This window comes from Candoia aspera, chromosome 8, assembly GCF_035149785.1.
Source record: "Candoia aspera isolate rCanAsp1 chromosome 8, rCanAsp1.hap2, whole genome shotgun sequence".
In the NCBI taxonomy this organism is placed as follows: Eukaryota; Metazoa; Chordata; class Lepidosauria; order Squamata; family Boidae; genus Candoia; species Candoia aspera.
In genome coordinates, this window is record NC_086160.1 from 23,189,425 (window position 1) to 23,261,513 (window position 72,089).

At 39.4% G+C, this 72,089-nt stretch overlaps 1 protein-coding gene across 1 annotated transcript; it reads right to left on the minus strand.

Moving 5' to 3' along the window:
* Positions 1–19,093: 19,093 nt before the first annotated feature.
* Positions 19,094–40,700, minus strand: STOX2 (storkhead box 2). The gene is made up of 3 exons (XM_063309871.1): positions 40,541–40,700; positions 33,088–35,359; positions 19,094–26,021 (listed from the first exon to the last, which is right to left on the minus strand). The coding sequence occupies exons 1-3, from the start codon at positions 40,671–40,673 to the stop codon at positions 25,826–25,828; spliced, it is 2,601 nt and encodes an 866-aa protein (XP_063165941.1). The 5' UTR covers positions 40,674–40,700; the 3' UTR covers positions 19,094–25,825.
* Between the last annotated feature and the right edge of the window lie 31,389 nt (positions 40,701–72,089).

A 72,089-nucleotide genomic window follows, 5' to 3' on the forward strand; every position in this document is an offset into this window, starting at 1 on the left:
ATGGTAGATTATGGTCCATAATCTTCACTGAAGAGGCCTTCAACCTGCAGTTGATTTGGGCTGATGATGATGATGATGATAATAATAATAATAATAATAACAACAACAACAACAGCAAGAACAACACAACACCAATAATAACCTCTTCCCATTAAAAATGAAATATAATTTATGCTATTTAAATTGCTTTTCTGTTTAGCCTATTGCCACAGCTAGCACAGGTAGCTAACATTTCTTATATTCAGGCAAAGTAAATGTGCTATCTAGACATCGAATTATTTCCCTTAGTTCAATGCAAGGCTAAAGTACATGTTTTAAGGATATGAGATACCAGTATGATAGTGTCGCAATTTTAGGAAAATCCAAAGTAGAACTAATATTAATATAATTACTGTTATAGCTACAAAAAAACATTCATACATTACACCAGGACCACTTTGAGAAAAGATGTTTTGTGGGCGACTGTGCAGGAGCAGTGGTTTACTTCACACACCTATGCATATAAAAAGCCAGACAGAAGCATTCCATAATAACTGATGTACATTGATGTATGCTTTTAAATCTCAAGTGAACCATCAAATCAATTGGAAGGGAGGAAAATAAAAGCAATCTTTTGTTATCTGGCTATTGAATATAAAAGGCAATTTAGTTCTTGTTAAGCATTTGCAGTAGTTGGAAAACAAAGATCTATTGTTTAGAGGTCTGCATGTTATATTAATAGACCAGGCTGTTTGAATTCTTTGGAGCACTGTTCCCTCCCATTAAAAAAAAACATTCAAAACCATCATTAAAATGACTGAACTGTTAAGTTTCAATTTTACAAGACACGCAAAGAGGAAGAAAGAATATGCAGAGTACAGTAATCTTCTGTGTTCTTGTGATGAAAAATTTGATTATTTCTTTGTCTCTACCTTATATCATCTTTAATATGTTTATTAAAACTCTTTTAACAATGGTTGGGAATAGAGTTTTGAACTGAGGCATTGTTTTGAACAGTGCACATAGAAAAGAACTCCCTTTATTGATTGCTGCTAAGCACAATGATTCTGGGGCATAGTTTTCAGACTTATTTGAAGAGTGATTATGGATGTTTGCAGATTTGTAGCAGGACAGCTGTATCTTTCTCCCAAATATGAGGTATTCCTAAACAAAAGAAGAACTACTTGGATTGATGGACTATGGAACAAGTCAATCTTTTTATGTCTTTTATATTGATCTGTGTTGATTTTTTTAAAAAATCAGGAATTTATATTATAATACCATGACATGCACAGACAGTAAATAAATGTACGGTTTTTAAAATATGGCTGGGTGGGATTGGGAGGGGGAACTTAGAAGGGCACTGATATTTAGAATACTGATGAGCTATGAAAGAGTGAATATTGTAAAACAGGATATGCAGGACTCTGTTCTTCTTAGCTTAACAGAAGGCTGGAAATAAATTATGTAAAGAGGGTCAGGACTCTGCCCATCTGCCTCTCTGAAAACTTAACAGTACAGGACCAAATCTGGCATGAGAGGAGAAGCCGGCAAAACAAAGATCAAGTTCAGAAATGGGCCAGATCAGACTGGGGGTTACAGAGGAAAAAAATCAGGAAAAAAATGTTGCTGTGTTCCATCCTAGAGCCCTGTACCTGCCCTGTACTTTCCAGTGTATGTACATATGCACACACACACATGCCCAGAAGGAAATTCACCATATTACACACCACCTTACACAGAAGAAAATACTGGTGCCTCCTATGGCCACTGCTTGTGAAGGGTTTGGAAAGAAACCCAGCAGGTGTGCTCTGCAGGCTTTCCCTATTTCTTAAGATTGTGAAAAATCATTCGGTAGAGAAAACATTCTGCCTGCCCACCCACCCCCATCCTACACCTATGTCATTTTTAGCTCCCTTACATTTTTCATCAAGGCCAATAGCCCTGTTATTTATTTCTTTGTTTAGATTTATATGGCTGCCTCTCTTGCCACAGTAGTTCTGGTTGGTGAACAATGTTTAAAACAGAAATCACAATATAAAAGACCATTAAATCATACAGCAGTCAAGGGTAGAAGCCACAGAATCACACCCAGGCTTCACTAATTTCCTGACCAAAATACCTGGGCAAACAACCAAGCTTTCAGCACTTTCTTGAAGGCCAGCAGGGTCGGGGCCAATCTGACCTTAGGTGCAAGGGTTTCTAGAAGGTTGGCACCATGACAGAAAAGGTGCCCTTCCTAGATCCCACAACTGGTAGGACCCGAAGCAGGCACCTCCCACCAGATCCAATGGGGTGGGCAGAGACTTGGCAGTGGATGGGGCATTGTGTGGTCTCAAGAGAGTAAAAAAAAAAGTCAAGTTGGTGGCTACGGCCATGCAGTCAAAACCTCGACCCTTTTATCTTCATCACAATGCATATAAAAAGAGGTGGGTCTTTGAGTGCATCCTTGTGATCACCATCTTGCCTTTTTTGGCCCCACTCCCTGCAGTCGTGCCTGGTATGGGGAAACTTGAAATAATGAAGTAACTTTTGCCTTTATGATGGGTGTGACTGGGATTGCAGCAACTAAGATGGGGAAGCTGTTTCTTCCCTTGTGGAAAACTGTTCCTCATAAGCTTTTGTTTGCATTTTAGGAGGTAATTTCTAATTGGAAATGGGTGATTACCTTCTGATTCCAGGAGGTTCTTCAGAAGAGGAGTTTGTCAGGACAAATATAAATAATCATCACCTCTCTATTCCTTGTTAGCCATCTCCCCTTTGCTGCTATGTTGTACATTTTAAACTATTGGTATGTTAAACACAGTTGGGTTTTTTTTATCTGGCCCTCAGTTGCAGTGGTTGCACCCCACTTTTGATTTAGAGCCCATTCTGGTACCTGGGTTGAGGTAAGCGATGGGACCTGGGGGTACAATCTGGGAAGCTATGGAAGACAGTGGGTGGAGGAATAGGAACATCTTTCAATTGCCAGCAAATATGGCAGATTTATCCAATATCTCTTCAGCAAAGGATCGTTACCTTGTCCTGGTGCTGGAGCTTGAGCACCTCAGTGATGCCATGAGCTAAACCATGAAGGGCCACCCAAGACGGGAAGGTCATGACAGAGAGGTCAGACTAAATGCGATCCCTGGGGAAGGTAATGGCAACCCACCCCAGTATTCTTGCCATGAAAACTAAATGGATCAGTACAACCAGAGATATGTTGGTATACCATCGGAAGATGAGAGCCCCAGGTCAGAAGATGGTCAAAATGCTACTGGGGAGGAACAGAGGATGAGTTCAACTAGCCCCAGACGTGATGACGCAGCTAGCTCAAAGCCGAAAGGACGGCTAGCGGCCGATGGTGCTGGTGGTGAACGGTGAATCCGATGTTCTAAGGATCAACACGCCATTGGAACCTGGAATGTAAGATCTATGAGCCAGGGCAAATTGGATGTGGTTATTGGTGAGATGTCAAGATTAAAGATAGACATTTTGGGCATCAGTGAACTGAAATGGACTGGAATGGGCCACTTCACATCAAATGACCACCAGATCTACTACTGTGGACAAGAGGACCACAGAAGAAATGGAGTAGCCTTCATCATTAATAGTAAAGTGGCTAAAGCAGTGCTTGGATACAATCCAAAAAACGATAGAATGATCTCAATTCGAATGCAGGGCAAGCCATCTAACATCACAGTGATCCAAATATACGCCCCAACCACAAATGCTGAAGAAGCTGAAGTAGAGCAGTTCTATGAGGATCTGCAGCACCTACTGGACAACACGCCTAAAAGAGATGTTATTTTCATCACGGGAGACTGGAATGCTAAGGTGGGCAGTCAAATGACACCTGGAATTACAGGTAAGTATGGCCTGGGAGAACAAAACAAAGCAGGACATAGCCTGATAGAATTTTGCCAAGACAACTCACTCTGCATAACAAACACTCTCTTCCAACAAACCTAAGAGACCGCTTTATACATGGACTTCACCAGATGGACAACACCGAAATCAGATTGACTACATCCTTTGCAGCCAAAGGTGGCGGACATCTACACAGTCAGTAAAAACAAGACCTGGAGCTGACTGTAGTTCAGATCATGAACTTCTTATTGCACAATTTAGGATCAGACTAAAGAGATTAGGGAAGACCCACAGATCAGCTAGATATGAGCTCACTAATATCCCTAAGGAATATGCAGTGGAGGTGAAGAATAGATTTAAGGGACTAGATTTAGTAGATAGGGTCCCGGAAGAACTATGGACAGAAGTTCCCAACATTGTTCAGGAGGCGGCAACAAAATACATCCCAAAGAAAGAGAAAACCAAGAAGGAAAAATGGCTGTCTGCTGAGACACTAGAAGTAGCCCAAGAAAGAAGGAAAGCAAAAGGAAACAGTGATAGGGGGAGATATGCCCAATTAAATGCAAAATTCCAGAGGTTAGCCAGAAGACATAAGGAATTATTTTTAAACAAGCAATGCACGGAAGTGGAAGAAGACAATAGAATAGGAAGGACAAGAGACCTCTTCCAGAAAATTAGAAACATTGGAGGTAAATTCCAGGCAAAAATGGGTATGATCAAAAACAAAGATGGCAAGGACCTAACAGAAGAAGAAGAGATCAAGAAAAGGTGGCAAGAATATACAGAAGACCTGTATAGGAAGGATAACAATATCGGGGATAGCTTTGACGGTGTGGTCAGTGAGCTAGAGCCAGACATCCTGAAGAGTGAGGTTGAGTGTGCCTTAAGAAGCATTGCTAATAACAAGGCAGCAGGAGACGACGGCATCCCAGCTGAACTGTTCAAAATCTTGCAAGATGATGCTGTCAACGTAATGCATGCTATATGCCAGCAAATTTGGAAAACACAAGAATGGCCATCTGATTGGAAAAAATCAACTTATATCCCCGTACCAAAAAAGGGAAACACTAAAGAATGTTCAAACTATCGAACAGTGGCACTCATTTCACATGCCAGTAAGGTAATCCTCAAGATCCTGCAAGGTAGACTTCAGCAGTTCATGGAGCGAGAATTGCCAGATGTACAAGCTGGGTTTAGAAAAGGCAGAGGAACTAGAGACCAAATTGCCAATATCCGCTGGATAATGGAAAAAGCCAGGGAGTTTCAGAAAAACATCTATTTCTGTTTTATTGACTATTCTAAAGCCTTTGACTGTGTGGACCATAACAAATTGTGGCAAGTTCTTAGTGGTATGGGGATACCAAGTCATCTTGTATGCCTCCTGAAGAATCTGTATAACGACCAAGTAGCAACAGTAAGAACAGACCACGGAACAACGGACTGGTTTAAGATTGGGAAAGGAGTACAGCAGGGCTGTATACTCTCACCCTACCTATTCAACTTGTATGCAGAACACATCATGCGACAAACTGGGCTTGAGGAATCCAAGGCTGGAGTTAAAATCTCTGGAAGAAACATTAACAATCTCAGATATGCAGATGATACCACTTTGATGGCTGAAAGCGAAGAGGAACTGAGGAGCCTTATGATGAAGGTGAAAGAAGAAAGTGCAAAAGCTGGCTTGCAGATAAACCTCAAAAAAACCAAGATTATGGCAACCAGCTTGATTGATAACTGGCAAATAGAGGGAGAAAATGTAGAAGCAGTGAAAGACTTTGTATTCCTAGGTGTGAAGATTACTGCAGATGCTGACTGCAGTCAGGAAATCAGAAGACGCTTAATCCTTGGGAGAAGAGCAATGACAAATCTCGATAAAATAGTTAAGAGCAGAGACATCACACTGACAACAAAGGCCCGCATAGTTAAAGCAATGGTGTTCCCCGTAGTAACATATGGCTGCGAGAGCGGGACCATAAGGAAGGCTGAGAGAAGGTAGATAGATCCTTTGGAACTGTGGTGTTGGAGGAAAATTCTGAGAGTGCCTTGGACTGCCAGAAGATCAAACCAGTCCATCCTCCAGGAAATACAGCCAGACTGCTCACTTGAGGGAATGATATTAAAGGCAAAACTGAAATACTTTGGCCACATAATGAGAAGACAGGACAGCCTGGAGAAGATGTTGATGCTAGGGAGAGTGGAAGGCAAAAGGAAGAGGGGCCAACCAAGGGCAAGGTGGATGGATGATATTCTAGAGGTGACGGACTTGTCCCTGGGGGAGCTGGGGGTGTTGACGACCGACAGGAAGTTCTGGCGTGGGCTGGTCCATGAAGTCACGAAGAGTCGGAAGCAACTAAATGAATAAACAACAACATGCAATATCTACTTTCTAATGCAGGAAGAAGGCACCCCAAAAGTGTCTAGAAGAGCAATCTGCCCACTCATGACATTTCCATGCTGCTACAGTATATTGCTCTACATCCCCTCTTCTTGGGTGCCCAGCCTCCTTGTGCATGATGTAGCGTGCCCAGTGTGGCCATAGTAGGCTCTTAACTGCAGTTTTCCACAGAACAATATGTAAAATGTTTGCTAGGATCTTTTCACCATTGATTGCGCATGTGCAATTTAAGTACAGACACCAAACAGAAATTGCAGCAATCTGCCAAAATTTCTACTTTTTGTAACAATCATTGTGGCATATGATCCAAAGATAAACTGTAGTTGTGTCCCATGACTAAGGAAGACACTGAACTGACTGTCTTCCTTGGGAAAAAAAGAAAATGTCAACAGTGGTTGAAGTTTATCCTGATAATAATCTGTTCAATGAAGGATTGCACTGCTTCACTATTAAAGTAGGACACAAATTTAATATAATTTTCTCAAGAGTAATTATTTCCCAAGATAAAAATTTAAACCTGATGGGTTTTTTTCCCTTCACTGAATCAGTGTGAATTATATTATTAAATTAAATAATTCTTTTAATAACTCTGTTTTTGTTGGGTTTTTAGTGACAACCTTTGCAGGAATATGTCTGCTACTTATAAACATTCTCAGCTCATACAAATTATGCCTGTAGCTAATTCTATTCTTTGTACATTTCTTCATGCAACATGCTCCTATAAGAACATGTACTCTGCCTTTAAACAAACAAATCTGAATTCATCAGAATTCAGATTGCTGTGACAAGGTGTATACAGGTAATACAAGATTATTCAGCATTATGGTAAGAATCAGGCATAGAAAATCAACACTATGTTCATGTCATATCCCAAAACTCTTCAACTGATGTGTTCTAAATTCTTCCTTTATGATTTTTAATTAGCTTAATTTTATTCATGTTCAATCCAAGTGCAGAAGTGTAAAACACAGGTGAGAGACATTGGGCTGACAGAGTGAATTTTTCAACAAGAAGCAAACTGTGGGTGAAAATTATTACACCCAATCAGTAGCATGGTCCCAGAGAATAAAGATCCTGTCAAATGCTATTTGAGATCAGAGCTTTTGCAACATAACTGTCCTTAAAGCAATATTAATATTTTATTTTGGGCCACTGAATAATCATTAACTACATGTGCTTTTAAGTAGTAATGGAATTTGCAATTAATCTCACCATTCTATTAAGTTATATAGAAGTTTTGCAACCAAAACCAAATCCATGAGAGTTATCTTAAATTATTCCAACATCTGAATGTAGAATTTCAGTAATATCTTTAGTACCTAAAGTTTAAGCCATTGAAACTACTAACATCTTCACAGTGATATTGCTATTAAATACTAGGTCAGTTCACTGTAAGACCTTACAGTACTGATTTATGACTTGACCATGGGTGAAAGAGTTCACTTGGCATGTACTTCAGAAATCTAGATAGATGAGGTGGTTGGTACAGATTTGACCCAGCTCAGCTGACTTAGTTTCTTAGTTGTGGGGTCAGGATTGAAGACCTATTTGTGTTCTGCAGAAATATCTTCCTATTTATGAGGAACCAACTTCAAGTGAGCGCTTTTACTAGTAGTTGAATCAACAATGTTGGAAAATACTAGGATGCTAGTCTTGGGAGAGAATTTTCACATTTATGCTGAGATGGCCCTAGTAGGGCCTGCTTGGAATTTCATGGCCTCTGTGAAAGCCATGGGTCTCTGTCAAACTATAATCAGGCCAATGAATAGGACAAGGCAAACCTTCAATTTAGTTTTTGCTTTAGGCTGAGTGGGATGGACAGTTGGGGATATTGGGGTAGTTAGGGTTAACTCATTGTCCTGGTCAAGTGACAATAGTAAAGTTTGGTCTCATGGTGGCATTCCTATTCTGCAGGGTGAGGGACCCATTCAGATACACTTGTTTTCAGAAAGTTATGGAAGCTGATGAATTCTTGAGGGTACTGGTATATTTTACAGAACCCAGAGTCAGTGATTGTACTAATGCCCTTGTTAACTTTATGGACATGGAGGATGATCCTTCTCCAGGACTATGACATCTGGGCTTCTCCATGATTTTTCTGGGGAGCTCCAGTTGATGAAAAAGGCCAGGATATGGCTAGAGTAAGACTCCCTTTGAAGCTGATTAGACATAACTTAGTACATTCAGTCATGCTGACTGAGTGCCAGTGAAGGCTGTAAACTCTTTATGTTGGCTAAGAATGTATTGTCATTTGCTCCAGAAAACATTTAAAGACCTGCTGTGACAGATTTTCAAGGCATTTTGTGCACAAAATTACAAATATCAATGCAGACTCATATAGAGAATAAGTGCTCAGAAGAGTTGGCAGGGATCTGTCCATTCCTGAATAAGCTTACCTGGTTCCAGGGGATTTTGCCAACTATTACTGAACCATGATGGTCTCCTTATTGGTAAAGTTCCAGTGTGAGCTGGGGTTAGAGACACTGTGTCAGAATGCTCCTACTTTTAGGGACATTCTTAGTAATATTGGGTGACTGTGCCTCTGTAATCTGGCATGTATGCTATGTAGTAGTCCAGAGCACTGTTTTGTCCCCAAGGCCATTTAACACCTGTCCATCTATCATCTACCTATCTATCACACTTATAGGTTGCCCAACTCATAGCAATTATGGGTGGTATACATGAGGCCAATGGAAGTTATCATCAAACTTTGGGGCTCAGTGTCACCAATAGGTTGATAGCAGTAACATTCCATAACACATGAACCAGGATGGCCTGTGCATGTTCTGAATCAATGCCTATATGCAGTGAATTAGTGGGTGAAGGCCATAAACTGAGACTGAATGCTAACAAGATGGAGAACTTGCAGGTAGATGAGTAAAGGAATTGGGTTTAACTATTCTCAGGGGGATTCTACTCCAGAAAGACCAGGTGCATAATGTGGAGATATCACTGTCAATGGAGGCCCAATGACTATGTATCTCCAACTTCAGTTGTATGTCAGTGATGCCTTTTCCTAGCTACTATTGTTCATGCACTGGTAACCTAATGCAGTGTTTTTCAACCTTGGCAAGTTTAAGATGGGTGGACTTCAACTCCCAGAATTCCCCAGCCAACATGGCTGGCTGGGGAATTCTGGGAGTTGAAGTCCACCCATCTTAAACATGCCAAGGTTGAGAAACACTGACCTAATGTTTCAATCATTATATTATGCTGTATGTTGTGATACTTTCATTCTTGGTCCAGTAGCTGCACCTGAAGCTGATGCAAATACAGCAGCCAGGTTGCTTAGTGGGGCCTCTGACTATACGCCCTGTCTCAAAGAAACTCCATTTTTATACCAATTGCTTATTGACTCAGACTCAAATGGATACTTATGAGATGTAAAAACACAAACATATTTGGTTCTAAACAACCAGGATACCTGACTGACATCAGAAATTTATCCATCACTCCAATCACCATGTCAGGTCATTATTACTCTCAGGCAAGTATTTTTTGCAACGCTAATACATCATGGAATACCTCTGAAATTGTGGAAGTTTTACTTCTTGAAGACTTAAAGGCCTCTCTCTTAATACAGTCTTTCTCTTATAAATGTTGGATATTTTGTTTGTATGTGTGTGAGAGAAAAAGAGACTACTACTAATAAATGATGATAATGCAGGCAAAAGCTCAGCTTGTTTCTTAACTATGGTATACAGTAGCTCTATCTCCCTTTATTATCTAACTCAGAGCTCCCTCTTCTGGCCTTATAGGGCTATTTTTCTATGTGTAAAATAAAACACATCTTTTGATAGAAGCAATCCAAAACTTAGTATTATATAATTTATAACAACTACTATCCAACTTTTGTATTTGTAGAGTCAAGGTTAGAATATGTTTCTGAATATACTAGAAAATGGAAATCTAATTAAGCTTACCTTTTCTGCCAATTTATAGCAAACCCAGAAAATTACAAGAGGTTTAGACACCATTCACACAATACATTGATGCATATTCTTCCTTTCTTTCTGAATTGTATTATCAGTAAATGAATATGGTAGTTTGACAGGGAAGAAGGATGGCATCATTACACTGTAAGTAATGTCATTGTGGGGTTAAGCAGAGGTAATGGGAATGACAGGTCCTGCTGGCTTATTATATTAGTTAAAAATATTTTGATGTTCTATTTCAGAACTTTTGTAGAAACGACTAAAAAGAGATACAGGTTTTTGTATTCTGCAATTTTTCAGCTTCTTGAATAAAAAAGATACCAGTAGGTAACTCTGAGTCTTACCCATTTTGAAACTTTTCCCCTCCCTTCTAATCATGGGGAAATTTTGTCATCGGCGTGGAGAGAGGCAGTTTGGTGCTGTGATTAAAGGCACTAGCCTAGGAAACGGGAGTCTGTTAGTTGTAGCCTTGTCTCAGGCACAGAAACCAACTGGGTACCTCTGAGCCAATCACTCCCTCTCAGTTCCAGGAAGCAGGCAAGGGCAAACCACTTCTGAAAACGTTGCAGAGAAAACTGCATGGCTTTGTCCATATAGTTGCCAGGAGCCAAGATAGACTTGAAGGCACCAGAACCAAAAAAAACATCTCCGTACACCCCCACGATCTTAGCAAAAAAGTCAAGATGGATACAGTGTAATGCATTTTTAAACTTCTGAATGTTTGGTCTATGACTGTACTTAATAAACTAAAACTATAAAAAAAATCGTATCTTCTGCCCATGTCTGGTAATCTCAACCAAGAAGATAATTATTTGACTGAATCCAGATGCTGTTCTCTAGTTCCAAATGTGAAAAAACAGGGTTTACCAATGCAGGCTGCTTAAAATTGAAAATACATATTTCCCTATGGATGGAATGTAGTCTGATAAAACAGCTCTTCTCCTTGTCTTGCTAGCTGAAATTAATGAAAAGAAACAGTTGGGGAAGCAAGTATAGGATGAGACTAGGGCCATACCAGTAATTTAAGTGAGGGCTTTTGTTGTTTTACTTTAGTGCTTGTTGTGATAGGTTTGGAAGTTTTTCACCAATCGCCCAAGTATGTAAGCTGTACCCATGATGTTGGAAAGGACTAATCCTGGGCTTTAGCCCCTGTCCCTTAAAGTGAAACTGGGGCCACCATTCCCTGTAGCCTCTAAGGCAGCCTTTCTCAGCCTTTTGACCCTAGAGGAACCCTTGAAATATTTTTCTGGCCTCAGGGAACCCCTGCACATTCAGGCTCAAATATAGGCCAGAAGTTACCAAATTATTATATTTGTTTCATGAGTAGGCCTATATTACAGGCATTAACAGGGTTCTTAAACTAAAAATAAAGAATGAAACTTACCTCTTTAATGTGAAGTTGCCAGAATTTGAAACAGTTTTTTAAATAAATCATGATCTCCCAGGGAACCCCCGTGACCTCTCGTGGAACCCTGGTTGAGAAATGCTGCTCTGATGTTTATTGGAGAACACCAGGGCATGGCGCCCCCAGCACAGAAAGGAATAGGCAGTAGTTCTGATTACATCCCAAGTTCCAAAATGGAGTGGCACTTTTCAGTTGATTGCTGGGGAACAAATGATCCCATCTCGGTTTCACTAATTTTAGCCAGGTCCAGCCCCTCACAGCCAATTCAGTATAGTTTATAAAAGGGCTGAGCCCCCACTAATACCTTCTAAATTCCAGCCCACATGATGAACACAGTGCCCAAACTTGCCATATATGCAGTGCCACCCATTGTTGTGGGAAGAATGTGGGCATGAGTTTATAGGTATGTGTGTCTGAGGGTGTTCATGGTTGACAGCAATTTTATTAAATAGGAATAGCACGCTAGGCTAACCCAAGCACTAAAAAGTACTTCCCGAACGCTTAACTCTTCCCAGATTGGGAAACTAGTACAGGGTTAATTGAACTATGGCAAAATAACATTAAATAGCAGGTGTTCAAAAAAAGTCATGGAAATACCATCAAAGCTCTGCACATAAACATGGGTGAAGCCTTGATTGTACCATCTTGACTTTGTTGGCCACACCCTGCAGACACTCTTGCTAAATAGGAATTAAAAGGCAGGGCTGTAATAATTAATAATTACGTTTTCTCTGTATTCCATGCATACCCAATTCTCTCACCAAATGCTACACATGCATACACAAGGGTAGCATACACGTACAAGCAAATAATAATGTCTATTGAATGGGAAGCAATCTCAGAATGTTTTAAAGGATATTATGGACATTAGAGAAGCTCAAAGGCTGACAGACTGACAGAAATGTGGACCCAAGGCATTGTGCAGATTGCTGCTTCTCTGGAATTAGCTCCCAGTGTCTTCTGTAGCTTAGAAACTTTTTAACAAAGGCCATTCAGAATCAGTTTGGCACTCTAAAACAAAGGAAAATAGCAAACAAGACCAGGATGGAACTTGGAGGAGGGCCAGGAAAGTTTTGCAGCTTATATTACATGGTTATTAAGTGTTTAATTTCCAGTTTGCCCACTTTTGGAAGAACCAACGCCTGGGAGTGAGGGCGAAGCAAAAGTTTGGCGCCGGCTGCTAATATAGGCAGGAAAAATCAAGCCAAAAAGGTGGTGGTTGTTTTATAGGTAACGTGAAACTGACTGAAAGGATTAAGATCAGATTTCCTGGTAAAATATGCTTCTATAAAGCAGGGGGAAATGAGGCCTGCAGGGGTTTTTTTTTCCTCCCCAGGGATTGTAAAAATGATCAGAACTAATTAGAATTAAGACTGGATTGGTTGATAAGGTTTCCGGAGAAATCTACTTCAGTAGTCCTCTTCCATGCCCTGAGCTTAACTCATCCTCCACTGGTATTTCTCTCGAGGGAAGAATTTTATAAAGGCAGTGTTTTCCTCTTTATATATTAATATACACAAATATACATTTACTGTGTTTTTTCCCGCATTATTTACTGTCATAGGAAAGGTTTTGGTCTTCCTTAGCTGTGATATTCTGGGAATAGGATGAAGAAGTTCCAAAATGGAGGAAGGGAGGGAAGAACATCTCCAGGAAAATAAATTGGGGACAGAGAAGCAAACTGTAAGAAATTCCATTATTTCCATGCCTTTTGATTTCTATCAGAAACCTTTGTACAAGGTCAGTAATTCTTTCATTGCACTTTAAAGTGCATTGCATTGTCTTTCACTGTGCTTTAAAGTGCATAGTCAAAGGAAAAAAACCCCACATCTTTGCTCTAAGCAATTGATAATCTAAATTTAAGACTGTGAGGAAGTCAGTATGAGAGGTGAAAAATGAGCAGTTAAAAACAAGTGAGGGAAGGAGAAAGCAAGACAAGGCTAGGAGAATAAGGAATGAATTTGAATAAATATGAGTAGAATTCATTTTGATTGGCAGGAAAGGCTGCTCTCAGCCAAGCGTTCTAAAAAAAGTCAGCTTGGAAAAACAGAAGCAAAATCACAGGAAGAACTTTTTGGTGAGTCTGGGTGCATCCAAAGAGTCATTATCTAGAATAAAGATTTTTGGTTATTATAGTTGGTAGAGCTGGTGATCTAAGACCAATCCTTATACAAATGACATTTCTAAGTGAATAATTCTTCCTCTCCAGAGGCGTTTTTTTTTTAAAATCACAATTACTTTTAATCTGTGGATCAGCACAGGGATGGTATATTTAGCAAAATGTAACAAGAAATGATCTCAAAAATAGTAAAAAATCAGATCATAAATGTTCCTTTTTTCCCTCTGACGGGCGTTTAACTACGCAGCAAGGTAAGTGACATCTTAGGCTTAACAGGTACCTTCTAGATGTCACCTTAGGTAACTAGATGCAGAGTTCTGACAAGAACAAAATCCTACAGATGAACACATTTTTAACAGAACTCATATTATCAGTTCTGTATAAACGGAATACTGTATAATACTGTACAGAATACTGTGTATAATACTGTATGTTGTTGTTGTTTATTCATTTAGTCGCTTCCGACTCTTCATGACTTCATGGACCAGCCCACGCCAGAGCTTCCTGTCGGTCGATAATACTGTATAATACTGTTTATTTCTGCCTGATACTGGAATTTAAAACTGAATACTGTTTTCCCTCTTTCTGTTTATGCTTTGTATGTTTCATCTGAGAAGCTCTGAATGCCCTAAAAAAAGACTCCCCATTTCACTGACTTTATTAACTTTCTGAACAGTTAGCTCTTCCTTTCCTTCAATAGAGATGCTGCTATCAACACTCTTTGCCTCACAGTCTATTTTTGCATTCACATATTTTTCACCTCTTTGTAGTTATTTCTGCTTTTTTCCTCCCTGGTTCTAAATGGCTGCTTTCTGAACTTGAGCACTTTATCTATGATTTCATGTCTTATTTTCTCTTTTCTTTTAGATCAATATGCTTAAGAATGCCATCTTTTCTTCATTTTTGTTTGTTCTCTGCAATGTATTTGTTGCCTATCGATTTTTATTTTTATTTTGGTGCCTTTCAGTTTGTCTTCAAGAGCCAGTTTGGTGTAGTGGTTAAGGCACGAGGCTAGAAACCAGGAGACCGTGAGTTCTAGTCCCGCCTTGGGCACAAAGCCAGCTGGGTGACCTTGGGCCAGTCACTTTCTCTCAGCCCTGGGAAGGAGGCAAGGGCAAACCACTTCTGAAAAACCTTGCCAAGAAAACTGCAGGGACTTGACCAGGCAGTCTCTGAGAACCAGACACAATTGAACAGATTAAAAAAAAAATAGTCTTGACTCCTGCCTAAGGCAGAGCATTTTGCTGTACTTCTGACAAAATGGTCAGAAAATGGTCTCTAGTTTAAACCTCTTTTTCATCACAAAATCTATGCTGGTGATGATCATGTTGCTTTTTTTTCCCCAGACTATCTGCAACTTAACTGTCACCAAATGTCACTCACTCTGTTTGCCCTCAGTTGAACTGAGTGAATTGTTTAGTGTGCCCACACTAGATTTGCTAACATCCCTCCCTGTTCTGCCCCAAACTGCAGCTATCTAACAATGTTTCACCAACAGGCAAATGAAAACCAGAGCCAAAACTGAGTGAAGAGTGAAATAAACTTGAGAGCCAAGTCATCAATCAGATGCAGTAGTCAGCTATTCCCGTTTCAAGGAGCTGCAAGGCCAATAGCACAAGAACATGCAACCCCCACCGCCAAGGGGCCTGGCAGCTGAAATCAGCAAAAGGGAGTTCCTGTGGCAGAATTACTGGCCCTCTGTCGTTCTAGCAATTTCACGATCTGCCCTGTCTTCCTCTTTGTCTAGAGTTCTTAAACTCTTGTGTGTGCTTTCAAGTCATATTGAAAGCTCCCAATCTTTTGGGAAGTGGTTAGCTCAAGTGTTCCCAGATGTGCTTTTATTAAACAGACATTTTCAGTTTAAGTGGAGTGAAAAGCTTCTTGCATATGGCTATTAGCTTTGGAAGACAGGGAAGTTTCCTGTTCAGCAGGAACGAAACACAAATCCCTCTAGAAAACAATGCCCTTCCTACTTTATTATCCTGCCTGCCCTCCCCACTCCGTCAGCCAAGAGGCAACCTACCCATTAAAAACAGGTTCAAATGCCATAGAATGAAGACTGTCTATTTGGGAGAGGGGCATAATACTGACTTCATTATATGGGACATTCTGGAAAAGCCCCATCTGGGCTCGACCCCTGAACAGCCTTACAACATTTGCTGAATGTCTGATAGTAGTATGCCAATAATTAGTAGAATTCTGGGAGTTGACGTCCACACAGCTTAAAGTTGCCAAGGTTGAGAAACTCTGCCCTAGACACTTTCTCAGATGATGACCCTGAGGAATCCATCTTGCCTACAGACTTCAATGGTAGCACGGGGACTCATGACAGTGTTGTGGCTCTGCAGCTTCTGATCCAGGTAAAGTGGTGTCACCACTGTGTCAAGGAAAAATGCTAGGGTGCAAGACTGTAAGAATGTGACCCTTGGGAGAAATGGCCTTTTGGGAGAAAAATCATGCAGAAACAATGATAGAGCCCGTTGAAGAAGAAATCAACTGCTTGGAGTTTAAGGTGCCACCTTGGAGACTGATAAAAAGAGCTTCTTTTATGAGGGTCTCTCATTCTGTACTGATTTGCCTAGAATTCTGCTTTTGCTCTACTCAAGAGAGTAGCTTCTACATTATAGGCTCTTCTCTGCCTTCAACCTCATGGACCCATGGTATATGAACCTTGAAGTGAACTCAGATTCTTCTTGCTGTTGTTCCCACCACTGCATTTGTCTCCTGTGCTTGCAACCTAACTTGTTAAACTACATTTTGCTGCTCACACACCTTTGGACAGGGCAGTAGAAGCGGGTTTTAAAAATGCACTAAAAGGAATGTACTTTGGGATGTGGCAACTTCACATTTGCCTCTGTAATCATGAAGCTCTCTAGATAAAATTCAACTCTCACATGAGCCACGAAGGCTGATTAATACCCACGTTTGCATTTTAAAGAATACAGATTTGCTGTATGAACTTATCCTTCACAAATCATTTCCCATGCAGCCATCTCCCTCAAATACACTATTAAGTATACAAAGTCATTGATTCAGACCAGCTTCAGCTCCTGTCGTTCATCTCTTTGATACTTCTTCCACCATGAAAACCTTATTCACAAATTCCTTGTGCAAACATTTGACATAATCCCATTGATGTCATTCAAGTGACAGCAACCTGCTGATGAATCAGCATGTCCAGCCCCAATGCAGCAAGGATGAGAACCTCTATGTGTATAACTCTGTATGTGAAGACTTCCTTTCTGCCAATATCACCAGGGATTATTGACAGGGGTTGGGGTTTTTCCAGAATGCTCGCAGTGCTTAACAAAACTCACTAAAGTGACAAAACTTGCAGAAAAGCTGCAAACACAAAGTTTTAATTAAAACTACTAAGTCTTAAGAGTCTTTTAAAAAGCATGTTCATCTGAAATACAGTATAGCCAATTTATATCACTCACCAGCACACAGGGTCAGATTGTATCATCTTGGTTTTCTATTATAATGTTGCCATCTTATGTTTGATTCCATGAGCTATGTATACCATGTACTCCTGGTCTATGCCAGCAGCTTTTTGAAGGTAATGGTAATGAAAGGAATAGTATGTTCTTCCAGCATGTAATCTGTACTGCAACATTCTCTAAAAGGTGAAATTATAGTCCTATAGCCAGTTACTTCGCTGTAATCCCCATTGAACTCAACGGAACTTCTTTCTCGGTAGAATATATAGGTTTGCACTAGCACTGAAAGAAATAAAGACATAGAATAAGAGGTGGAAAAAAAATCCATTTGGACATTTAGGGAGCAGTTTTATGCATTTAATCTCACTGCAGAAAATTTCTGGATTGAGACAGCACAGCTGTCTGCATGGGAGAGCTCAGGCCTCAGGAAGTGAGTTGTACAGTTTGCAAAAAGCAAATAAAGCTGGAAGCCTGGGAGAGAACATCTGGTATGTTTGAGGAGGCAAGACGTGAGCTCCCTTGAGCCAATCAGCAAGTTTGCTGGTAATTTTTCAAGGTAGTCATGTATGTCAGTTAGACCCCAAAAGACCCTAAAAGTCACAGATTGCAAAAATAGTTTTGTCCATGGGAATATCCTACAATATAAAACCTATGTGCCCCAACTCCAATTAAACTGGACATTTTCCCTACAAATGCCGATTGTTCTTTCTTTCCAAGAAACTGAATGAGAACTGAACAGCTCAAACATGACAAATCTAGGGTCTGGGATTTTTTTTCAGTAGTTTCAGTAGTAGAGTTTGAGAGAAAAATACAATTAAAGCAGTGTAAATACAGTATTTTAGTGTCAAGGTGTACACAGATGCCAAGATGGTTTCACCCCAAAACACTCTGTGGTATGCAAAACAGTGAGAGTTCTAATTACCTTAAACTCCAAATACATTATTTCGAATTCAAAACAGCCTGTCTTGCATTTGAGCTGAGCTGTTTCGATTGTTTTAGAAAGCATTCTGAAACATGTTTCGTTTCAAAACAATCCCAAAATGATCCAAATAGGCCTTTTTCAATACGAAACAGCTGTTTCAAAGTCAAAACAATGGTTTCAAACTTGAAACTGGGCAATTCAAACTTTCGCACACTCCAATTCCTGCGTATCTATTTTTTTTTTTTTTTTTACTAAATGCCTAGTTTTTGGGAAAATGCTAGTTCTAATAATAAGATATTACGTATCAGGAATAAAGGAAGATCTCTTTCTAGAATCCTGCAGTGATGGGTCAAATATGCGATTCTGTCAAACAAATGATAGCAATCCAACAGATGATTCTAGATTATACAGTTCAACTGATTTGTATAAAGCAACTTCAAATATACTCTCAGGTTCAAATTCTCACATGACCATGAAGCTCTCTGGATGCTTGTCCAGGCACCAACTCTCAACCTAACTTAAAGGACTCCCGAGACAATAGAATGATGTTTAGTTGCCTTGAGTCCTTGGAGAAGAGGTAGGGTATAAATGAAATGAAGCTTTTCTTGACTAAAGGAAGACTTTATAAGTGTCTCAAACTGACATTTCAATATAGAAGCAGATCTGTTTTCTGCAAGATCTGTGAGCACATTCTATTTCAATTATGATAATCAATTTGCAGAGATAATGGTGTAAGGGGAATCCATACCTCAATGACTGAACCATGTTTCAAGCACACTATTAAGGGACCAAGACAGGAGAGACTGCTTATTTCCTCTTCCTAAGAAGGGAGAAAACTGCTGCTAGTTGGGAAGAGACAGCATCTAGTAAAATAAATTAATTATTAGGTGGCATAAGGCTTAATTTTTTTTACAAAAAGTCTAACACAGAAAGTATAACATTCACATGATAAAATGAGTTGAAAACACAGAACATAACTAGTGTGCACATTTTCCTTACAGCACTGGAATTTGCAAAATAAAATAAAAAAGGCTTGAAAACACAACATATAACCAAATGTTATTTAATATTTTAAAAAGTAACACAATCCAAAATGGATATTTCACACAACACTACATAAACAACATGAACACAATATTACCATATGAAGGGACTTTCAAATATAGACTTACAAAAATCCCTGTCCTTTTTTTTTTTAAGTTATTTTACTAAGCATGACAAGTTATCATCATTTACAATATGGTACACTGACACAATAAAAACCATGTCACAAATGTGCTGTTATAAATCAGTAACGTTAAGGGAAGACATTTCATGAACTGTAATTATTTCATATGAAATACTGTACAATATAAACAGAACATCCAGCTTGGATGACCTTTACAGCAACCAGAGACCAAGTAATTTTAATATTTCTTTTTCAGTGCAAACACATTTATACAAGGCTGTCTTGGTTGCAAACTCCCTTCTAGCATACAGTAAGTCCCACTTGCATGTATTTACTCATTTAAACCTAATGCAACAGTCACATTCAGTCACTCACAGGAGGTTACCTGCAGAATTATGAACCCTTAAATGGAAAGTTTCTTGATGACACAGAAGTTACTCATTGGGCCCTATTGAGATCTTTCATGCTCACAGGCAGGCGTTTGATGTATATCCATTTTAACAGCATTGTAAAAATCAGAGTACTGTTACAGATGATTATCAACTAGTATCAAGGGGTGCGTGTGGGTAAGTTTCTCACAGAGAGAAGAGCAATTTGTCTAGAATACCTTTTATGATCCAGAACTCAAAGCGGAGGCACTCTGGTGAGTTTATGAAGTGTTGTGTATCATATACTTGGCATGATAGGAGCTTGGCAGGCCCAAATTATGAAATACAATGGCTCGTGTATTCCCCCAATAAAAGTAAATCCCAATGACTCTACTCAAACTATCCCTGTCCACCATATAGGAGCCATCTACTGTTCTATACTGCTACATAAGCTAGTAGTACATTGCACTTCTCTGAAGTGTTGAGTGTGGCCTTTGCTTCAGTCACATGATGTTAGAAGAGGCAACATATTTTGTCTTATCCATAGGCGGCTTACAGAAGATTGCATCACCATTGGTGCCCTGCTGATTTTGCCGTCATGCTATACAGCGGGTCCTTTTCCATCTCTACCTGCACCAAAATTGGGGGTCAGCAGCTTTCTTAATCATCACCTGATGTTTAAGCTCTCTGTCTCTGCGGATCCAAGGAAGACTGCCATACTCTGAGCAAGACTGTTGTACGATATACTTAGTTCCACACATTATCTAACCCCCTCTTCCACATCTGTCTTACAATTTACTGAATGCACATCATACAAACATTTCTATGCATTCATTTACTTGAGCTGACCTGAAACCGTTATGACATTAATGGTTCTATTCCAGTAATGGTATCTTTAAAACAAACACAAATATTCAAGCAATTTTAAAAACACAAAGTCCATGTATATTCTATCATTTCAATTAAACGTGATTTGCACCAATGAAAATGAAAGCAGATTTGGAATGACAGCATGTAACAATATCACAAGATATCTTACTAGCCTTTCTTTGATCCCAAACCCAGTGATAGCACCTCGTATATAAATCTGCAGCAGAGAAAGGCTTAAAATGCCAGCTGTAAGGAGAAAAAAAACTATCCAGCAGCTGGTTCGTGTGTGCTTTCAAAGAGGCTGTGAACAACTCTTGGTAAGCAATCCAAGAATGTCTAAATTCTCAAAAGGGCAGAAAAGGACTGGATGTTTTGGAAGTGCCAAAGACTTTGGAAAAAAAAAACACAATTATCTGCATGCTTAGGACTGAAAGGGATTTTCTTTTCTTTTTCAAAAGGCGGTTCACAAAAAGCACTGGAAGCCTTTCTATTTAATAATACTTCTGGAGGAGCAGAAAGAAGTATAAATGGCAGCAAACTCTACATTACTGAACCTGGCAACTTCCTATTAGGGAAAGTCCCGCATTAAAACGTATTTAAACTATGTTCCTTGCTTGTATTAATTTTTGTTCTTTTTTGTCAATGGGAATGGCTGTGCTGCTGGAAGGGAAACATTTTGGCACTCTGGTAAGAGCTAGTGCAAGGTTTTGTAATAGTTTTTCTTCGATAACTTTAAATGAATGCTGCTGTATTAACACTGATTTTTGTTTTAAAGATTAAATTAGTATTAATTATAAGCAGGCAGGCAAAGATGCCCTGAAGCACAATAAACCCAAGTCAGATGACAGCACCCTTACTTGATAGATTTGGGAACCTAAGAACACTTGCTTAAAAGCAAGTCCTCGTGTTTCAGTGGAGTTTCCCCACTTGTTGGTTGACTCTGTGAAGTCAAGGCACAGGATCAGTGCAACCCATCACCACTACTTCATGACCTGCTCTTCTTATTACAATCATTCACTACCCCCCAAAATAGAAGTAGCTGCCACTTCCGATTGACAGCTGATGCTGGTGATTTACTGAGAGTAAGAATGCTGTTTAATCACACAACCTTTATATTTATCTGGTTATTATATTCAGGGGTGACTGTTGTTGCTGTGTTCATGACTGCACCACACAGCATGAATTCTAAGACTGCCTTGGGAATGGGCAGCCTCTGCATTTCCATGAAAGCACACACCTGGAGTTCCCTCTTGATTTCAGGATGGCTCTGCATTGGATTGTCATTGGGAAGGGCCTAGCTGTAGTTCTCCTCTTGGGCTAACAGCAGAGCACAGGAGCAACCTTGTATTCAGATTGCAAAAGATGGCTCTTCCGGGTGCAGAATTTGGATAACTTTGCTGTATGATTACAGTATTTTTCAGGCACCCCGTGTCCATGGCCATGAATATAATAAATCCAGTATTATTTTAACCACTTAAAATATTCTGAAAATATGCTCCTCCAATTATCTTTTTAAAATCCTGTATTGAACGGAAAAATCCAATATGTATGTCTAGCACATCAGAAACAATACAGTTGTTGTAAGGCAGCTATCATTTAAATGCCTCTTGATCCTCCATCTTTGAGATTTTTTTCTGTACTTCTTAACTGCTCCTCATTAAAGAAAAAACAGCAAACAACCTGATTATCTTAAAATGAAAATCAGTGGTTTCATCTTATTTTGTGGCTACATTCCTGATGTCACTAATGTCAGGACATCAGACTATTTATTTCATTGTGAAAAGGACTCAACTTTTAACATTTAACCCCCAAGATGCCTAAGACCAAAAAACAAGAATTTTATCACACCAATGGGCCATTTGTAGGCAACAAATACAAGGACGTAAGTTAAGTTCTGGCATGCTATCTCCCCACAAATGGGGCAGAATAGGGCCCAAAGTGGTCCAACGGAGGCAGTTAAAATAGCCGGCGTGACTCCTGTTAAGCCCTAAACTGCCAGTCATATTCCATATACTGTATCTATTAACAGGCTTCTAAATTACCAGCAACACTTGACTTTCTATCAGGTTGACATTTCAACAGAAATGGAAATACAAAGGACAATTTTGATCCTCCCTTTGTTTATCTAAAAGATTCTACAACTTTTTATAAAATCTTGTACTACTAAAGTCAAAAGCCAATTTAACACAGTAACAGGAAATCATGGCAATGAAAAATGACTTCATACACAAGCACCGACACACGAGAGAACATCATGGCCTTTTTTTCTTCATAAAGTTTTAAATGCTGCTCTTAACATTACCTTTTTAAAAATGTTGCTGCATTTCATCAAATTCATGGAGGTAGTTATATGTGTAAAAAAATTTTTTTACCATAAAAGTAATATGTTGTATTATAATAATACATATTCAGTGTGCAAAATGCCGACAGATTTGTGTTGACCCTTTAAAGTCACAACATAGAAATTCAATGCATTCTGGTTTTGTAAACCTTTCAGCTGATGTACTAAAGGAGGATAATCAATTATCAACCATGTAATACAAGGTCATTGTAATTTTATCACAGGATAACAGTTTGTCACTCAACACTTAACACTCAAGCTCCACTCCTGTGGGTATGTATCTATAATCTCAAGATGGGCTTTCCTTAAAAAATAATGCACAATAAGAACATTTCTTTTTGTAACTTCCGTTTATATTACATGTTGCAAGAGTAACATTAATGCTAATAAAAAGTCATAAACATACTATTGGCCAATAATCATGCCAACATAGCCAGGACCTTTTTAAAGCTCTTCTTTGGGAACCTTTAAATATCAACTGAGATAATTTGTAAATATAACAGTGGAATGATTTATTTTGCATAACTGCTACAGGTATCAATTTCAGTAATTCTCATTGATGAAAAAAGTATTGTTTCCCATATGTGGTAATATCTTCCCCATTTTAATACCGCATTTCAATTTTTGCTTTTGACCATAAATTATGCAATCCGTTTCTACGATTCTTACTTGGTGAACTGATACATATGATAATATCAGAGCATGTTTCAAGTTTTAAATAATTGTAACTACTGTGATAACAATTTCTTCCTCAAAACCTATCTGGAATCTGCATGTATTAAATACTGCTAGTGTTACATGTGTCAGCAAAAAGTTCTGTCAGGCAATGCCTTACTGGGTTATTATAACATAGCTTCAAATTTAGAGGGCAGAAGGCCAAGAAAACAATCAAGCAGCATAATAATCTTCATTACGCACAGTGAGTTCTATCTTTCTGTTTGTAGGAAACAGAACTTACACATGATAATAAATAAAATACCTAGTTATCCTTTACTGCTTGTTCTAAGTGTAGAATGGTTGCAACTCAAAATGGTCACAAGACTGAAAAGGCTCAATGAACATGGTGGAACACTTCCCAACACTGAAGGGAAGAAAGCTGCTCCTGATTGTTCAGAAATCCAAAATGTACTTCTAAGTCTTTCAATATGTTCCAAAGCCCCTGGATTTACAATGGAATAATTTATCAAAATGTAAACTGAAATCAATTAAGTCTAAGATTTATAAAGCTATTTCAAGAAGCACCTGCAAGCTGTTCAAAACCAGTTTCAAAGTGCACCTTCAGAAGACAACACAGAACACAAGTGAAGCTTGAAAAGTTATAAATATTGTCACCAGTAGCTGATGAAATACTGCCTTTAATGGTATATTTGATCATTATCACCTGAAGATCATCAAAAGACAGATAGTGTAAATGTCAATGTGCACAACAATTTACACTGCTCTTGATCTTTCTTGCTGTATTTCATACTTTAATTTGTACCACAATTATGATTGTTTGAAAAACTAATTCTCCACAATATGGGATTGCATAAACTACTGAAGCAGAATTTGGCCCTTTATACTATTCAAGTTTACTTCTGAAATTGTAAACCTCTCTAACCATTAATTTAGTATACTTTTTTTTCAAAAATAAATTACTTTGGATTAGCCGTTGCAGGACATATACATTATAATAAATCAATGCATACAGAACTTCTGCTATTAACTTTGTGAGCTTCATAAGAGAGGTAAAATAATGTATTTTATTGACCTAGCTTTTGATGATGAAAAACTTAACTAAGCTTTGTATGCATCAATGAGTCTTTTTATCACCTCTCATATCAGGCAAGTGATCTCTCTCCATATCAACAATCCTTCTAGACAGGTTTAATTTCAATTCCTATGATTGTTTTTAAACTAAGTATTTCCATAAAATGTTTACTTACAAAGAAATATAATTCAATAAAAAGCCTGAAGTTTATTAGTCTCTATATCTGTTTTCTACAATGTATGCTTGTTTCAATAGCCTAATTTAGGCACTCTAAAATCTACATAAAATAGAAATATAATATGTCCTTCCATAGAAAGAAATCAACTCTTCAGGCCACTATTATTTGTATTACAAAGAACTTTTTTTAATAATTGTTCAAATTCTTTCAATATTAGTAATATTTGGGGGGGGGTAACAACTGGGGTGACACATTAAAGTGATTGCTTAACTTTATTTGCTATTTAATATTTGCTATGTTCGCTACCTCTTCTATCACTTAGTGACGTGTCCCAGTCAAAGTTAGTTTTTCTCTTTACTCACCATCAATTACAAGTATTATACCCCTCCTTGCAAATATGTAAAATTAAGAAACAAGATTTAGGCAAATATCTACTTTTTACTTTAAAGAACTCAAATAACATAAAAATAGGTAACTTCTCCATTAGCTCCTACCTCTTCCCACATTTTTAAAATATGACCTCTTTTAACTTACTTTTGCTATGATTTCTTGCAAGATCGTGTCATGAAGACTCACAGTGAAAATGACAGATATATAAATAATTCACAGGTAGAGCTGAGGTCTTTCCTAATCTTGTTTGGCATTGTTTGCCTTCAAGGTGACCCTTAGCTGTTTACTTTCAATGAAGGCTCAGTTTATAAAGGAAAAAAATCACATCTGTGGTAAACAGTTTAATCAGTGGTGGGGGCATCACATATCTGTGGCATTTTTAAATGAAGTTGGCAACTGCATGACATTGAAAATGCAGATTACACTTACAGTGTCTAGACTTTCATATATGTGCTCAGTTACAAATAAGTGAAGCAAAAGTGTACATATTGTCCCTATTCTGTTGCTACAGAGCCGCAAAATGTGAAAAGCAATGCCTTGAAATAAAGATTTCTTTGTTGCCCCTAGCCTATCTAGCAGCACAGTTTAAGTTGACGCAAAAACTATGCAGTTAAGATGCCTGGTTTATTTTTTCCCTCCAAACACGTAAACATCAATCTCAGTGTCGTAAACTTTGATGTATACGATGAGACAGAAGATGTGTGGCAGAAGCACTATCAAACACTTGTAACAGAAGCTTGCAAGCAATTAGCGGGTTTCTGCAGTTTTTCAGTTTCACTTGCTGGAGGGTCAGCAGTTGCTCGGAAGCTGAACACTGGACCTACACCACCATGCGCAGGACTGAGAGCTGGATTTTGGCGTCGGTTGCTTTCAACAATGCTCGAAGTGTTGGAAGCTAAGCTCTCACGGGTACTAAAGGAAGAGAAAAAATAATTATCAACGTGACCTATGTACTCATCCATAAGCCGGCCAGAGGGAAAAGAACAGAAAGTGCCATCAAGAAAACCGTCTGAGTCTGGTTATAAATGGATCCTATTCTGTGCGCTCTGTAAATTCCACTCATGTACTAAAACACGTATTTTGATTTTCATGCTTATTTTTAAGGAAGACCAAGTTTTAGTCCCCTATGTGTATAAAGACAGATGGAAGGGTCTAAAGAATGTTTGCTGCAAGGTCAGAAGTAGTCAAAAGAGGGGCAGATTTTAGGTATATATGGGGCCTTACAAGTATGAGCAGAATTAGAATAAATTCTATAAATGAAGGAAACACACATAATTTATTTCACTCCATATTACATTGTTGTTGAAGAATTCAGCCTCTTGTACAGAGCTTGCCATTTCTTGTCACATCTGATCTTACAGTTTGGTGTGGAGTATTTATGTGTGTGTGTGTTGATCTTTTTAAACATATTGAATATTCATACCTCTTTCTAAAATTGACCTTGGGAATTAATCTACAGTGATACTTTATAAATATGTAATTTTTCAAAAAACATGGAGCTAAAGATACTAGAATTATTAATAACACTCTGGAGTTAAGAATTATTTTTAAAAAAATTGCGCCAAAATTAGAATGCTGGATTTGTCACTTGTCATTCTAGTGAGACAATCAGTGTGCTAATACTGCAGGTGAACTGTGGCACCTTTGCATTTCAGACTGTCCATTCAAGGACACAGCTATCCTCAATCAGCTGTGTAGCTCCATGACTGAACTAAGATAGATGAATTAGTGTTTTATTACAAGTTCTTATGTAGCATAGGAAACACTTCAGACTTTTAAAAATAACTTATTTTACTTCTAATATTACCCCTTTCCCACAGTCTTATCTGTCAGCCATGCCCAAGGTTTGAATTTATGCTTGATCCACTGGTATATTAAGCAGGAATTCAACCCTATATCCAAACACAATCAGGAATGGAAGGCACACAGCAATTACACTTACAGCAAGTAATGCTTGGTAGTCACTAGGCACAATATAACGTGAATAGGAAAAACAATTGTCATATGTGAGCATTCCACACAAATGACATTGAGAGAATCTGCATGTCATAGTATAGTAAATTAGGATTTCCAAGAATTCTGGCTCGCTATGTACAAGCCAATATGCTGGTTAATACTGATCAACTGAAAAAGACTGGCTCTTCTTGTGGACAGGAATTGATAAGGAGACAATGGAAGCTCTTTCTGTAAATTGTTTTTCATGATGTCTTGACTCTCTCTCCCTTACATCCCTAACAAGCCACAATTAAAAGCCACTGTTTGTTCTTGATGTTTGATTCTTAGTTTAATTAGAAGAAACAACTCACATATTCCACAAGTACTGTACTAAGATCTGGACAACCCAATAAAGCATGGTACTTCCTGCCCATCTGTTTATTTCTGCTGGGAAGAATGATTGAGCAATGTCCACCACCAGGCTGATTCATTCATGGTAAGCCAGAGTTATCAGAAATTGTGATTTACCATACTATGTGAAGTCAGTAACTTTTTTATTTCCTTTACTTTCCTTCTAATTCTTCTCATAACTGGCTTAATAATATATATACCCATACATGCATATACAATCAGTACAGGAAGGTAAGGTTGCTACTTGCGTACTTTGGAATCATCTATCCTTACGTTAAGAACATAACTTACATTCCTTTGCTACTAATATTTCACAATATATTAATTGTTCAACTGATAGTGAAATGTTTCCAGTCCATCATTCTGCCACAATTAGACTGCTGGAGCCAATAGTCTGCAAGATGTCATGCTCCAGTGATGTGTCAACTACAGGTTGTAGCAGGAACATCAGATTACCTATGACCTAATACCAACGAAGCAGTCAGAATGAACATGCCTGCCATATTTCTTTCTGAATATAAATGGATGAGATGTGACAGTATAAACTATTGGTTAGAGCTCAGATCACAAATCTGAGCAGTAACATAGATTTGTCAGCTCCTGTGCATTACTCTTCTTTGATTACTTTCAGTATCACTTCAGGAATATGGACATTGGTGCACCATCATGGCAGAAAAAAATCAGAAAAAAAATAATCTGATGAAGTGAGCTGCAGCTCATGAAAACTTATGCCTTTTAATAAATCTGTTAGTCAGAAATGGTGTTACCAGACTCCTGATTTTCAGGAATATGGGTAATACTACAAAGAAGTCAGCAAAAGTATCATGGAAAGGTAACTAGATATTTCAAAATAAAAATGATGATGCGGTATCAATTTAGAACACTGGATGGAAATAAGATGTTCTCATTTATACGTAGATGCTCTAGCTCTTTTACAGTATCAGTGTAGATATGCTGGTAATAGATATAAAATATTTATTCCTTCCAAATAAGAATTATGCATGTTTGTTGTTTGAAAAATGTAATGCTCCTTGGTATTTGTCACATGCTAAGAAGTAACGGTAATAATATTACATTGAAGAAGTTTTAGAAACCTTTATAAGAAATCTATGCACCACTAACAGACTTTTCTTCCCACCAAAATATGAGACCACTCAATTTGTTATCATAACTGTAATTGTAACTGCATATGAAACAATAAACTGAATGACTGAGTATGATGCTATATGGAAGAATAAATTCCAGTACAATGCAAAAGAAATTAAGTCTATAGTGATAAATATTTTAATTCTGTATGTATTCATGTTGGTGATGGTGGGGAGAGATCCAGCCTAGCCCTTGTTGTGCGGGTGCCTTAAAGCTTGGGTCTCTCACCACTCCTCTTACATGAAATTGCTGGGTGAGGTCATTCAATGCACAGGCTGTGGTGTCATCAATATGTTGATGATACCCAGTTACACGTCAACACCGCTGGCTGCCCAGGTAATGCTGCTGAGGTGCTAAGCCAGTGGCTGGAGGCTGTGATGTCTAGACGGGGAGAAACCAGCTCCAACTAAACCCTAGCAAGACAGAATGGCTTGGGAACTTTGGTCCCACAAGGACTGGTGATGTTTCATCTTTGATTCTCGATGGGGTTGCACTTCCCCAGACAAAGCCAATTGAGTCCATTCCTGGATGGGGAGGCCTTGCTCATGGTCACTCATGCCTTGGTCACTTCCCAGCTGGACTACTGCAACATACTCTACATGGGGCTGCCCTTGAAGACTACCTGCAAGTTACAACTGGTTCAGAATGCAGCAGCATGTGCAGTGTTGGGCACCGCTTGGTTTGCCTATTATTACACTGCTGTTGTGTGAGCTGCACTGGCTCCCAGTTCCTTTTTGGATAAAATTCAATGTGCTGGTTATTACCTTTAAAGTCCTATATGGCACAGGACCAGGTTATCTGCAGGATCTCCTCTCCCTGAGGAGACCTTGTTTGGTCTAGTGGTTAAGGTGCTGGGCTAAAAAACAGGAGACTGTGAGTTCTAGTCTTGCCTTAGGCATGAAAGCTGGCTGGGTGACCTTGGGCCAGTCACTCTCTTGGCCCAACTCACCTCACAGGGTTGCTGTTGTGGGGAAAATAGGAGGAGGTGGTGAAAATATGTTCACCACCTTGGGTTATGTATAAAAATATAAAGGTGGGAAATAAAAAATAAAAAACAGTACCTGCCCAGCCCACCAAGTCTAATAGAGTGAGTAGGCTCCTGATCCCTTCCCTTAAACGTTGCCATATGGTGGGACCTAGGAAGCATGCCTTTTCTGTAGCAGTCCCTGCGCTGTGGGACACCCTTCCCCATGGGATCTGGCAGCCGCCCCCCTACTTTTAACCTTCTGGAAGGCCACACAAAGCTAGCTCTTCCCCCCTCGCTGGGAAAGGATGAGGTGGGAGCCTGTGGATGGTTCTGTTGGATGCATCCAAGGAGAATGGCTGAAGCACCAGGTTTTTCTTTTTATGGTTTTATTGTTGTTGTGAGCTACCCAGAGTTGTGTTTTTAAGATGAGTGGCTATAATCTTTTAAATAAATAAATGAATGAATAAAATGAATAACAATTACCACTTGTATCAGTTTTCATACTCAGCTGTGATGAAAAGTGATTATAACAATGTTGGTCCACAAAGAAACATAAAATCCAAATTCCAAAGGAGAACAATATTTTTATCAGGGCCAACCAAAAGAACATAAAGGAGTTTATAATTGTTAGGGTGTCCAGAATGCAGCCTACTCCAGACAAGAATTTTTTACCATCTACAAAAAGATCTCACATTCCAAGGGTTTACCCTTATCTTTCGCTTACACAGACTGTCACAGGGAATACCACTGCTTGCACGATTCTGATATCACTGTTCAGTATGACAGGTGCAGTTCCTATCATCCCTTACCACTGGCTATGCTGACTAGGGATGATGGAAACTGTAGTTCAGTGAGATACAGAAGGCCATATCTTGCCTACCTCTGTTTAAGAGCAGTATGAGCAGCAAATCTGCACTTAGATTTTGAAATCATACTCTTAATTTTTCCGTTAAGAGTGAAAAGTTGGAGAACTGAATAGGGAATACAAGACCAGGAAAGAAATACATTTTCTCTGAAGCAGTGGAAATAAAGAGATTGAAAGAAATGTAAAATCTACAGGAAGAGGACAAGATTGGTTTCTTACATTTATGATAATATGAATAATATGTTCACTGAAGTGATACAAAAAGGCTGTGATTGAAACAGCCACACCAAATCTTTTCTTTATGCAAGGACAGCAACATCTCTTAGAAAGATGTGCCTATTTTCCTTAGGTATTGTGTGAAACTATGTAAGATGCAGATAGTTTGACAAGGACAATTTAATGAATCAAACAGCTGCAATAATACAGTCCTGTCTGGTCTGATACAACTACATGCTCAGCAGCAGAGAAACCAAATTGAGAAGTAGCAACGTAACTCTAGAAACTGACCACAAAACAAAGGCAACAGGAAGGTCTACAGATGCTCTGAGGAACTCAGATTTCTTGGCACAGGCATAAGAACATTAAATAACAACAAGCAACATTCAGAAAGACAGAAACTCTGATGCTAATTCCAAGCCTATCAAACTAATGTCATTGTTTCCTATAAAGAGTAATGTATTATCTGTGTATTTAAGTATCTGTACGATTTATTTTTTCCCCTGAGATTAAGGAGAAATATAGGAAGATTGTAAGAATATCTGGGGTCTTTGTCCAATCCTGTTCTCTCCCCTGTCTTCCTGCTCTCTAACCTCAGATTTTGGTTCCACTATTGCTAGAGGAGACAACCCTGGGCTTCAGAGGAATTCTTCCCTATGACTTTTACTTGTTTCATAACTAGATAGTCTGTATGGCTGTATGTTTGCCAGAGAAAAGTGGAAATATTCTATTTTGGTCAACAATTTGATCAAGTTCAATAAATGTAGATTAGCTCTGTGAGATAATCTAAAAATCAGTACTGTTAAAAAGATCGACAGTGTCAGTTGAAGTGGCAAATATTGACTTCAGATGTTGCCTCTGTCTTACTTGTCTGTTGTCCAGCTATCCACTGCTACTGAAGCTGTCTGAGCTAACAGTATGAGGCAAAGGGTTGAGCAATACAACTGCAGAAATACAGTTTTGACATGGTATCACTGAATACTTCCTATCCTCTATCCTACTTCAGTTTCTCTTAGTTCAGACTCCTAGAATAGAGACTGACCATAAATACAGCCAAATATGTATCTATGTCTGTTTTGTTCTAACTTTATTCCCTTCTTATAAAACTGAGTGGGCTGATTATGTAACGTTCTAAGAACTGCCCAAAAATTTGCAGGAAGAAAGGAGAGGAAGAAAATTGTAACCTGTCAGTTATTAGAGCCAATCCCTCATGTCTATTTCTATTTTGCAAATAGTTTTGAAAGCGTCACATATTTGTACATTCCCAGGAAGCATAATATGGATAAATCAGAAACACAGTTAAGGATGCAAATGTATCTAATATCTAGGGAAACAAGAAAATCTGCAAAATTCCTTTGTAGAATATGACATAGCTGCAAAATTTAGCTTTAAGCAACTCAGCTTTTATTTTAAAAATAAATAATTTTCATAATTTTCCGGGCTGCAAAGATAGTATTTGAAATTGTGAAGGCAATGTCTGGTGAAATCAAATAAGTTTGCAAGGGTTGGAAGGAAAGGACCTCATATTTCCTAGTAGTGCTTTGTCTCTGCTTGTAGTAACAGCGGGGACAGAATAAATTTGAAGAAAATAGTTTTACAACTTTCTTCAGCCTATTTACCTTTACCTTAGAGCTCAAACCATGGGAAAAAATACAGAACATTTGAAATTCTTTGGTGTTTCTGCATTCATTTTAGGATAAATACTATTTTACCTCTGAACCCTCATTACTACAAGTGAGCAGAGAAAGTATGGCTGCAAGAGTGCATCCCAAAGTGCCCCTCCTTGAAATGATAAAGCAGCTGCATTCTCCAGAATGCTTTCAGCAGCTGTTTCAAGGACCTTCCCAGGGTATCTCTGCATGCAGGTTCCTGCACAACTACTTGGCTTCATCAGTAGCCACCAAAAATATTTGTGCATGTGTACACATATACACACAACCTGCCTCAGCACTTCAAAGATGGGTGCTTCATTTGCACCAGCATGCTCTGTAAACTAGCTGTATGTGAAGCCCTATCTGATAGTGAAACAAGAACTCTGGCAATAGCCTGAATCTATAACACTATTCAATTGGTAAATACATATGCCTGAAATATATGGTCCATGCAGTCAAACACAGCACGCATCTGTAACTGAGGTGAAGTAAAAATCTTCCAATCAAATGGAAGCACAGTTATGTCACCACAATGTGAATGTTATTCTGGAAAAGTTTGATTTATTATACATAGTCATTGTTTAGTTATTTAGGTGACTAATTGTTACCAAGCTATTTGAATAGATTCTATTCTATTCAAATCAAAGACCCTAAACACTGCCTCAAGCTGTTGGAAAAGTCTAACATAAAATGCTATAAATCTGCAACATTTCATGCACTGTATACGGTAATGAGACACTACATTTAAGGCTGTTGAAAATTAATGTTGTTAATTTAAAATCTTACCGTGGAGAATTGAATCCACTATCAACTGTGATGCTACTGCTGTCCATGCTGTCCAGCCTCGCTGAATGTGTGGCTCTCTGGCTGTTGCTGTTTTCAGTTTCCTTTGGAGCAAGGAGAGTGAGATTCTTTTCAAACTTCCTTTGCAAGTCTCTTTCCTTCTCTCGCTCAAGAAGCCACTGCATAGTGCCCACATCATCCCGATTCTTCTCTTCCTCTGTGTTCTTATTGGTCCCTTCCTCAGAGTCATCATCATCAGAGACATTGTAATAATCAAAGGCTGCTTCTTGGTTCCCAGCTGTCTCTTGCTGTCTCTGTGAAATCGGTATGACTTGTGTGACTGAGGTGACCATAGCTTGTTCGAGTTTATCACATCTGCTTGGCAATGTTTCAGAAGGTGCCTTTTGATGAGGTTTTAAGAGTGGCACATTAGGTTTGTGAAAACTGTTGACAGACAGAGTACTGTGGAGAGGCTTAAAAAGTGTGTCTTTACTAAATATTTCTTTCCTCTTATCAAGGCTACTGGTCTCTGTACTGTGATGTTGAGCTAGTCGGCCATTTGTAATTACTTCAGCTGTCTGACTTGCAGCAATTGGCCCACTACTGTTGCTTGGCCCTTTAGGCGACTCCTCTCTGTGGACTCCTGGATCTCTAGCTAAGTGCTGTGACTGTCTTTCTGAGGGAGAGACTTTTTTCATACTATCTGTCAAAGTCACTGGGTCATTTTCATCTTTATTTTTTCCTAAAGGTGAAGGAGCTGTGAGAACAGTTTCACTAGAAGTATTACACTGAAAATAATCATCAATGGCTGATTTTGTTGTACAAGAGTTGAGCTCATTATAAGGTGGTATGTTCTCGGTTGGTTTGCTTTGTTCCAACAAGGTACAGGAAGTAGGAGTTTCTGCACTGCCAGCAGTCTTTTCAGGTTTAATTACCTCTTTGTAGTTTACAGATGACATAATAGCCCTTTGATGACTAAGTGATTGTGAAGGCCTTAAGGTGCTATCATCTATATATGTCTGACTGGTTGTTTGGTCATCTTGGCTACAAGCTTCAGCTATGTCTTCAGGAGTACCTAATGAAACAGCACCCAGAGGTCCTTTTGAGTTATCCATTGATCGAGATCTTTCCTTGGCTTTATTAGACCTCTCATTTCTTGATCTCCGGTCCTGTGTGTGGCTGTGGCTTCGATGGACCTTAGAATGGGAGCTTCCTCTTGAAGGTTCAGGAAAAGGCATTTCTGTTCTCCTTTTGGCCAGTTCACCAGATACATCCCATTCAGGTGTCATAGGAAAATGAGACTCAAGAACATTAGGACTGCTGTGCATGATAAAGTTGTCCCTTTTGTGTTCTATTATGTAGCAGCCTTCCCTTGGGGACCTCATGAGAGGATCATAGAAATCATATTCCCTTTCACCTGGCACTTCCAAATGAGAACCCTCTGAAGGATCTCCTTTAGAGACTCGAGTTTTGCTGTGTGACCGAGATTTTCCATGAGATTTTCTATGACTTCTACTCTTTTTGCTTCTCCCGCTATGGTGAGCTGATGATCCAGCCTTGCTCCTTTGAGCTTTTTCTTCTTCAAGCTTCTTCATTAGTGCAGTGTGCCTCATGACATTTTCCACAGTCAGATCAGGATTGATACGCCTAATAATTTCCATTTCTACCTCCCGAGGTATAGTGGTAGGAGTATCTTCATCCCGTAAAGGCCATTCCTCAGGAGGAAATTGGGCAGAAAAATTGGCCAGCTGTTTTGTCTTATCTTTTTTGAAACTCAGTCGAAACAATTTTAACCCAAACTTTTTAGACTGCTTTTCTCCATCTTTAGGCTTTGAAAGCGTCTCCGTTTTGTAAGAAAAATTTACAGTACTTTTACTTTTTTCAGTGGGTGGCATCTGGCAAAGAGAGGGGGGGCAATAAGAGTCCTTGCAGTCTTTTGTTGACTTCCTTTGTAGAGTGGATGCATGCATGCTATGCATGTCTTCTCTGCAACAATGGCAAGAGTCGCAGTGGTTTTTAGGTAGCGTTCGATCTCTGACACAACCCGAGGTGGAAGGAGTTATAGTTCCTTGCTGTGGAGAGGTACACTGAGACCTGTCAGGTATCCTCTCGTCCAGATGGTACCATTTACTGTTAGTTCTTATGAGGGAAGGTGTTATAAAATAAGTCTGTGGGGTCACAATAAAGTAACCATCTGGAGTGGGGTATATTTTTCTTTCTCGTACAAGCATGTTTAAGGTATGACGAAGGATTTCAGGACTTGGAGTTGGAACACCTAAAAGAAACAATAATGTGTATGTATGAGATGCATTTTACCAGAAGTAGTTCTGAGTAATCTTTTGAAGCCCTTCCTTCAAATAATCCATGATCTCCAAGACAAGGAATTGACAAAAAAACACCCTGGCAGAGTATCTCCCTATGGGTTTGCTTTCAGCTTAGTGCTTGCGCTTGAAACCTTTAAATTGTTCACTATAAAAGAAAAGCATTAGTGGTATTTTTTAAAAGTCTAGATAAAGTGTTGATGAAAATCAAATTTATATTCAAACATTTAACTGTAATATGATAATCTCAAAAAATACTGTGTTTTCTCCACCCTGTGAGAATTCTGATGAATATTACCTTAATTAACTCTTTCTTAGAACACAGGAGCAAGAATTCAAAAGACATCATTCTCCTGCCTTAAATAAACAAAATTAGAAAATTGACAAGAAGGCTTTCAAAAATCCCCAGTATATCTCTAGTGTATCTTAAACTAACAGGTAGTCCTCGAGTTACGACTGCAATTGGGACCAGAATTGCCGTCACTAAGCGATGCAGTTGTAAAGCACCATGTCGTGTGACTGCATCACTTAGCGACAGCAATCCAGGCAGTCCTGGTTGTTGTTGTAATCCCAGACAGGTGGGTCATTAAGTGGGAAGTGGAGAGAGTCCCAAGTAAAGAGTGAGGGGATGCCTCAGGGCGGTGGGGGAGGCCCTGGAAGACCCAGCACAGGCCGTACACAAGTTGAGGGAGGGGTGCTGTGGTGCTGCATGAGCTCAGAAAGGCCAGGGAAAGAGGGAGCAGGGTGCATGCATGCGAGCAGAGGGAGGCTGAGTGAAGTGGGCATGGGGTGTGTGCGAGCGAAGGGGAAAAGGAGGCTGTGGCACGTGTGAGCGAAGAAAGGTTGGGAGTGGGGGAGACTTACCTGAGGGGCTGAAATCTTTTAGGGCAAAAAAATAAAAATAAAAAACTAGAATAACATGGTTGCATAAATGTATATACCCTCTTATAAGTAGGGATGTGCTCTGTTCAGAATTAACCAATCACACTGAAACTGATGTTAAATAGTAGTCAGTACACACCTGCCATCAATTAAAGTGACTCTGATCAAGCCCATATAAAGTTTGGCTGTTCTAGCAGGATTTTTCTGCCATTTACTCAGTTGCCTCTTACAGCAAAAGCCATGGTCTGCAAAGAGCTTACAAAGCATCACAGGGATCTCATTGTTGGAAGATATCAGTCAGGAGAAGGGTACAAATTTTTTTCCAAGGCATTAGATATACCATGGAACACACTGAAGACAGTCATCAACAGGTGGAGAAAATACAGCACAACAGTGACATTACCAAGAACTGGACGTCCCTCCAAAATTGATGAAAAAACAAGAAGAAAACTGATCTGAGAGGCTGCCAAGAGGCCTACAGCAACACTGAAGGAGCTGCAGGAATTTCTGGCAAGTAATACATGTGACAACAATCTCCCATATTCTTCATATATCTGGGCTGTTGGGTAGGGTGGCAAGACAGAAGCCTTTGCTTACGAAGAAAAACATCCAAGCCTGGCCACATTTTGGAAAAACCTACAGCAAGTCTGACAAAAGCACGTGGGAAAAGGTGTTACGGTCTGATGAGACCAAGGTTGAACTTTCTGGCCATAATTCCCAAAAGTATGGCTGGCGCAAAAACAACACTGCGCATCACCAAAAGCACACCATACCCACAGTGAAGCCCGGTGGTGGCAGCATTATGCTTTGGGGCTGCTTTTCTTCAGCTGGAACTGGGGCTTTAGTCAAGGTGGAGGGTATGGTGGACAGTTCCAAATATCAGTCAACTTTGGCACAAAACCTTCAGGCCTCTGCTAAAATGCTGGAGATGAAGAGGAATGTCACCTTTCAACACGACGACCCAAAGCATACCTCCAAATCAACAAAAGAATGGCTTCACCAGAAGAAGAGCAAAGTTTTGGAATGGCCCAGCCAGAGCCCGGACCTGAATCCAATTGAAAATCTGTGGGGTGACCTGAAGAGGGCTGTGCACAGGAGATGCCCTCGCAACCTGACAGATTTGGAGCGCTTCAGCACGGAAGAGTGGGCAAAGATTCCCAAGGCAAGATGTGCCATGCTGATAGACTCCTACCCCGAAAGACTGAATGCTGTCATAAAATCAAAAGGTGCTTCAACAAAGTATTAGTTTAAGGGTGTGCACACTTATGCAGCCACATTATTCTAGTTTTTTATTTTTATTTTTTCGTCCTAAAAGATTTCAGTTTGTTTTTCAATTAAATTGTACAGCTTGTATGCTATATTAAAGGTGGAAAAAATTCTGAAGTAATTTATCTTGGTCTGATTTTTTTACATCTCAAAAACCTGGCATTTTAACAGGGGTGTGTAGACTTTTTATATCCACTGTATATGCCAAAACCAAAATGTCTATATTTACCAGTAATTATGAATACAATAATGCAGCTGAAAATTGCAAGTAGATTGAAGAAATTGCCAAAGGCTAATGCTGTTGTTATTACAGCCACCTAAAATGAGCAAGTTTCTGAATATCCTAAAATTATTCTTCAGGCTAGAAGTTAAAGACAAACGCTAATAAGAAGCTTGGAAGAGAATGAAAGACCCTTTTTGCATTGTGAAAGAGCTCAAGAATTCGTAAGAAGGTGTAGAAGAGATATCGTGCAGTTTTAATGAGATTAGTTAGGTTTATATTTCATTTATAGTAGATCCTTTTAGCAGATAAACCAAAAGCTACATTCTTATCTACCATTTGTATTACAGCTGCTTATCATAGGAAAAAAAAATCTTCTCAGTTAACCACCAGAAGTTTGTTAATTCTTTACAATACTGTAATTAATGGAATTGCAGCACTCTTCCTCCTCCTCTTTTTAAATTAGCCAACTATAAAAGTAAAGGTAGTATGTTCTGGGACAGGTGTTTTTCCCAGGTATAGATTAGAAGCGGAGGCTGCAACTTTACATTTTGGAAAAAAAAAGTGTGATGGCAGGTATTGAATATAATCTTCAAAGGAGATTGTTCGTTTATTTATTATATTTCTTCCCCCCCCATCTCATGTTGCTGTAAATTGCTTCCTTTGTATATACAGTACCTGCAGCTGTGATCTGTGCATTAATGCACCATTTGAATGCATTTTTATTTAAGAAAATTATAATTGTACTCGGGACAATCAATTACCCATTTCTTCTACCATTCTTGTACCACATTATAGTAAGTTCTGCTTAGCCATTCCATTTTTAAAGTATCATATGGTATGACATGATCAGTTCTGGAGCCAAGATGGGCAGAGATGGATTGTTTTGTTAAGTCAGTATTTCCTACCTCCTATTTCATCAAAGCACCAATTCTCTTGTGGACTGATAGGGACCTTCCATTCAGCATCTGTAGGTGTTCAACATTCATTTTTTCTTTTTTTAAGAAAGAGGCATTGATTCTGGGTAAGAGGCTCATTCTTCTCAAAATTAACAACTGATATTATAGTTAAAGTTCCTTCATAATGACCTCAAATGTCTCTATACCATTAATATGGGTATGCAGAGGCTCTGTGGCAATCCATTTATTCCTAGTCAGTCCAAGAACATGTAGATGTGGAACAACATATTCCAAATACTACAGAATCTTCTAGTATTATTTTCTTCTAAGCTGTAACACTGAGATTCAATAAAGGAAAAAAAATCCTGTAATTTGCTTGATATAATTAATTTAAAATGCATGCTTTCAATATGATGCTATAAATAATTAGCATACCTTCTTCTTTATATAGCTGTGGCCCAGATTTGTTCCTATTCTATTGCTTAATAAACTACGCACACCATAATTTCAAGATGCTTTTCTTGTACTACCACCAAGGCAGGTATCACACATGTTCTACACATGTGCATTTCAGAACCCTGGCAAAACTTTTTTGAACAGAGCTATGCTAATAGAGCAATAACAAATCTATTTCACCAAAGATATAGTAGAATGCACTTAAAAATATGCATGGTGTCAGGCTGCATATGACCTTCCCATTCCATTAATAACTGTTTTCAAATTGCTAGTATTTTTTCAGCTCCTACTTTAAAAGTTGAAGGATCTATTTCAAGCATATTTGTAATCACAGATATGTGGTAGGAAATGCTTTAAAACAGAGGTGCAAACTTATCTGAAAAGATGCATTATATGGAACTACAAAAATACAGTAACTTTCTTGAACAATATGAAACAGCAGCCTCCGCAAGAAATTGAATCCTTTTCTGTAAAGCATGACATTTTAAGTAACTAGTTGCATATATCTGAAATAAAGAACAGTAAATCACTTCTTAAAAAACAATTAGGTACTTATAAATGTTCAGTAATTATTATATCATATTGCTCTTGTCCCCAGAATGTTGGGAAAACATTCTGTGATTCCTTGCATGAAATTTAATGTTGCTTTACTATCTGGAATTCTTATTTGTTCTATCAAAGCAAGCCAGTCTAGAAGTAATGACTAAAAGTTGATCTGAATGCTAAAAGTAAATTTCATTTTGTTTATTAACTGGATCTACAACAAAAGAAGAATTATAGTTCATACAGAGAGATCATAAAACAATTTAAATAAAATGTGTGACCTCATGAACTGAAGATAGGAATGTATTTAGCACTAAAGGAATAAAATTAGCACTAAATGTAGCCTCTTCGTTAAGCACTGTACATGGGCCTGAGGCATCTTCCTTTAAGAGCTGCATTCTCAACAATATTATGACACCTTCAAATAAATATCAGTACATAAAAAAATATGTCCATGTGGATAATAAGAGAACAAAAAAGAAAAGTACAATAATAATGTAGGTTTTATTAAAAATACAGAAGTAACCAGGGAGGGGAGAAGGGAATGAACTTAAAGGTATAGTAAATTCTGCCATTATAGGAGAATCATGAGAGAACTAATCCTGGGAGCAGGACAATATAGGTTAACAGTTATTCAATTTAGTTTATTTTAAATAAAAGCAATTAGTTCAGAGCCCATACAAATGCATAGTTGAGAATCACACTGATATTACAGGTGAATGATACAAAACAATTATATATACAACTATCTATAACTGAAAATTAACAGTTAAGATGTGATCCACTACTACAGGGAAGCAGGGAGCATACCTACACACCCAGCCATTTATGCAAGAATGTGAGTAGAGATAGATTAGTATATATTTTACCAGGAAAGCAGGTTGTTAGGTGCTCCATTAGTGCTTCTTGTGTGACTTGTTTTCGTGCTGAGTTCATTGATGAGATGGCCAAGCAAAGGATTTCTCCAAGTGGAATAAATTGTGATTGACTGATGGGAGACATACTGATTGGCGATACATCACCTGTAGATAGAAAATGAGATTTTGCTTAACCATCCTTAAGTAAAGTGATTGTAATGAGACAAATGTATGCTTCCATTACAATTTTACAGTAAAGCCTAATGATAATTTGAATAAAATAGAAAATGCAGATTGTATTTTTATAAAGATTAAAATAGCAAAACCTATTGAATTCCAAAGTTTGGTTTAATAATTGGATGGAGGAATGGGAAAAGAAAGTGAGGAGATTAAGATGTATAATTACAAGGTATACTTGCAGTTATAAACTATTTTAAATTGAGTGCATATTAAACTGTAAACTCCATATAATTAAATTAGTAAACTCTATACAACAGATAGCTAAATACTGAACCATTTACTCATTGTATCAGTGACAACAAAAATTCAATGAACTACTGGAAAGTAATAGAGCTAAAATCATTGAGTGGTCTGACCTTGAATATGGGGTTTTCAAAAAGTAATGAATGAATACACAGTGAAAATGTCAGAACTGACAATTGTTGTATCATTTGTTTCATTTTACCTTTTAGGACACTTAGCCAAGCATCTGCTGGCCCCTGTCTATTTATCCAAGTCTATACCTGTATCTTGCTATAAGTATATGTGTATAATACACATCATTTTTAATCAGCAAGAAAATTATCATTTTAAAATTATCAGCAATCCTTGCATGACATACACAATTTTAAGGGCCAAAGTACTATAGGAATATTGCTTCAAGGCTGCATTTTGTCTGTAAGTCAGATTCAGAAATAACAAGCTAGAAAATTGATGGAAAACCGTAATAGGAATGGTTTATTAACTTCACACTCTCTTTTTGGGCTTTTCAGAGATATCTGGGTAGCCACTTTAAGGTAAATATTATACCAGATAGGTCTCTAGTCCAATCAATGAAGGCCCTGCTTATGTTCCTAAGGTAAGAACAGGGAGACTTTGGTAGAAAACTGTCAGATCATCTTTGTTCAAAGATGATTTATTTAAAACCAAATGCATTTTCTTTGGAGGGTGGGGACAAGGACAAGATATATATTCTAAGTCTCTGTTAACACTACATTGCCTGTAAGCAGGAAGTACCATATGCAGTGCTAGTGCCTTGCCTGATATAAGCAGTCATGAACAAAAATTCATTAAATGTTTGAGAAAGGTAAAAGGGACTCGATTCAATCTCTCAGTTGAATATTGAGTACTTATTAGTGATAAGCAGGAATTTTACTTTTAAGATTAGTACCTATTGTGCACACAGTGCTACACGGTCAGTTGAGGTCACAAATACTCACATATGTATGCACCACACATGCCCATCTACATTCACACAACATGCTAAATTGCCATATTGAGAAGATTATGGGAGAGGGAGAACACTTCCTCCTATTTCACCAGCAACTCTTTGTAGGCTTCTGGCTCCCCACTGCTGCCAATAGCAGGGAACTAAGTAAGTTTGACCTTGTTTCCCATCCCTACCCAGCACTTCTATTTTAGGACTGCTGTTTTCTTGCTAACATTAGTAATGGGCAGTGAGTGATCCGTTCCAAACTTCTAACAGAACGCTGATCAGATGTGAGGTGGGAAAATTGGGAGAAGCTCCCAGAGGATCCGTGGGCCATCTACCGAGCACCATATGCACTCTCACATTTGCTTTACATGCTTTTTAACATAGATGCACAAGTCACAGTGCAGTTCAGAAATGAATCTGCCATTCATCTGGCAGATTGGTGGGCTGAAGAGCCACCAACTGGACTTTGGAATGGTCACGAATAAGGTAACCTCAACAGAGGAGCACTTAAGGAAGTTCTCTTTAATACTGACTGGCAAAATACTAGGAAACATTACTGAATAAAAAATAATCAAACATATAGAAGAGTTAGCCTTGCTGGGGAAAAATGTTTTGCAAATAAAATCTTGTTTCACATTTTTTGAGGGTACAAGCATGCACATAGAAGCTAATCCAATTGACTACATACACTTAAACATTCAAAAAACATTTGAAAAACTTCACTGTCAGAGGATAAGACAACAGATGTTCTAATGGGCTAGTAACTTTTACCCCCTTACCTTCTTATTCGTTCACTCATTCGTTTCTGCAATTTATATGGTACTCAATCCAAAAGGTTTTGAGTGGCTTACAAATTATAGAAAAGTAAAACAGAAGAAGAATTTTAAAAATAAAATAACCCAATCAACTTTCTAGCCATCGCTACACTCCTAGCAGCAAAAATCACCTTTTGCAGGGAGTGGAACCTGCCATACCATGAATTCCTAAAAGTTTTTTGGAACATTCAGGTCTGGCGGCTTTCCTGAACACCATCAGGTTGGTGCTAACCAGATCTCAGGTGAAGGACTATTTCAAAGAAGAAGGGCAGTGGCTATGACACATTAAAAAAGTAATAAATGTTTACATATGTCTAATTGTTCTGCCTCTTAAAAGCCTATCATAATTCAGTTCTTTTGATACCTTAGATAATTACTACTTCTTGTGTATCATGACAATGCAATACTCATTCATCTTCTCTGCTGCCAGAATTAATTTTGAAGGCACTCAACTGATGTCTATAAGCTACTAAATGACTCATTTAAAAGACAAGTACATTAGTAAAGCTCACAAAGAACCCGTGTCAGCTCATCATCTTCTCACAGAGATAATAAGTGGCCACATTTTATCCCAAATATCTTTTGGGACTAGGAAATTACAAGTACTTTGTAACAGCAGTTAAGCAAATAATTTGTGAGATGCTCAAATGATGGAAAAGAGTTATCAGTTTCATGAATAATTGCAAAATACATTTTTAGACCAGAACTGCACAACTTGCATTGGTTTCAAGCCACAGTAGGTTTTGCACAGTGTATCAAGGTCTGCATTCCTAATTTGAGCAGAACCAGGATATATGGTGGGCTGGGTTTTTAAGGGAAGAAAATGGTTTCATCTTAAACTGTCAGCCAATTTTTTAAAAAGGTAAAATTTTATGACCCCCTTAATTCGGGAAAGTACCCCCCACCCAAAAAAGGCTAGTTGGCTACATTTTTTTGTACCCTGGCTTTAAAGCACTAAAAAGTATATTTGCCATGGTATATTTGCTATAGTCTTTCAAAGGAAATACCAACCACAAAAATTAGAGCCCTTTTAATTAATAAAATATATTATTTCTTCTGAATGCTACTGCTCTGGGCAGGTATGGGCAAAATCAAACATAAACTCCCATTAAATTACTATATTCAGCTTGTCAATATTTATGTTACAAATGAAATGGAAAACCATGGGCCACAAAATAAAATGCTTCTACAGCTTGACTGTGTATTTTATTCAAATGCTTCCAACAAAGGTCTTATAACTACTGCTATTAGTAGTAAGAAAGTAGTGAAAGAAACAGCAGTCAACTCAGTACAAACAAAACAGAAATTCCTGCTCCCTGTTACCGTCTCATTTTCAGTACCCAGCATGAAAACGTCTACATAAAGAAGTTGTACAAGTGAATAAGATGCTGCTTGTAGATTCTACAGAACTGTAAAACAGAACTGAATTTCATTAATTTACAAAGCTATCATACAGCTCTCAATCGACATAAATTACTATCCCAATTTAGAGATGCAAAAATAAAATACAAACTACAGTAAAGCTTGTAAAAAGTCCAGATGAATATGATCTCCATCTAGCCCATTCATAGAATCATCTGCTCTATATATTATGATTATATGAAATCCTTAATATATCTAAAATATACAACTCTTTATACATTGCAACAGAGAAGAAAAGATAGGGAAAACATGCAAAGTATGGCTTCTGCAATTATTTCTAATCCATTTACCAGCAGTTGCCACAGGAAGCACCTCTATTTTCTTCTTTGTAATGAAAGAGCATGTTGTGTTTGTAAATTTCTGCTCTCCTCTTGTGTTATATCTGTGGGTGAGGGTGTGCATTTGTGCACCAAGAAGCAAAGAGGAAGCTGCATATACACTGTTCTGGGTCACATGATCAGGAGAAAGACAAGATGGGGAACCACCACTCAACTGCATATCCCATAGGGATACATGGTGGATCCCTCCTCACACCAATCTTAAGCCAAATCCACCATTTAGAACTTTTTCCAGCTTCTCCCACTGTAACAAATTTGGGTCTGTTTTGTTCAGTTCATGCTAACCTGCCAAAGGGCAGGCAGCCACGCAGAGTCCTGAGCTCTTATGTAATTTCTTTCCAATATTCCTTGAAGCTGGGGGAAAAAAAAAAGAACCGCTAAGGGACTATCATATCAATACACACACATCAATATAACTGTATTTAGATTACAATATGAAGCTGTATCTTGCCTACAAGAAAATCTTTTTTTCCAACCAATTTACCTGTATACTAGAATTATTTCATGTAAATAACTTGAGAAGAAGTGTCAAGGTGCATAGTTCATTCTGCTGTATCAAATGTTCTACTGCTTTATTTGCAGACATGATGATCTAACTCATTTTTTCTCCATAGCCTGGAGACAAAAAGGAGATTACCTGTACAATTGGAGTGTACTTAGGACATGCTCAGAAGGTGGTTGGTGTTTATCCTCAGATGACAGGCTGCTGAGGCATAAGGACAAAACTTTAGAATCCCTCACATGCTTTTTAAAAAATAAAAAATGATGCATATTTAAACATTTTCATACATTTAATTTTTTTTTCAAGGCTTTGTGTAGACATCAACAAAATACCAGGTTTATGCATGCAATTATAAATTAAATTTTAACCAAAAGGGTGTTGGAAGGGGTAATTTAAGTAAACTAATCTTTCAGCAACCTTATTTTATACAGGGATTTCTGTGAGAAATCCAAACCAACATTAACTCCAGCTCCAAAATGCAATCTGAACATTCAGCCATAACTGGAAGGCACTCGTGTGCCACTTTTTTAGCCACAGCTGCTAACCTACAATATGGCAATAATGGGAATACTGGTGTTGAAAATAATCACGTTTTTCATACAAAGGAAGACCTGAACCAGGGGGAGAAAAAGAACTGCTACTTTTGCTGTTACCTCAGCAAATTTTGCTATGAATGGACTTCAGAACCTAGAAACTGAACGACTTATTTTCCTTGGTAAGATTTTCTATTTGAACCACCTGAACTATTTCATTTTTTGTATCTATATATCTGTATTTGTATCTGTATCTACTGTTAATCTACATCTACATCTGCTTCTTTTTTGGCCTGGTTCTCTGCAAAGTGAAGTCATACTAGCTAATCTCTACTTCCACTACAAAACCCGGAATATTTTATAAACTGAAATGAGTATTTGCTCTGGGAGAAATGCTGCATTACAGGGCTTCAAGCTTTCCAGAGTGACAAGTGTTAATTTCTTGCCTCTACAACTCAGCTTTTGGGAAAGTGTCTAGCTGAAACCAAACAGTTCAAGTGGTTAGAATGGTAGTTGGGTTTACTGTGAAGAATGTTTCTGTCTCCAAAAGATGGAACTGACAAGAAAGCGAAGCAGGCTTTAGAACTTCTTCCTGTCCCCTCCCTTCAACTGCATGCACTGACTTTAGCATATTGTGCGTTCAACTTCTTTATTGAATTCACTAAATCAACAAGAAAAAAAATTGCCACCAACAAGCACATATAGGAAATGTAAGAACAATGTACAACAGTTAACTGAATAAAGTAGTTAATAACTGGATTGTTGGTCATTTGACTACTCCTGATCTATCATCCTTCAATAGGCAATAAATCTGTAAGGTCTACCTTTCAATGACTAGAAATATACTTCAGATTAAATTCAACTATTATTATTTTCTCAGTCATTAAAGATGGAGCTGACAGAAAATATACTATAACAGTGTTCTCAAGAAGGATCAGTAGAAGTTAAGGCATTCTGTGTAGCACTTTGCAACCAAAGTTCACATCAGAAGAGACAAACTTGTCTATTTTACAATGCTAAACAGGACATGAATGGTTCCTTCTTGGGCCACCATTCTTGGGTCACCATGTTTTATTATCAGGAACCTGCTCTTAGAACTGTGATACAGGCACCCCACAACTGAATGACTGTGATGCCAGGGAGAAGGGAGGGCTTTTTTATTTGTTGAGCAAAAATGCATTCCCTGATCTGCCTGCTGATGGTGAATAGTCTTTCCTAGTTTTCTGTTTGTATGAGACAAACAGATTATTGGCACTTCAAACCCTAAAATACATTTGAAATAGTCTTAGGGCACATTTACCTTGTGCCAGTTCCTTTTTGTAGGGTGGGAAGGGTTTGGGCATAAACTGGAAAGCAAATTATCTTGCGTTTGGCAAATCTGATCTTTGGTTTTATGAAATATGCACAGATCCTCTGTTATAGAAAGAGCTTCTAGGTCCCCAACCCTCAGTTACTTTCTGAATGGATTTCCCATGCCAGATTGGCCAGAATTAATCACCAATGCAATGATTAGGCAATATTGCTTGGAACTATTATGTGCAGGTATGATCTGCTGGTGATCTAGTCCTGGAATGGGAAAAGGAGCCACTGGATGATCTGGAGTTGAAGTGGTCTCATGGTACAGGATCCCAAAACTGCAACCATCATAGCAGGTAATTTTGTCAGCATCATAACAGTTGACCTCCTATGCTAAGTTCTCCTTCACTATTATTTGAAGCTTGAAAGTGTGCTCCAGAAATAGGAAGAGCTTCCTTTCCTCCGTGTTTCCCAGTGTCTCCCAGAACCTGTTCTAAGGGCATTAGCCTGCTTTTGGTGAAGTCTTTTTGGAAGTCTTTTTGATGTCATCATTTTGGTAAATACTCTGGGTTCTGGGGCCAGTTTGAGAGAGAATGCTTTGGGTTGAAGTTGGTTGTTCTAAAATATGCAAATCTGAAAAAGTCTGATGGGATGTTTAAGTAGGCCTCCAAAAGGTGCATCAGGGCTAGAAAACTGGGATGATGGCTTTGGCTGTTGATTTTAATGTCTCCATCCTGAAGGTTTGGTGCCTGATGTGCTTGTTTAGCAGTCTAAGATAGGTCTTCATGTCCCAATTCATGTCCCTTGGACAACACAAAGTGAATGGAAGTCTCCCGTACAACATTCAGAGCAGCTTTTCTCTGTCTCTGTTTTGAAAACAGGTGAGGAAGGGAACCCCGCTGAAACAACTCCAACATCAACCTGAAAGGTGGGATGTTTTCCTGTGTTTTGCCTTCTCTGCCTTGCTAGCTGGAAGTGTATCTCTATTGGCAAGCCTGGGAACTTCAACAAGCAAGGTTTTCTTTTTACCTTGCTTTCAACTGACTCACCAAATTGCTAATTTCTTAAGAAAGGCTTAGCTGAGATGTTGGCTCTGAATTGAGAGTCCCCCAGTGCTTGAGACACGGGGCTCATTTTGCCATCAAACCAGACCATGCGGTCTGCTGTCTGGCTAGTTTGTTAGCTTTTGTCAAGACTTCTGGGAAAATCTTACAGGTTCATATCACCAAAGCTTGGGAGATGATGGAGGAGAATGCTGCCCTTTCTCTCCTGTGTCTTTGGGGGGCACTGCTCCCCAGTCCATTCCACTCAACTGACCAATCTTCACCACATGGTCTATTGATCCCTGTAGACTGTTTCTGATGTGCCAATTTGCTGAGCTGGTGGTTGCAGGAGTCACCTTGCTCAGTTGACTCCTTGCTTGTTGGTTGGTTTCTTTCTCTCAAGCCCTGAGGAGGAAATGAGAGGAAAGCTGCTTCTTCCTAGAAGGCAGAGCTAATGAGTGAAGGGAGGGATTTCCTCAAGGGAGGAAGAGGTCTTACGGTCTGCCATCTGGTAAAGAGGTGAAGTTAACCTTTTCCTGCCAGCTCCCTTGCTCCAGTGATCCAGAACAGCTGATTACGAGCATTATCCTTACCAACTAGATGTAACCTCAAAGGAAAAAAAATGGAAGGAAAATAAAAAAACAATTTTCTGACTTCACTCAGGATCTAGGGGCTGAACTTTTGCTGCCTGTTTTTATTTCTTCTGCTATAAATAAGAATGAATTCACTTACCAGCCTTCACTAAAGCTATTTCTATTATCATCTTCTTTTCCTACTGATCACTTGAGCAGCACCAAATTCGGTGTACCAAACTTGCTCTTGAAGACTGTTCTTTAAGGAGGATTCAAATAGGGGAACATGTCTTTGCAGGCTTGCTTCTCATCATTCCATTCATCCAATTACGCATGCACCAAGGAGCAGCCTTGAGACCATGCCAGAATGTTGGCAGAAAACATCAAATACTTCCAGAGCAAGAAACTGTTGCTTCTCAGGATAGTGAGCAGGAGGCCACTTGGGGAGGTTATTCTCAATCTGAGGTTTCTATTTGCTTGGCTAGAGGCTGCTAAATACTGCAACTCTTGGAAGGTAAAAACAAGATTGAATATACAGAAGGAGAGACCGAAATCATAAAAATATATTTTATATTCTATATGGGGGGGTGGGAGGAATGGTGGAGTAGGATAGTTAGCAATTTACAAGAAATAGAATTTAAGTACACAAAAGAGTATGCTAACAAGCCGTAACAATAATCAGTGACGTGAAACACCTCACAGAAGTGAAATTTTCTCAGAATGATCAGATCATGGTTTGACTTTCATGAACACCGAAGGAAGTTTGATGTTATTATTTTTCATAGGGCTTGTCCTTAAGTCTCTTTAAATATAACAACTGTGCTAAAAGATTGTGTCTTAAAAGGCCAGTTTATTTCTTCCTATTCAAGCTTTGTAATAAAAAGAGAAAATAACAAAATAAAAGTTTTCACAAAAAGAGGAATCTGACAAAATGCCCATCTCAAGGAATAAGGAACTACTATGAAGATACACACACACACACACACGATTGCCCCTACAGTTTGGCTACATCTTACCTGCCCACATATAGCCCTTTAAAGAAGATTATACAGCATAGTGCAATTCTCAGCAGACTTACTCAGGAGTTAAGTCCAGATGAATACAGTGGAATTTGCTTAGTGATGAACAGAGTTGTGCTTTAAGTCTCATTTAAAAGACAGAATAATAACTGCAAATTGCTGTGTTGATGAACCACCAGAGGGAGCACTCTTTGTAGAAACAGACAGTTGTTGCTCCTAGGAAGTATTTAATTTTGTGCTGACTTGCAAAATATTCTCCCAGACTTTGGAGATGGGCAGGGACCATAAATAAAGTAGATATCTCCCTGTCTTCTAGTGCTTTTCCAGAAGTGTTCTAATCTTTAACAATGAATTAGGCCTAGACTAGTCCAAGTATAGTTTTCAAAAGAAAGCTGAGAAAAGCACTACAATACACATAATAAATAACTCAGAATCACAACATGTAACAGATTCAGTTTAACTATAAAAATCTGCTCTCAAAACATATACTTTAAAGCTATATTTGTAGCGTGCAATTTCTAAAAACGTTCTTAAAAGTTCACTCTGTTTCTTAAAGCAAACTGCTGGTAGGATAAACCTATAGAAAACAAAATTTGTAGTTAAAATCATTGCTGAATATGCAACACTGTTTTTGATAAGAATAAACATCTTCTTCATGTTCCTATGTTTTAACATAAGTCAGGGACAGGCAATCTGTGGACCACATGTAATCCCCAAAAATTTGGGAGGGGGGGCCCAACCCACAGAGCTTCCCTCTGCAACAAATTAAGAGTGGTATCTTTTCAGTGAAAGAAAGGAAAAGTTGGTAATTTTGTCTGCAGGAGACAGTTTTTAAAGGTTTAACTCATGAATGGACCAAGCACAGAATGTCATGGGCTTGTTTTTTTTATTTGGAGGGTTAGGGTTAGTGCACAATATTGGTAATAATCGGCAGGTCAGCAGGTGGGATTCTGTATCTCTCCACATTCACACAGCGTGTTATTATCCGTCAGCAATCCCCACTTGAGCATGTAAGACTTGAGTCTTACACTTAGGCACTCCAACCCTCAACCTATTCAGAGTCCTCCAAATAACATAAGGGAGGTCAAATCCCTCAGCCATCTTCTCCTCTGGGACCATTCCTTGGTTAGTGATTTCTCTCCTCCACCTTCCAATTCAGTTTTGCTCTTCTGTGCCCTCAAGAGTATTTGTTCTTGCCATGAAACTCTTCCTAGATTGTAGTCAACAAGTTTGAGGCTTGCACCCATACAGAGGGTGCCGGGGATCATTCTCTTGTTTTGTTCTCTCATCATCTGCTGCTACTTCTCTCCTAATCTTGGGTGGTGCAATACCAACAAGGGGGTACATTTTCTCAACTGTTGTAAGTTTAAGACATCCTGTCACTATTCGTGCTGCTTCATTTACGGCAATGTCAGCTTGTTTCACGTGTGTAGATGCACTCCATACTGGAGCGGCGTACTCTGCTGCAGTGACACTCAAGGCCAAAGCTGATGCTCATAACGTGGATGGCCAGGCTCCCCACGTATAATTTGTCAATTTCCTAATAATGTTATTCTCGCACTAACCTTGGCCTTAATATTCAGGCAGTGCTGTTTAAAGGAAAGTGTTCGATCAAGTGTCACACAAAGACACTTCGGTGTAGGACAATTCTGTAATCGGTTCCCTTGCCGTATAACCGTTTAGCCCTAGAGTCTTGATTTCGAAGATGGAAAGCGCACACTTGGGTCTTACTTGGATTAGGCCTCAAATGATTAGTGGTGTAATATTGTCCTAATTTTTCAAGTGCAACAGTGAGTTTTCCAGCTATAGCATCAAAACTTGATCCTTGTGTAGCCACTGCTGTATCATCTGTGTAGATAAACAGTCGTGTGTTGTCGGGAACTGGTCGATCATTTGTATATACATTATATAATATCGGGGACAGTACGCTCCCTTGTGGCAGTCCATTCTTCTGTAACCTCCATCTACTCTTCTTTCCATTCAAAGTCACATAAAATTTCCGATTCTGTAATGGACTGCCAATAACCCTAGTGAGCTTACTGTCTCCGGTGAGACTATTTATCTTGCGTAGCAATATTCTATGATTAACGGTATCATACACTGCAGTGAAGTCAATAAAAGCCACTCCAGTAATCATCTTTCGTTCATAGCTGTCTTCAATATATTGCGTAAGATTAAGTATTTGGCCACAGCATGACCTCCCAGGTCTGAAACCTGCTTGCTTCTTCATGATTTTTCTATTAATAATATCCACAATTTGGTTAAGGATCATCCGTTCCAACACCTTGTACAGATGGCAAAGGAGTAACACCGGTTGATAATTTTCAGGTCATCCGGGTCTTTACCAGGTTTCAGTAAAGCGGCAACTCTAGCCCGCCTCCACTGTTTGGGGAACTTAAACTCTTCAATACAACTGGTAGAAACAACAAACTCTTGCTCCAAATTGTAAACATTAAATGAAACAATATTTCTAGTTGTAATTTATTTCTAGAGAAACTTCATCACTTTTCTTGAGAAATACAAATTGTTGATTTCTAGCCATGAACTTGAACACAATGTGTTAGCAAGATTAAGTGTACCTCTGGCCAATACATAAAAGGAATGTGAATGATAAAATATAGCACAACTAATTTTTTGAAGAGCATTTTGCACAGTCCACCAACAAAAATCAGCCTATGTCTCCTCTTTTTGAAAACTGTTAAAACAAGACATGCTTTATTAAATAAATCACTCGTTGCTGCCTCCACTCCAACCAACTGCTTTCCACCACTCCCACTCCCACCCATACAGATGCAGAAGCAGTTGCGTGTAAGGAAGCTGATTAATTTCAGGACAATCCTGGAGATTATGCAACAATGTTTTTTGCACTGCTCATTTGTTCTCCATGCAACTGCCAAAAATGTGCTCCATTCTCCATGACCCTTTCTTTGGGTAAGGAAGAGGCTTATCTTTTCTTTTTTCCCCCCTTGGGATTTGGTGACCTCCAAAGTTAGGGGATGTGCCAGATTTCTCAGTGGCTGATGCTGCAGTAAGTTCACCCAGTACTTCCCTCCACTTACCAGTGTGATATGAAGGGAGCAATTTTGCCTGATAACAAAGGCAAACCAGATCAGGGGCTCTGGGAAAAGGATAGACCAGTGGTCAACACATTATCTCCCCTTCAACTACACTGGCAGGTGAAAAGAACTCTCTACCACTCGCCAAAGAACTAAAACAATCAAACAAAAAAATCTAGGTCTTAGGTTACATCTCCTTTTGCCTATAAGACACAACCCAGAAAGACTGAGGCATATTCAATGAACAACACAAAGGGGATCTTGAGATTGAGCTGGCTAGTTAACCGTTGGTGGAGGTCAACGCCAAGAGGTCCAGAGCTAATTCTGGCAAGGCTACCAGCAAAAAGCTTGAAATCAGACTAATCCATTACCATAGCAAGGGACAGATAGGTACTGTCTTTCCCACCTAAAAGAGAGGAACTTCAAACCTGTTGTACCACACTGATGGAAGAAAAAGGCACAAGAATATGCCTCCTGATTTGATCATAAATAGGGCTTGCATTTGATACACAGCAGTCACTGGAATTCTTACATAATAATTTCATTGGGTTTTGCAATAAACTTGCTTATCAGAGACCCGCATCCCTGAATGCCTGCCTGCATATGCTTCCAGTTCTAACATTCACCCAGAGAACTATGGTGTTCAGATTCCTTCAGTGAAATCTCTTTTGTTGCCATATATTACCAAGGCTCTGGGAGTAGATACTAAGTCTGGGGATGAGGAGGTCATCAAGCAGCTATTCTCAAAGGCATTACCAGGAGCAGAGAAAGAAAATAGGACTATCTGGGAAGCGAATTTCACTAGATTTTTCACCTGTGACCCAACTTGTCATCCACCACAGCAACTTCTGAAAGACTAACAGTTTTTGGCTTCCTTTATTTTTGAACTGTTTGCATTTTGGATGTCTCTGAAACAAGATCAAAAATGTCTCTCTGTATTATTACTGCATTATATCTAATCACTGTAAGTTTTAGTCACTTGCCTCCATTTGTTTTGATTTTCTTATTCCTTCCTGAGTCCTTTTCCCTCTTGTACTGTTGAAGGCATTGTCTCATTTTTATTTGTAAGCAGATCTGGGAGACTTTCTATGGTATGAATGCTTTAAATAAAGAAATTAAATAAATTAGTCACCTTAGTGATGCCTCTGGTTGCTACGTAACATACTCTTCCACCCTATATTCACCAGGGAACCTTCAAGGAGCACCAGTTTAACAGCTCCAACAGTAGTAATATTTAAAGCCTGGAATATGGACAGGTACATCACGGTTTCCTCTCCATTCCCACTCTAGCTTTTATCAATCCACATGGTCTTTGACAAAAGTTCCTGTTCATTATATATAAACAAACCACCACCTGAATTTGTTCATGTCCCTTATTGTTTTTATACTGTGTGTATAAGGTTGGAGGCCCCTGGGCAGGAAATGTATTATTTTTCAGTGTATATACAATTCCTAGAAACTTATAACAGTAAATTAAAGTATGTTATTGCTACTGTGCCTAAAATAATTGTGACCATACAATAATTATTAAAAATCATAGGGCCTTGCCTACAGCTTGGAAATTTTTAAAATTAAAAGATATACCAGGGGGAAAGTGGTAGAATAATCAACTATTTGCTTTCCACCTCCATTTAATAAGAACACTATATTATGTGCTGAGATGCTTCTTCCCAGTACTGTCAAGGTACTTTCCCAGATATTGAGTGTCACTCCAGTACAGCTTCAACTGAGTCCTGCACATATTTATTTAAAATAAGCCTACTGAAAACAATGAAATTTATTATTCAGTAAATATGAATGGGATTGCATTATAAGGAACTTTTTTAATGAGCCCAGTTAACAGAATACACACTGAAAGCCAATTAAGTATTTATATGTTATAATTTAAATATTTATTTGGTAAAAAGTTCTGCAAACAGAATTACCTGACTTAGCAATAAATATATCACTCCTGAAAATTCAAGTTGGGTAATTAATTCTGACATTATTACATATATAAAAATACACCCTTCGTTGAAAGTATACAGGCTCATACTTGCCTCTGAAACAACACTGAGGAACTGCAAGCTTTACAATCTGGCGTTTTAAACCTTGATTTCTCCAAAGTCAGATACCAGGTTTGATTGCATTATATTAAGCTTAGTAATCTAAAAATATTTCTATGAAATGTGAGTTCAAATCATTCAGAAATGGAACAACCAAACATGCTGGATGAAGTAGCCAAGAAAATGGGTTTAAAATCACACTTACATAAATTTAAATACAACTTTGTGATGTAATAAACAATACAGCCAACTTATTCAGTAAGCACACAATTTAAGGAGCAAATCTTTTTTTCAGACAGGATTTCAGTTTATCATACAGGTTTATATGATATTCAAAATGTCCTGAATAAAACAGCTTGAACTGACATTAATCATGTATTCTTTCTTGGGCCACTGGACTATTCATCATGCTTACACACAAATGAATAAACACATGCACAGACATGCACACAAAGGATTGATATTCACTTCTGCTTTGGATTAGATCCTCTGTTAAAAAAACTAATCATTTTCATATAATTGTTAGGAATTATTGAACATTTCTATCATCTATATATGTGTCTTCTCTCCCTGCTGGACATTTCATTATCTATATCAGTACGTCTACCTGACTAGCAACATTAACTTCCCTGGGGCAGAGGGATCTTTCACTCTGACTTTACTGCACTCCGTCTTCCTGGCCATTCGCCAAATTTCCTGCTAAGCCACAGATTCTTTTTCCTAAATAAGAAGAAAGAAACCAGTTTTTTTTAAAGACATATCACAGCTACCACAGTACAAATTATTAGTCAGAAAACTACAGCAAGGCAAGAACTGCAGTTCCAATGACAGTGTCTTGTGTGGAAAAGAGAAAAGTGATAGAAGTAATTTTTCTTTTCAGCTGAATTAACAGGTAACATTGTTCCTAGAAAGTATATTCACTATGGATGACCTGGATGTTTCCAACATTCATTCTCACTGCTAGACCAAGTTACTAATACTTTTATACTTTTCACCACTGAACAAGGAAGTTTCACAATAGAAAACCTACTGTATTAGTTTCATTGACACTCATAATATGGTGTTTCTGTCCCATCAGCATAATACATCAAATTTACAAGACTTTTGGATGCTCAGCCCTAACCAAGTAATTTTGCTTTTTTTCTTTTAACAACTTTCACTGCAAGCCACATACAGGGACTTGATTTTTCAAATTTGAACACGTGTCCTATATTTCTGCAAGGTTATTTTCCACCATAGTTAAGGGCAGCCAGTGCATCTTTATTTATTTATCATATTTCTGCCCCGCCCATCTCATATTAAAATCTTTATATGAGCAAAGGCTATATAAACGCTCATGTCCAAAATAGTGAGGAGCTAGAATAGAGACAAAGAGCTGTTCTTCTTTAGAGAATCTCATTCCCATATGAATTATTTCATATTATACCACATAGGGACAGGGCTAAGCCAGTGGTAAGCAGGACGAAAGCCAAACAGAATCGACTTCTTTTTCTCTTTCTGTGTTTCTCTCCCCCTCCCTTTTATTTAAATATATTTTTTTCTGTTTCTGATATTGCTTCTGTATGTTTCTCAGACTACTGGAAAAGGAAAGGTCAGTCTTGCCAAGGGTCACATTAAAATTGGATATGTTACTCGTCTCTCAGTTAAGGACACACATCGCAGACTGAAAACAGACATGAAATACATCTCAGGTGCATTTCAGCTGCACACCCCACAATGTGGAAAGTTACTGCAACTAATTAACATTAACATGTTAATTAACATGTCTGGAAATGGAGTCACCCTTTTTGCTTCAGTCTTGTGTCCTAAATAATCAATTTGCTTCTACTGTTCTTTCATTCCTGGAATATGCTAAGCTTTCTTTGGCAATACTTTTTATAAATATTCAAACTGCGTATCTAATGCAGGTCACATGCGAATTTATACTTGCACATGCAAATCTGATAATTTTGCAGCAACTGTTTTGATTTGGTTATATATGTGCTCAGACAGGCCAAACTAAGCATTCAGGAAAGTGATGCCACAACATGATGTAACTCAAAGCACAATGTAACCCACTAGCAATTATTTCTTCAATTTTGTAATTGGCTCGAGCATTATAACATCCTCTTCCGATGCTTAATCAGAAAGAGGATCATGTGATTCCTAATTAATTCCATGGTCTTTTTTTTTTTTTTAGAAATGCAGTATAACTTGATAGTATTTTTTGGCCTTAGAAACAGCCACTGTTTTTAACAACAATACAAAGCATATTCACCATTGCCCTTAGCATCCTAAATAGCTACGTATTTCCAAACCATAACAGCTGCTAAAACTACATTAGATACTTTCTCTCTGCACAGAGGAATTATTTACAGTGTTACAGAAGTGACTATAGCAAATTCTTACATAACTACCAAAATCCCAGCCATCACTTCATGAAATAATTTGGTCTCTCCTTCCAGGGCAGGAGAAAGTAATTCCAAACTTTCCAATATCAGCCCCGTTATGATGGGTTACAAAGGGTAATGCCATCACGCTTGCAACTATGCCAATGTTACGTAGTGATGCTGAAAGTAGCGCTTCCTAAATAATATCAGTCAGTCTGCAAACAGATAAACCTTAACATCGATCCCCTACATTCCCCACCTCTTATCACATTAGTACAGACGGAAACCCTGCAAATCATAGGGAGGCAATTAGTCCAAAACGGAATGAAAATCATCTACTCTGCAGCCTTTCAAAGATGCATTCCATAATCCCCAAAGATTCAAAAGCATTACCTCACCGCCGCTTTGAGACAAACTGAGCATTCACTCTTGGCTCTACCCAGCATTCCCTGGTTCACACAAAGACAACAGAGGTGTGACCAATCACATTGTGGCAAGCAGGCACTGTTTGAAAGCTCCCTCCCTGCACTGCCCATTGACATGCTCGCTGGCAGCCTGCTGAACTTGTTGTCATGGCAACACATCTCAGCTGCTCTCCACTGAGGTTTGCTATATTATTCAGCCCCTCTCCCTTTTCACCACTCACTTTTGCTAATTAAAAATTTAGGCCCACGTTTTGCGTGTTGGAAGCAAACAGAAAGAAAACAGACTCCTTGCTTTGGAAAAGCTGAAAGTGCACAATTAAAAACAAGTGGACAGTATCCTGCTCACACCTACCAAAGGTCCGCTGCTCAGACCTGGGCAGATGGAACTTCTCACTCAAGCCCATCTTTGTTTTGCAGCAAACAAGCACAGACTAAAAGCACTCTCTTCTACATCTTGCAGACCATGCTGAGATAGAGGCATCGCTCTCCTTAAAAACATGGTTTCTGCACAATCGGCTGGCTAGAACACTTTCTCAACAGTGCTCTGAATGCTTGTGTGAAGGGAGGCAGGAGAAAGGGCAAAGTGAAACTTTCTACCGATCAGCACCCCATCAGCTTCCACGGCTAAACAATTCAGTCAAGAAGCACTGCTATAGTGAGCACAGAGCCCACGTGAAGTGTTGCTGAACTTATGGGGCTGTCTCTTGACTCTAAACAGACATGCACAGGTAAGGTCATAAAAAAGGAACAAGGACCTAAAAATGAATTCTAATCTCAGCATTAAAGCTATATTGTCACAATAACATGCTTAAATAGTAAGACACCCATAGCTGATCACATAAAGGAGGTCAGGAATGCAAAACCTGTAAATGCACCAGGCTTTGCATAGCATCCTTAGGGCTACAATCCCAAGATGTTGGTGCCAGATTTCTTTGAAGAAATTCAAGGGTCTTAAAAAGTGAAGCCGCTAACCACTTTAAGGATCTTACATGCTTTTTATTGGAAATTATGTTTGATTCCCTCCTTGGAAGAATGGTTAAACAATCTGTGAGAGTATGCTTTGATGCCCACAATTGCTTTGTAACTTAAAAGTAAATTCTAGCAGAAACCACTCCTAGACTATAATTTAATACACAGATTTGTATCACACCAAAAATATGAGGTTTTCTAAGCATAGAGCCTATATTTTAACTTTGTGGGAAATTATATTCCTAGAACTGATTCAATTTTAGTCAGTGATTTTTACTGTGTTAACCATGGTTCTTAATATGTATCTTAGCTTAAACCTTATTAGTGATTTTTAGGGTTGTTTTTTTAAGTGATATAATAGATTTTATAATTTCATAAGTAATTAATGACATATTGGAAAAATGTAATCCCTTGTTTTTACATTAGATTTAGTTTTACAAGACTATAACCCCATTTTATATCCTTGTTCATTTGTAACTTATTATCTGTATTTTTAAAAATCTTTTTACATGTCTTTCATCTTTCCTTGTCCATATTCTTTAAGATGTTTATTTAAAAAAGGAAGGAAGAAAGAAAATAAATTCAGAATAACCCTGCCTTGATTTTGTTTGGTCTAAAACAAATCTTCAGAGGTTTTCAAGCCTGATGTCAGTCCTTCAAGGTAGGCAAGATCAAGAAATAGGCACAGAAGGGATTCCAGAAATGCTCTTTATTATAGTAGAGTAGAATAACAGAACCTTGAAAACCTACCAGAATTTGTCTCTGCACCAGTTTGCTCACTCCTTACTCAATACCAAGGTGAGATCCATGGTCCTTCTAATTATTGATCTAGTGGGAGAGGTACCTATTTACCAAAATGGTTCATTTTATTTCCTGGAAAGGGCTAGAGGCTGCACAATTCTTTGTAGACCATGCTTTTCAGTATGGGGATTTAGTCAATCATGTGATCTTGAATCATGACTCTCAATCTAAGTTCTGGAAAGCTCTCTTCTGCTTGCTGGATATTCATATCTGTTACTATCTTATCACCCAGAATTGAATGGGCAGTTGGAGAAGACTAATACTGTGCTGGAATATATCTGTGTTGTACATTTTCTGTCAACAGGAGAATTGGATTTGTTGTTATTTACAGAATTTGCATATAACTCCTCTCTGTATTCCTCAATCAGCATGTCTCCCTTCCAAACAGTTTATAACTATTATCTCCACCATTTGCCCCCTAAAACTCCTGCCTCTACAGATCTTTGAGCCTCTGATTTTCTTCAGAAGATACAGGTGAACTATCCTCTTAAAAGAACAATTAGATTTGGCCAAGGCTGGGTACATACATGTGGCAGATCCGCATGTGGCAGATCCACACAGGCAAGAGGTGCCAATATTGCAGGGGTGAGGGGTGGAGATTTGATATAACTTTTCACTACGTTTTTACCTTCCTCCTGTCTACTAAACAAATTAATCTCAAAGTTTATTGGCTCCTTCCCTGTCATAGATCAGATCAGCCTAGTGGCTTTCCATCTGCAACTGCCCATCCCAATAAAGGTACATCTAGTGTTTCACTTTTCTGTCCTTGTATAAGAGGAGCCTCCCTGTCCCCTATGTTCAGGGCCTTCCTCTCCCCCACCAGTTCTTGTAGATGGAGAGGGAGATGAAGCGTATTTTGGATTCTCAATGAAGGATTCTGCTAGCATTTGCACCCTCTGCCTCCACTGACATTAGTACCAAAAAGGCATAGAGGCTGCCTTTTTTTTTTTGGCACAACTTTCTATCAATTTGTCAATGACAAGCACTAGAAAACTACAGAAACAGAGAGATAAAGTTGGATAATTCTATGCAGCATTCTTTTTGATATGTCCGTATTCATCGCTATTACTAGCCTAGTTGTCCACACATCCCTATATTTATTTATAACACATCAACTGTCAGAAGAGAATACCTGCTCACAAACTGATAGCCTGCAAGCAACCTTACTCTCTCCAGGTAATCCAACAAGTGATTATGTACAAAACTAACCTTAGTATTTGTGAGGTAAGGTAAAGGTAAAGGTTTCCCTTGACGTAAAGTCCAGTCGAATCCGACTCTAGGGGGCGGTGCTCATCTCCGTTTCTAAGCCATGGAGCCGGCGTTGTCATAGACACTTCCGGGTCATGTGGCCAGCATGACGACTCGGAACGCCGTTACCTTCCCGCCGAAGCGGTACCTATTGATCTACTCACATTTGCATGTTTTCGAACTGCTAGGTGAGCAGGAGCTGGGACGAGCAACGGGAGCTCACCCCGCCGCGCGGTTTCGAACCGCCGACCTTCCGATCGGCAGCTCAGCGGTTTAACCCGCAGCGCCACCGCGTCCCTTTGTGAGGTACAGCTAGCTAAAGTGAGATCAACAAAATGATCACTCAGGGTCAATATGGAATTGGTGGCATATGAATGTAACATATAAATAAATAGCTAAAAGCTAATTGAGTCTAGTGGTTAAGGCAACAGGCTAGAAACCAGGAGACTGTGAATTCTAGTCCCGCCTTAGGCATGGAAGCCAGCTGGGTGACCTTGGGCCAGTCCATCTCCCTCAGCCCAACCCACATCACAGGTTTGTTGTGGGAAAATAGGAGGAGAAAGTAGTGTTAGGTATGTTCACCACCTTATTTATAAAAATAATAAAGGTGGGATAAATAAATAAAATAAAAATAAAAAATAATATGGACATTAATTTAATGCTTGAATATAATATAATTTAATAATATTTTAATATAATAATACAATTGCATTGATGGCAGATGTCCTTGCAGCATGAATACTAAATGGGTGGAATTGGGTTGTATAAGGGAGGAAGAAAGCTTACTTCCATTCCTAACTCCAGCACAATTTTATATGTTTATAAGTGACACTGAGCATTTTCCATCTGTTTCCGAAGCAATCTGAACTTATGCAGAGCTTAACCATGCAGCAGCACACATAAACTCAAATACTGTCAAATCATAACTTTCAACCTCAACACATTATAATCAGGGATTTCTTAAGGAGAAAAATTAATAATGGTAGACATTTTTCTCTAGAGACCGCTTTTTTCCATTCTGCCAAGTACAAACACAACGGAATGCTATATGAATCCCAAAAGGCATGCTTTAAAGTTATGAAGGGCAGAGGTCAGGCCATCAACAGAAACCCTGCAACATGCTGCAGATTTCTCCGCAATATAGGTAGTCCTCGCTTACCAACTGCCTTGTTAGTGCCTGTTCAAAGTTACACTGGTGTAAAAAATTTAAAAAAAAAAAGCTGTGTGACCAATCCTCATATTTATGACCGTTGCAGCATTCCGTGGTCACATAATCACCATTTGCATGCTTCCCAACAGCTTGCAACAGAGTTAATGGAGAATGCAGAAGTAAAATTGCAAGTCACAGTCACATGATGACTCACTTAATGACTGAATGGGAAGTGATGTCCATCATGGTCATGTGATTTTCTACTTAACAACCATGTCGCTAAGCAATGCAGTTACCAGTCATAGTAGCAATGGCTACTGTGTATAAGCTATATATACAAAACAAATATTGAAGCTTTCAAAAAAACACAAGCTTTTTAAAAGTGAATACATGCTTTAAATGTTCATACTGAGAACAGGTTAACATTTGGAGGAAAAAGTTAAAATAGAAAATTCCAGACTTTCTGAGAAGAAATGGCAAACTGAAGACAGCTCTGCTAAAAGTGAAGCTGACGGAATGAAGCGGCGGAATGAAGAGCTGGCAAGGAGACTGGCCCTTTATAATTCCTCTCCGTATAAGGGGAGGACTTGAGATCACCCACAAGTGCTCCAGACAGTTGCTTCTCTCAAGGAGACTGCAAAACAGCGGCTTCCAGCAGTTTTAGGGCTCTGGGAGATGAGGGAATAGCCATCTTGCTCAAACCACGGTTGGCGCCTTTATAAGGACGCTGTAATGATTGCCTAATCCCAAATACTCAGTCTCACAAGCTCGGGCTTAAAGATAACTGATTTATTAAAAGGAATAGTATGCAAATACAGAGAAAGCTGAGAATGAGCAAAAGCGCGCCAAATACAAACTTAAAAGCCTTGCTTGCGATCAAATCCCGCCCTATCGCCCATCAGGACGCTCCCCCTCCCAGGTGCGAGAATCCGTTAGACGCGCCTGGGAAAGTAACCTTGAACAGGAGCGCAAACCCAAACATGCATTCCAAGCCCTGAAAACAATGAAGGGCAAAGGAATGGAAAAACCCCGGGTGAAGGAACACGGAACAGAAAAAGACATGTGAAACGTTACAATGTTAACCAGACATTGAAATGAGAACATGACATATTGCCCCCTCAAAAGAAACTAGGGAGCCGGTTTGTCAGGATAGGCAAAGTGGAATTGGGTTACGAGACGAGGGGAATGAACGTCAGGAGCAGCAACCCATTCAGGATGAGGGAAATGTTTCCAGCGGACGAGGTACTGTAAAGCGGAGCGCTGGCGGCGGGAGTCGAGGATGGATGCCACCTCGAAATGTTGCTGGTTGTCAATCATGAGGGGAGGTGGAGGAATGGGTTGCGGATGCCAACGGTCCGACGACAGGCAGGGTTTGAGTAAACTACAATGGAAAACAGGATGTAAACGTTTAAGGTTGTGAGGCAAATCAAGTTTAAACGTAACAGGGTTGATTTGAGCAACAATTGAAAAAGGTCCGACAAATTTAGGGCCAAGTTTCTTAGAGGGTTGTGGGGACTTGATAAACTTAGTTGATAAGTAGACTTTATCCCCGACCGTAAAGGATGGTTCTGGGGAACGCTTTGCATCGGCATGGCGTTTATAGGTAGCCTGGGCATGGTGGAGAGCGAGTAGAATATTAGACCATGAGTCTTTGAGAGATTCTGCCCAGTCAGCAAGGGTGGCTGGTAGCGGTTGAGGATGAGGAAGTTCAGGAATAGGAACAAAGTCACGTCCAAAAACTGTTTTAAAGGGAACCTGACCAGTGGTTTGATGAACGGAATTGTTGTAAGCAACCTCAGCAAATGGGAGTAAATCGACCCAGTTGTCTTGTTGATAGTTAACAAAAGCCCGGAGGTATTGTTCCAATGTAGAATTAACCGCCTCTGTAGATCCGTCCGTTTCCGGATGCCAGGCAGTGGAAAGGGACTGTTTTGTACCCAAAAGTTTTAAAAACGCCCGCCAAAATTGTGACGTAAATTGTGTGCCTCTGTCACTCACCAAACGGGCGGGGATACCGTGGAGGCGGTACACGTGGATGAGGAAGAGGCGTGCCAGCTGTTGGGCGGTGGGGATAGAAGCGCATGGGATAAAGTGGGCTTGTTTGGAAAAAAAATCTTTAACGACCCAAATGACAGTTTTGCGTTGACTAGGGGGTAGATCAACGATAAAGTCCATGGAGATGTCCTGCCAAGGGACAGATGGAGTGGCAACAGGTTGAAGGAGCCCTTGGGGTTTGCCTGGTTTGCGCTTTATCGCCGCACATACCGGGCACGCAGTGACATACTCCTTCAAGTCTTTAAGCAAAGTTGGCCACCAGAATTGCCGGCGAACGAGGTGCAGAGTTTTGACGTAGCCAAAGTGTCCAGCTAGCTTGTCATCGTGGCAGCGCTGGAGTATGGTTTTTCGCATTGCCTCGGGGACATAGAGCCGATCGTTGCGCCAGGCAAAAGCATCGGTGAAAGTTAAAATGTGTCTATTGGCTTGTAACCAAGTGTCTGTTTTAAGGTGGGAAAGCAACTGTTGTTGCAAATCGGAAGGAATTGACAAGTGCGGCGAGCGGCTGGAAGGCAGAGCGGCTGGAGGCTGAGTTGATTGCGCTCGGGTTTGGCTGCGAGTCACTGCTGCCAAACTTAATTGTTTGTCGGTCCAGACGGTACCTTGGACCGTTGGCCCTGGGCCAGCGTCTTGGGGTCTGCGCGAGAGCGCATCAGCTAAAAAGTTTTTCTTGCCTGGTATAAATTTAAGGGTGAAGTCGAAGCGGCTGAAGAACTCAGCCCAGCGGAGCTGTTTGGGACTGAGTTTTCGACTGGTGCTTAGAGCTTCCAGGTTTTTATGGTCAGTCCAGACTTCAAAAGGTTTTGAAGTGCCTTCCAATAGGTGTCGCCATGCTTCTAACGCCGTTTTTACAGCAAAAGCCTCTTTTTCCCAAACGTGCCATCTTCTCTCTGTTTCAGTGAATTTGCGAGAGAGGTAGGCACAGGGTTTTAAAGCGGCTGATTGGTCGGCTTGTAACAGAATTGCTCCTATGGAAAAATCAGAAGCGTCGACTTGTACAACGAAGGGTTTAGAGGGGTTTGGATGCTGTAAAATTGGTTCTGTGGTAAAGATTTGTTTGAGCGCTTCGAACGCTTGCTGACAAGCAGGAGTCCATTTAAGGAGCGCGCCTGGGTTCTTTGAACGTCGCGTATCCCCCTGTCCTTTAGTTTTTAACAGTTCAGTAAGGGGGAGGGCGATTTCTGCAAAATTTTGGGCGAATGCCCGATAGAAATTAGAGAATCCCAGGAAACTTTGTAATTGTCGCCTGGTACGGGGAGGCTCCCATGCCACAATAGCTTCTACTTTTGCAGGGTCCATTTCAATGCCCTGAGCTGAAATTCGGTAGCCTAGGTAATCAATTTGCGACTGATGAAATGCACATTTTGACAATTTTGCGTACAACTCTGCTTTTTTCAACTTAGCCAGTACTTGACGCACCAAGTGGATATGTTCTGACATGGTTTCAGTATAAATCAATACATCATCCAAATATACTAGTACCCCCTTGAATAGGTGGTCATGCAAAACCTCATTGATTAGTTGCATAAAGACCCCAGGTGCCCCCGACAAACCGAATGGTAAGACTTTATATTGGAAAGCCCCAAGAGGACAGTTAAATGCTGTCTTCCACTCATCCCCTTTCCTTATTCGAATGCGAAAGTAAGCTTCTCTCAAATCCAGTTTTGAGAAAATTTTTCCTCTGGCCAGATGTGATAACATATCTTTGATCAGGGGCAAAGGATATTTATTTAATATTGAGACCGCATTGAGCCCGCGGAAATCGGTACAAAGCCTTAATGACCCATCCTTTTTTGGCCGGAATAGGACAGGAGCGCCTACCGGGGAATTTGCCGGCTCAATGAAACCCCTAGCCAGGTTTTTGTCAATGAACTCCCTTAGCGTGGTAAGCTCTTTGGGAGACATGGGGTATATTTTTGGGTGAGGCAATTTTACATTTGGTAAAAACTCAATGGCACAGTCCGTTTTTCGGTGGGGTGGCAAGCGATCCGCTTCCTTTTCCCCAAATACTTCAGCAAAATCCTGATACTGATTGGGTAGTCCCTCAAGAGGTTGAAGCGTTTGCACAGTAGTATACGCTACCCCTCCACCCTCCATGTCCTCCAGCAGGTCCTTTTCTGGTACTTTGTAAAATCCATCTGCAAACGTCACAGTTCTATGCAGCCAGTTGATAAAAGGGTTTTGTTGCACAAACCAAGGCATCCCCAAGATTACCAGAGGACCCCCCACTGGAGCTACCACAAATGGCAGCTTTTCCTGATGGGAGCCCATCTGCAAGGCGACCAGTTCCGTGGAAAGATTGACTGCTTTCCCTCCCGCCATAGTTCCATCCAATTGGGTGAAAATCATGGGTCTTGGCAACGGGAACGTGGGCAGTTCCAGAGCCGCTACGACATCAGGGTGCATTAGGGAACGGGAGCAACCCGAGTCTAGCATGGCCCACACTTCCACCGTTTTGGTTTTTGAACTCAGTTTAACTTTAACAGTCAGTGTGGGGAAGTTTCCACTCACCGAATCATGGTTACGCCCGGTTTCTTCCACCTGCCCTAGGGCGCCCTTCAGGGCAGGTGGTAGGCTTTTCCCGCCGGCTGCTCGAATTGCAACTCTTCTTCCTCATCTCCGAAGGGTAGGTCTGGGGGGTCCAGTTCCGCGAGGGCTGCCTTCAGTTTTCGCGGTGGAGCAGGAGCAGGCGACTTTACCGTGGGTTTCGTCTGTCGTTCCTCTGGACGGCGTCTCGGGCACGACGTGGCTCGATGCCCCTCTTTCCCACATCTGAGGCACTGACCCTTGGAGAACCGTCGCTCCCTCTCCTCTTCCCAGGTTTTCGGTTTGGGGCGGCTGGCAAGTCCAGATGTGCGCGCTCCTCTAGCAAGACGTGTTTGTCTAAGCTCTTTGGTATGGGCATAGGTTTGTAGGGCATTTTCTGCGCTTCCCGCCAACTGAATCCACCCATATAGTGTTTTGGGATCATCTCTGCCTAGTGCCCATCGAAGGATTTCGGGTTCTAGCCCCTGCTTGAACAATTCGATGATTGTTGGCTCAGACCAGTCTTCCACTTTGCCTGCCAAAGCTTTAAACTCCAACGCATATTTGGCCACTGAGAGGGACCCTTGGTAGAGTTTCCGCAGGTCATTTTTGGCCGTTTCTTGAGCTAGGGGGTCTTCGAAATGCTCCTTAAGTGCCCACAAAAAGTCATCGAAGTCCTCTAACTCATTTGCCTCCGCTTGGCATAGTTGCACATACCAATCCGCTGCCCTTCCTCTCAGCTTGTTGGCAATGAAATTGATCTTGCCATGTTCAGACCGAAAGTTTCGACCCCAATCTTCTATGTAATGTTTGGCATTAGTAATAAAGAAGGAGAGCGTTGTGGGATCCCCATCGAACTTCACTCCAAATGGTGGGAAGGTTCTTGCCGGCTCAGCTGGCTGTGGCGGTGCCGCGAATGTCAGCGTACGCCGAGCCCCCATGGGTGGTCGATCCCTAGGGGGTCTTGCCTCTCGCTCCCCCCCTTGACGTGCTGATCGAGTCTTGCTTCTCCCCCGGGTCGACATGGTACTGTGCCTGGGGTACTGTGACGGCTCTTCTTCCCAATCCTCCGGGGTGGGCTCTGCTTCTCTGGGTAGATCCTCTCTGGGTAGATCCTTGAGGATCGTCACTATTAAATCCATTTTATCTTCCAATGCCCTCATACGGGCCGGAGTGACCGGCTCCTCCTGGGGTTGGTTGGTTACCACCACCCTCGGTGACAAGGGGACTTCGTGCTCCCAGGACAATTGTGGAGACCCCCTCCCCGGTGCTCTTTCCATGACAGTTCTATGTTCACTCCTGAGACTCTCCTGCATGGATATCAGCAGCTCGTCCAATTGGATATCTCGCAACTCCCGACGAGCTGCTCTTTGCGCTCTCGATGTTAGCGCTGGCCGGCTTTTGGCCGCCTCCCGCTCCTCTTCGCTTCCCTCACTTGCGCGAAGTTGAGGTTCTGTCATCGCTAGCGTTCCCTCTTATCCAAGGATTGGATGGGGCTAGCGGCAAATGGATAAAATGATTCTCAGCTTTATGTAATGATTGCCTAATCCCAAATACTCAGTCTCACAAGCTCGGGCTTAAAGATAACTGATTTATTAAAAGGAATAGTATGCAAATACAGAGAAAGCTGAGAATGAGCAAAAGCGCGCCAAATACAAACTTAAAAGCCTTGCTTGCGATCAAATCCCGCCCTATCGCCCGTCAGGACGCTCCCCCTCCCAGGTGCGAGAATCCGTTAGACGCGCCTGGGAAAGTAACCTTGAACAGGAGCGCAAACCCAAACATGCATTCCAAGCCCTGAAAACAATGAAGGGCAAAGGAATGGAAAAACCCCGGGTGAAGGAACACGGAACAGAAAAAGACATGTGAAACGTTACAATGTTAACCAGACATTGAAATGAGAACATGACAGACGCTGGGTTTGCATACTTCCTTTTCTAATCACTTTCGGAAATTGGTTGTTAACTGCTTTTCAGCTATTAGGAACTTTTGGATCGACAAGTCTGAAAACACTGGGTGAGTTTCCTTCAATCCTTAACGAAATAAGTTTTAGATACAAGTTTAAGAATTAAAAAAAAATTGGGGGGGAATAAACAGCAAATAGGCTGTTTAGAACTCTGATTTTAGAAAGTTACAAATGGTCCAGATGGATTTGAAATAAAATTTTGGAATTAATTATAAGAATCCTTCCTATGAGAGAATGCTTTTGTTTTGAATTCTTTTTTAAAAAAGCATGATAGGATGGGACTTTGAATGTTGGACACTATAGGGAACTAGAAGGAACTAAAGATTAAAGAAGAACACTTCAATTTGACTTACAAATACAAAACGAAGCAAAATATTTTAACATTGGACATATTGAAGGATATTTTTGAACAATGGACCCAGAAGTTAATTTTAAGAGTGTCTGCCTCTATAGATAGACTAAGTTTAAAAGATGTTATGGAAGAGGAACAAGTTTTAACAGACAAGACTGAGACTGATCTGAAAGTGGATTTAAAAATGACAAGCTGCAAGAATGATATGGAAAAAGATTCTACGCTGGACATACAAAAGAAACCGGCTGATATCTTAATAATTAAAAGGAATATACAAGTAACAGAGTGATCTGGATAACATAGTAGAATCATGGTTAACCGGAACTCAAGCAACCAGCACTCTCACGCAACTAGCAAATGATGAAGAAATAACACATTAAATAAAAATTTAAATAAAATCAATTTTTAGCGGAAAGGTAAGTTTAAACTTGGTGCACCACGCCATGCTGTGCTGATCTGACCCCCCTCCAGCAGAAAGGCAAGTCCAAACCCTGTGCTCTGCGCCGACCCAACCCCCCAGCAGAAAGGCAAGTTCAAACATGGCACTCTGTGCTGCGCTGCCCCAACCCCCCCCCCCAGCAGAAAGGCAAGTTCAAACCCACCTTTTTAAAGGTAAGCCCAAACCCTCCCCTCCACTAGAAAGGGGCCAGACCGGCACAGTGTGCCAAGTCCAAACCCACCCCTCTGCCAGAAAGGGATCAGCCGATCCCTTGCAGAAAGGCAAGTCCAGACTTGGCGCACCTATTTTTAATAGTAACCCTCAAGCAACCAGAAACTACATTTATCCGTCATCTACCAATCCCCATGGGTGCCGGTTAACCAAGATTCTACTGTATTCCTATATTGGATTTACAAAAGAGGCTTGTTAAAACTTTTTTAAAAAATGTGAGAAAGGAGAAAGAAAAAATGAAAACAAGTGAAGTTCTAGATTTCTAGAACATTATTTGAAGGGACTAAAGATCAAGATACAGTAGTTAAAAGTAAAAGGAAGGAATATAAAGTTGGTTTATTTGATCAAAGTTAAAACAGGTATGTTATCATCCCTGGTAACCCTTAATGGACTTTTGCTGACCAGAATCAAACAATGAGACTTTAAAGATTTGTTTATAGGTAAGAGATGAGATATGGGAAGAAGAGATCATTTGTTGTATTTTAAAAGGTAGTAAGTTAATAAAATCGTTTATACTTGTGATGAAGGAGGAAGTCATTTCTTTATATATATTTTTTTCTTTATTATTTTTTCTTTCCTTTCCTTTCTATTTTTTCTTTTTTCTTTTCTGCACCTTCTATTTTTTTATTTTTATTCTTTTATTTTTATTTATTCATTTATCAAATTTGTCACTGCCCATCTCCTCCCACCAGAGGATTAATTTTCTAATAAAATTACTATTAAAAAAAGAAAAAGTTAAAATAGAAAATTTCCACATGTATTCTGCTTTTAAAAAAGAAAAAAAAACCCACAGGTTTTTAAAGATGCACTTTTAAATTCTGTCCACTAAATATACTGCAGCATGCATTCAAAGTTCCACCAATTTTGACAAGGCAGGCTATCTCCTACAGGGTTAACTGAGATATGTGCAATTTCCATAGTAACCTTCCTGATTGTTTATTTGCCATTCATTTTTTATGATGCCCTTGAGTGCTAGCATTTTTTTCCTCTCTTTTTAATAGCACTCAATTATTGTACTTCATCCCACCTGGCTGGGAGGTGAATGTAAAATGCACTAAACTCTATCAGCACTATTTGGCACTTCTACAAACCTACATAAAACAGTTTTTGCTCCAAACGATCTTACATTCCAGTTCTAGCATACCACAGACAGAGCAGCTCAGATAATTGCGCAAAAGAGTAATAGCTTTATTTTGTTTCTTTTTTGTGAACGCCCTTTTTCATTAAAATGTAATGAAATGCTATATTTGGCAAAATATTATGTGCTTGCATTAATAAAATATTACTTTTAGGATAATGATAACCCAAAATAGACAACAGTATGGAGAGAATTAGAGAAATCACAGTCTTAAACATCTGGGCGCATTAGCTTGGGGAATACTGGGAGAGACAAATATACTGTTGTTGTAGCTGGCGATTATTAGAGAGATAGTTTCATACTGAGGGACTTCTGGCTTGATCCAGCAAGCAGTCCGTATTTTAAAGATCCTTTTTTGGCTGACTTGCTTTAAGTTCCAACTTCCTAGATCAGTCAGCAAATCTCAGGGTGCAAGCTCAAAATTCCTCCACTTGGTGTAGAGATGGACTAGATAATATTTATAATCCCTTCCAATCCTTACATTCCATTATTATGAATATATTATTACTGCTATTGTTATTTTATTAGAGCTCTGCAGAAATCAGGATCAAAGGGCAAAATGTGATTTGGAATGCATTAAACTGCAGACAGGCACCTAGGAACACTTTAAAGCAGCTGCATCTTTTCCTGGGTTTGCACAGCTGCCCTCTGCAGCTGACATGCAATTTTGGAAAAAAAATATTTGGTTTAAGATGCTCCCAACAAATGCTATGGATACACCCACACATGCTCCAAATCACATTTTGCCTTTTGTATCCAGATTCCTGCACAGCCCTGATGCTTATTGTCAACTGAAAAAAGTTAGTCATGGGAGAACAATTTAATTTTTAGTCATTTATCACAAATACTATTTGTGTGGGAAATGTTGCACCTAACTACTCAAAGCAGTAGTTCTAACAGAGATGTCAGAGCTACTTTCAATACTAGTTTTCATACAAAATAGAATATTCTGTACTTCATGCATGCAAAGGACTGTGAAGAAGAGTACAAAGAAGCAACCAGATATTTCAAATGAGACACAATTCTACTGTAAAGGAAGTGAAAACAACCTTAGAAGTATAGTAAATAACAAAATATAGATCCTACCATTTCTAAAATTTACCCCAGTGCCATTATTAATCATAAAAGAACCCTGATCTAAAATCATGTTAACTTGCAAGTACAACTAACTGCAGCATGCTCTATGGCATGGTTCTGATTAAGACTCTAACAGTATTTGAACAAGAGGCATCATCATGATACAGCTGACACTTAGTGTGATTGCTTTCCGTATTTTAAACCCAAGGAGCAACATCTGAAAACAGTTCTGGGGTAAATGAGGGAACACTTAATCTAGACAAAACAGGCTGTGGGTCAAGAAACCTTATGACTCAGCTAGTGTACAACTGGCTTGATGTACAGTATGGCTAGACAGCATTCCCACTGTCAATGGTTTGGGACCATTCTTGGACTCTTTGTTACTTACAGCAGAAGACCATCATTTGTGGCCAGGAAAACTTGTACAAGCTTACTTATATCTTGCCTTGAAAATACAGTTGTAATCGAAATTATTCAACCCCCATTGCAAATCAGGTTGATTGTCAAAATTTACAGACTTAGCTGTTTGCAATGAACAAATCAAACAAAAGCAATTGAAATAGCTCAACATAACAAATGCTTCAAGTGGTGTCCCCAAAGTCAACTGAAAATGCAACTTATAATGACTTATCCAGTCTCAAAATTATTTAACCCCCTGAATAGAATCCATCACAGCAGCACACTTACAGTATGCAAAACAGGTGTTGTCTCAAGCATACCTGATGCAACTAATCAAGGA

Coding starts and splice junctions, on each gene's coding strand:
- STOX2 (XM_063309871.1), bottom strand. CDS start 40,673: ATGTCTCCCATCAGTCAATCACAATTTATTCCACTTGGAGAAATCCTT. Junction 35,360..40,540: donor CCTAACAACCTGCTTTCCTG/GTAAAATATATA, acceptor TGTTTCTTTTAG/GTGTTCCAACTCCAAGTCCT. Junction 26,022..33,087: donor AGTGGATTCAATTCTCCACG/GTAAGATTTTAA, acceptor CTCTTCCTTTAG/TACCCGTGAGAGCTTAGCTT.